Source organism: Lolium perenne, chromosome 2 (genome assembly GCF_019359855.2).
Source record: "Lolium perenne isolate Kyuss_39 chromosome 2, Kyuss_2.0, whole genome shotgun sequence".
In the NCBI taxonomy this organism is placed as follows: Eukaryota; Viridiplantae; Streptophyta; class Magnoliopsida; order Poales; family Poaceae; genus Lolium; species Lolium perenne.
This window is the reverse complement of record NC_067245.2, coordinates 275,555,877-275,627,211: the sequence shown is the minus strand read 5'-3', so window position 1 is coordinate 275,627,211 and position 71,335 is coordinate 275,555,877. Positions and strand designations below refer to the sequence as shown.

The 71,335-nt window shown below is 43.7% G+C and overlaps 2 protein-coding genes, 1 long non-coding RNA gene, 4 other non-coding genes and 2 pseudogenes across 24 annotated transcripts; 2 read left to right on the top strand and 7 right to left on the bottom strand.

The window, feature by feature from the left end:
* Positions 1–39,024: 39,024 nt before the first annotated feature.
* On the bottom strand, positions 39,025–39,117 carry LOC127337275 (small nucleolar RNA R64/Z200 family). Its single transcript, XR_007873691.1, has one exon. It is a non-coding gene; the product is annotated as a small nucleolar RNA R64/Z200 family (small nucleolar RNA).
* An 89-nt stretch (positions 39,118–39,206) lies between these two features.
* Positions 39,207–39,285, bottom strand: LOC127337833 (small nucleolar RNA SNORD18). The gene has a single exon (XR_007874138.1). It is a non-coding gene; the product is annotated as a small nucleolar RNA SNORD18 (small nucleolar RNA).
* A 62-nt stretch (positions 39,286–39,347) lies between these two features.
* Positions 39,348–39,421, bottom strand: LOC127337843 (small nucleolar RNA Z199; annotated as a pseudogene).
* Positions 39,422–39,756: 335 nt separating this feature from the next.
* On the bottom strand, positions 39,757–39,849 carry LOC127337274 (small nucleolar RNA R64/Z200 family). The gene has a single exon (XR_007873690.1). It is a non-coding gene; the product is annotated as a small nucleolar RNA R64/Z200 family (small nucleolar RNA).
* Positions 39,850–39,905: 56 nt separating this feature from the next.
* Positions 39,906–39,984, bottom strand: LOC127337834 (small nucleolar RNA SNORD18). Its single transcript, XR_007874139.1, has one exon. It is a non-coding gene; the product is annotated as a small nucleolar RNA SNORD18 (small nucleolar RNA).
* A 62-nt stretch (positions 39,985–40,046) lies between these two features.
* Positions 40,047–40,119, bottom strand: LOC127337844 (small nucleolar RNA Z199; annotated as a pseudogene).
* Positions 40,120–40,455: 336 nt separating this feature from the next.
* On the bottom strand, positions 40,456–41,907 carry LOC127336446 (uncharacterized). Its single transcript, XM_051363250.1, has 5 exons — positions 41,451–41,907; positions 41,203–41,357; positions 41,062–41,128; positions 40,907–40,958; positions 40,456–40,802 (listed from the first exon to the last, which is right to left on the bottom strand). The coding sequence occupies exons 1-5, from the start codon at positions 41,812–41,814 to the stop codon at positions 40,718–40,720; spliced, it is 723 nt and encodes a 240-aa protein (XP_051219210.1). The 5' UTR covers positions 41,815–41,907; the 3' UTR covers positions 40,456–40,717.
* Positions 41,908–42,705: 798 nt separating this feature from the next.
* On the top strand, positions 42,706–47,791 carry LOC127336445 (uncharacterized). Of its 2 annotated transcripts, none has more exons than XR_011752661.1 (6): positions 42,706–43,066; positions 43,421–43,495; positions 43,859–44,339; positions 44,658–44,810; positions 45,395–45,472; positions 47,497–47,791. It is a non-coding gene; the product is annotated as an uncharacterized lncRNA (long non-coding RNA). The 2 variants fall into 2 exon arrangements; XR_011752660.1 differs by having other exon boundaries at positions 42,709–43,066; positions 45,410–45,472.
* A 173-nt stretch (positions 47,792–47,964) lies between these two features.
* LOC139836164 (uncharacterized) lies at positions 47,965–53,154 on the top strand. Of its 17 annotated transcripts, none has more exons than XR_011752656.1 (10): positions 47,965–48,072; positions 48,349–48,427; positions 48,636–48,790; positions 48,878–49,031; positions 49,124–49,168; positions 49,465–49,538; positions 51,463–51,561; positions 51,657–51,746; positions 51,841–51,993; positions 52,758–53,154. XR_011752656.1 is itself a non-coding variant. In XM_071826691.1 (10 exons), exons 5-10 carry the CDS (start codon positions 49,003–49,005, stop codon positions 52,842–52,844), a joined length of 492 nt encoding a protein of 163 aa, XP_071682792.1. In that variant the 5' UTR covers positions 47,983–48,072; positions 48,176–48,223; positions 48,349–48,427; positions 48,636–48,790; positions 48,878–49,002; the 3' UTR covers positions 52,845–53,154. The 17 variants fall into 17 exon arrangements, 4 of the variants coding, with proteins under 4 accessions (XP_071682793.1, XP_071682794.1, XP_071682791.1 ...); XR_011752651.1 differs by having other exon boundaries at positions 51,643–51,746; XR_011752652.1 differs by having other exon boundaries at positions 49,465–49,543; positions 51,468–51,561; positions 51,643–51,746.
* Positions 53,155–71,335: the final 18,181 nt, after the last annotated feature.

Sequence of the window (71,335 nt, the reverse complement as noted above, 5' to 3'; positions counted from 1 at the left end):
AGTCTCCTATGTGGCCGCCAATGAAAACATGGCCAAAGCGGGAAAGAGGCTCATGGCGATGAACCGTGTTGATGAAGCCTCGCACAACCATGAAGCGCCACACAATCTTGCTCTCAAAGCTAGGGCCGATCATGGAGGAGAAGAAGAATATGAATTTGAAGAAGAGGAAGAGATGACCTCAACTAGTGACATTGGTACCGACTTTGCCTTCTTTGCCAAGAAGTACAAGGGAAAGCTTCCAATGCTCTTCAATGACAAGAAGAAGAAGAGAACTTGCTACAACTGTGATGAAGATAGCCACTTTGCAAATGAGTGCCCTTATGAGAAAGGGATTTCTATTTTCGTGCCCTCAGGTCCTTAGTTGTACTCAGTTTTCCCCAGCTCCTTAGTTTTTCCTCAGTTTTCCCCAAGCCCTTGTCTGAACCCGCAGAAGGAGCTCGGACGGAAGGAATCCGTTAAGTTGACCGTTCCGTGCTGATGAGTGGGGTCGTGTCGTTTGTGGGGTCGCGTCGTGTGGGACCGCGTCGTGTGGGGCTGGTAGGAAGGGACCGCGTGGGACAGGACGAGACCATGTTTGTGGGGCCGTAGCATGTGGAGCCATGTGGGTCCAGGACGGGAGCACGAGTGGTTTCTGTCTCTTTCGCCCAGATTAGCAGTTTTCAATGTACCTTTTTCCTCTCTCTCGCTCGATCTCATTCATATTTGATAGCCCAAATTGGTAGCAAATCTAGAGCAGCTTGTCCTTCTGTTTTTTAACGCCATTCATTTCTTTATGCCTTCGTTTTTACCCAATCAGGTAGGAAATCTAGGGCACAAATCCAGAGAGAAAATATAGGATAAGCTGCATACAGCAACCAACATAGCATAGATATATTCAGGATAGATCCAAAAGTAGTACCGATAGATCCAACATAAGCTACATTTTACATTAATTTAAGCTGCTCTACAGATAGAGCAGTCACATACAGAGAGTGCAGTAGGCACGTTCAACGCCTCCAGGTAGCGCGTGTGACTCGCTTGGAGGTTGCACAGGTGAATCCCAAGTGCTTTGTGTTTGGCCATGTACGCATGCACGTTCACGGTCCTTCCAACTCTAGCGCCACATCTGCCAATGGATTCAGCATGGTTCACCAGGGAGTTGAAGTCGGTGGCGCGGAGCTTCCTGTTGCAGAAGGGGCACTTGTAAATGCCTCGAGCAAAGGGGCCATCGTAATGGCCGGACTGCAGCCTCCTGAGGACGTGACGAGTCTTGGTGTGGAAGGACTCGTCGTCGCTGTCGACGTCGCTGCTCTGCACCTGTCACGTAGCACCAAAGATCGTGCAAAAAAACGGAGTCAATTGCAACGATGATGGAACAGAGAGTGAACAAAAAATCATGCATGATAATATGGGCTCGAAAAAGAGGTAGCCTCGGTTACATTGGACACACTTATATCCGAGGATTTGAGTCGACAAACCAAAGATCATGCACAACAAATTTGTACACACCAATTGTTCTTGACCAAACCCTGAATCAATTTATGCCCAAATATTCATCATCATCGGCACAAATCTTAAACAAAAGCAAATCACAAACACTAATAACGCAAGATCTAACACAAAAGGATCGAACTAGGAACAGACGAACAGTAATAACGCAAGATCTAACACAAAAGGATTGAACTAGGAACAGACGAACCGTAATAACGCTAGATCTAACACAAAATGATTGAAATGAGATAAGAACAAGGGAACAAAGGGTTACCTCCGGCTCGTTGTCGACGATGCTGGTGTCGTAGGGGTTCTCCGGCGCGTCGTATTGCACTGGTTCGTACGGGTCCCAAGCGACGGGGATCGGACGGTGGCGGCGGCCGATGCGCCGGCTGCTACGTTGGAAGCAGCGACGGGGGCACGGACGGGGCGGCGGCCGATCCGCCGGCTGCTACGTTGGAAGCAGGGACATGGGCCTGGACGGGGGCGACGGCCGATCCGCCGGCTGCTACGTTGGAAGCAGCGACAGGGGCCTGGACGGGGGCGGCGGCTGATGTGCCGACAATGGGCATCTCATTCTTCTCCATCGCCGGCGGTTTTCTTCGGGGTTTTTTCTTCGGTTGTGGAGAAGATGATGGGACAGGAGAGGCGGTTGCAGTGAGCCAGTGAGAACGTGCGTCGAGGGAGAGAAAGAGGGGCTCTATAAAGACGAAGGTGGCGTGTACCGCAACACGCGTCCGCTATGCACGGCTGCAGCGTGCACCGCTACACGAGTCTAACCCTGGGACGTTTGGTGTACTCAGTTATAACCTCAGGCCTTATACAGAAATTTTATCTGTACTCAGTTTTCCCCTCGAGGACTTAGACCGGCAAGTGCAATATACTCAGTTTTACCCTCAAGTAGCTGGTCAACAGAGAGTCAACAAATGAGATTAACATAGCTAATTGAGTCATTTCATGCGCAAAAAAATCCAAAAAAATAAAAACATAGTGGCAACTACTCATGGAGTCTTCCTACGCAACCTGCCACCTAGAAAACCTTAACAAACATATATAAATCAAGTTTTACCACAAATTGCCACTTCTCAGAATCACTAGTGTAGCTATGAAGATGATTGGTTTTCCACCCAAACCCCTTTGCAAAACATCTTTCCCAAAACATAGTTTGTCTAAATGATGCCATAATTGTCACACTCATGTATATTTGAACTGCAAATAATTTGATGTAGCCCAATATGAATTATATTGTACAAAACACACATTTTTCATTTTGTAATTCTTTTGTTTGAATCCCTTAGTCTATTTACTATTTATGTGCCCTTGGATTCTTAGTACTACTCAGTTTTGCCCTCAAAATCTTGTCACAAATGCTACGAGAAGCCCAAACTTATCCCGATTGGTTGAGCCGTTGTCACACGGATCGACTCCACGAACCGTTGATCCACCGATCTAACAGGCGCATACCACTATCCGTCTCTTCGTGGCAACCTCTCTCTCTCTCTCTCTCTCTCTCTCTCTCTCTCTTCGTGGCCACCCCTCTCTCTCTGTCGGTGGAGAATGCCCACCCCTCTATTTATGTGCAATAACGAGTTTGCCACTTAATATAGTTTGGGATATAGTATTGGTATAAACATGAGGCATACATATTTGCGGATTTCGGTGATTGCATTATTTGTCACCCCTCTAACAATTATCAACTATCTTTAGCTGTCCTTTTCTTTTAGGGAATATAGTTTGGGATATAGTATTGGTATTTTGAAACGGCCTAAAAGTGGTATAATTTTGTTATAAACATGAGACATACATATTTGCGGATTTCGGTGATTGCTATCAACTATCTTTAGCTGTCCTTTTCTTTTAGGGAATATAGTTTGGGATATAGTATTGGTATTTTGAAACGGCCTAAAAGTGGTATAATTTTGTTATAAACATGAGGCATACATATTTGCGGATTTCGGTGATTGCATTATTTGTCACCCCTCTAACAATTATCAACTATCTTTAGCTGTCCTTTTCTTTTAGGGAATATAGTTTGGGATATTGTATTGGTATTTTGAAGGGACCCTATTTTGAAAGGGATCCCATTTTGAAACGGCCTAAAAGTGGTATAATTTTGTTATAAACATGAGGCATACATATTTGCGGATTTCGGTGATTGCATTATTTGTCACCCCTCTAACAATTATCAACTATCTTTAGCTGTCCTTTTCTTTTAGGGAATATAGTTTGGGATATGGTATTGGTATTTTGAAACGGCCTAAAAGTGGTATAATTTTGGTATAAACACGAGTCATCATTTTTTTCGGTTTTCGGTGATTGCATTATTTGTCACCCCTCTAACAATTATCAACTATCTTTAGCTTTCCTTTTCTTTTAGGGAATATAGTTGGTAATTTCGGTGAATGCACACACTAACTTTGAAAACAACTACAAGTACATGTAACTGAATAATGGATTTGTAAGGTATCCCTTGTAACAACTTCTAGCGCCTGGTGAGCAATGATAAGAATCCGTTCGTAATTATACAACAAAAAAAAAACCAGCCATCAGGTTAGCTTGCTTCTTCAACTCGATCAGCTGCCTTAACTGCTTGTTCATTTTCTTCGATTCTCCCTTCACTTCCACCAGTTCTGCATTGGGAGCATTAGGCATAATCGGAACGGCTCCTCTCTCCGCCGCATTCTCTACAGCAAGTCCCCCCCTCCCAAATTGCGCCCCCCAATAGCGCCAATTGATTCCTGCAACTGAAGCCTCTGAACGTACACATCGATCCACTCGAAATGCCTGCATTTCTTCAAGATCTGAAAACAACAACGTGAACCCTAAATCCCAAATTCGAGGGAATAACAAGAAAATCGAGAGAAAACAGAGAAATTGGAGCGAGATCTAACCTTATCCCCCTCTCTATATGGCAAGCTCTCGCATGCAACGAACTCACGTCCACGGTTGCCGTTCTCGTCCGTCTTACAGATCGACCGCTTCAGAGGCTCCTGGCGTGGGCAGTCAGGGCATCTTGTCAAAGGCACGGGTCCATACTGCGGCCATGAAGAACGGGAGGTCGAAGAGAAACTAGACATCACCCGCCTACCGGAGAAGGGCTGCCGCTGGCGGAGAAGAAGAACAATGGGGCGCGGAGAAAGAAAGGGGAAGCAATGGCACGGGCACGGGCGCGGGGCTGGCTCGGGCTCCCATTTTGCAACGGTCACCTGGGTAAGCTGTGGGTCCGGCGCACTTAACGTGGACAAGTTGTGGGTCCCACGATGATCTGGATAAATGAAGACGTGTCCACTGCGGGGCACCAACAGCGGCCCCACTTGCCAGCACCAACCAACGTCAACTAACGGGATTCCTTCCGTCCGAGCTCCTTCTGCGGGTTTCAGACAAGGTTTTGGGGAAAACTGAGGAAAAACTAAGGGGCTGGGGAAAACTGAGCACAACTAAGGAGCCAGGGGCACGAAAATAGAAATCCCTATGAGAAAAGGGTAGACAAGCCAAAGTTCATCAAAGGGGTCAAGCCAAGGTTGAAGCCAAACCCAATCAATGATCGATACAAGAAGAACAAGGGAAGGGCTTTTGTTGGAGCCGAGTACTTGTCCGATCAAGAGGAAGATGAGGAGGAGGAGGCCGGAGTGGCCGGTTTGGCTTTCTCTAAGCCCGGGTCACTCTTCACATATGACTACTCCAAGGATTACTCCACGGAGAATGATGTTGGTTCTTCCTTCATGGCAAGAACAACTCAAGACGATGACTCCGATGACTCGCTCCCCTCTACAATCGTTGGCTCTTGCCTAATGGCAAGAGAAACCAAGGTAATGGAACCTCCACCTTCTCTATCTAGTGTTCTTGTTGATGAAAATGAAAATCAAGATGAATTAATTGTGCTTAAGGAACTTTACAATGTGAGATGCACCCTTCGTGGTGAAGCTCTTGTCAAGTTTGATTTCTTGATGGACTCTCTCAAAGAAAAGGATGAGTCCATTGAGGAATTAGAATATCAATTGGATGAAAAGGAACGGAGATTCAATCTCCTAAGACAAGAGCTAAAAACCGAAAGGTGCATATCTCAAGGCCTTAAGCAACAAATTGAAACTTATGAACTTGATAAAGTTAAGGACCTAGAAACTATTGATAGGGCTCAATCTTTGACTCAAGTGCTCCATGCCTCAAAGGAGGAACTTGAAGTTGCTCATGCTTCTCTCACTAGGGATCTTGACCACCTTGAAAAAGCTAACAAGCTTGTTAAGGATGAGCTCAGGAAACTTGGAGAGAACCATGACCTACTCCAAGAAACCTACACAAAGGCACTTGAATCAATGAAGGATCCCATTGTTTTGAAAAACTTGCTAGTTCTTCCACTTCTTTTACTAGTGAGCATGCTAAGCTTGTTGAGGAACATGTTCGTTTACAAGAGGAACTTTCCTTGCATGTTGAGACCAATGCATATCTTGAATCCTTGGTGACTAAATATGGTCTCAACTATCATCCTAATGAATCTTCTTGTGAGCAAGCATCTATTCTTGAGGAAAATGTTAGGTTAACAAAGGAACTTGCCAAGTTCACCACCGCCAAGAACAAGATGGGATTGGATGACCTCTTGAGTAAGCAAAGGTCAAACAATCAAAAGTTTGGACTTGGATACACTCCCAAATCCTACAAGAAGAACAACTACAAGAAGGAGAAGCCCGCTCAAGATAAGAACAAGAAGGTCACTAATAATGGCAAAGCCCCAAAGGGCAAAGCCACTAGTAGTGACCGCACGGGGCCAAACAATCACTATGCATTATTTGTTGATTATTATGGTGATGTCTATGCTAACTATGTTGGCCCTCCTAATGGCTATGCTTATAGAGAGTACTCAATTTGGGTACCAAAAGATATTGTTGCCATTGCAAAGGAACCCATTAATCGATGGGTTCCTAAATCCTCTACTTGATTTTGTAGGGGTATTCCTCCGGTGGTCCAAAATGGGTGTTTGATAGTGGATGCACCAATCATATGACCGGAGGAAGAGGTGTGCTTGATCAATTCATTGAAGACATCAACAAGAAGTCAAGCATTACCTTTGGTGATAACTCAAAGGGAAAGGTACTTGGGTATGGCAAGGTAGCAATCTCTAAGGACTTGTGCCTTGAGACGGTTATGCTTGTTGAATCCCTTGGCTACAACTTACTTTCTATATATCATCTTGCCGATGCCGGTTACAATTCATATTTTACTAATTATTGTGTGAAAGTCTTTAGGAGTGACAATCTCAAATTGGTCCTCGTTGGATATGTGGAGAACAACCTTTACGTGGTTGACCTCTCGAAAGAGAGCCCCTCTTTCTCCACGTGTCTAATGGCGGCCAAGCATGACGAACACTACAAGAAAAGTTGCCATGGCCGACGAAGTTGAAGTCGCGCCGTGGTTGCTGGTGTACCATGGCCGACGATTTTGGGTCCCTCCATGGTGCATGTCAAAACTTTTTTTTTCTCATTTTTGAGGCCACCTAGCCCGACGAAAGCGGCCAAAACGTCGCGTATGGTGGCCCGGGACGTGGTGCATCTCGAAATCTCGGGTTCGCCGGCCGAGTCAACGCAAATCCGCACCGCCGAGGGATGTAGGGCCCAGATGGCAGCCTCTCTGGCATTGTTTTTTTTCTCGATCGTGCCATCTCGTTCAACGTTCTCCGATCGAGCCGTTTACGATGCAGGATCATGGGTCCCGCATGTCATCCTCTATGAACCAAAATTCTTTCTATTCTTGGATTTTTTTGACCCCCTGATTTCTGGCTACTTCCTTTTTCTTTTGATCCCTTGCCACCTTGGAAACGTTGAGACCGCTGCTGCTAAATGGGACCCGCATGTCATCCTCTATGTGCAATCAACTTTCTTTTCTTGGAGTTTTTTTTGGCACCTCATATTTGGTCACTTGCCTTTTTTTTCGATCCCCTGCCGCCTCTCAAACGGTGATACCGCTGCTGCTAAATGGGACCCGCATGTCATCCTCTATGTACTATAAAACTTTCTTTTCTTGGATTTTTTTTGGCACCTCATATTTGGTCACTTGCCTTTTTCTTTCGATCCCCTGCCGCCTCTCAAACGGTGATACCGCTGCTGCTAAATGGGACCCGCATGTCATCCTCTATGTACTATAAAACTTTCTTTTCTTGGATTTTTTTGGCACCTCATATTTGGTCACTTGCCTTTTTCTTTCGATCCCCTGCCGCCTCTCAAACGGTGATACCACTGCTGCTAAATGGGACCCGCATGTCATCCTCTATGGACTATAAAACTTTCTTTTCTTGAATTATTTTTGGCTCCTGATATTTGGTCACTTGCCTTTTTCTTTCGATCCCCTGCCGCCTCTCAAACAGTGAGACCGCTGCAGCTAAATGGGACCCGCATGTCATCCTCTATGAGCAATCAACTTTCTTTTCTTGGAGTTTTTTTGGCACCTCATATTTGGTCACTTGCCTTTTTCTTTCGATCTCATGCCACGTTTGAAACGTTGAGGAACCTGCTGGCTCATGGGACCCGCATGTCATCCTCTATGTGCTATAAAAGTTTCCTTTGTTGGATTTTTTTTCACCCTCTGATTTTTGGCTTGCCTTTTTATTTTGATCCCCTGCCCCCTTTGAAACGTTGAGTAAGCTGTTGGCTCAAGGGATCCGCATGTCATCCTCTATGTCCGTCAACTTTCTTTTCTTGAATTTTTTTTCACCCCCTAATTACTAGCTACTTTCTTTTTCTTTTGATCTCAAGTCGCATTACAAACATTGAGACCGCTGCTGCAAATGGGACCCACATGTCATCCTCTATGTACAATAAATCTTGGATTATTTTTGGCTCCTGATATTTGGTCACTTGCCTTTTTCTTTCGATCTCATGCCACCTTTGAAACGTTGAGTAAGCTGCTGGCTCATGGGTCCCGCATGTCATCCTCTACGAACAATAAAAGTTTCCTTTCTTGGAGTTATTTTTGACCCCTAATTTCTGGCTATTTGCCGTTTTCTTTTGATCCCCTGCCCCCTTTGAAACGATGAGGACGCTGTTGGCAGGTCGGTCCCACATGTCATCCTCTATGAACAATAAAAGTTTCCTTTGGTGGATTTATTTTTGACCCCTAATAAATTTCTGGCTATTTCCTTTTTTTCTTTTGATCCCCTGCCGCCTTGGAATTGTTGAGAATGCTGCTGCCTCATTTTTCTTTTGGTCCTGTGCCGCCTTGGAAACGTTGAGACCGCTGCTACAAAATGGGACCCACATGTCATCCTCTATGTACAATAAAGTTTCTTTTCTTGGATTATTTTTGGCTCCTGATATTATGTCACTTGGCTTTTTCTTTCGATCTCATGCCGACTTTGAAACGTTGAGGATCTTTGCTGCCTCATGGGTCCCGCATGTCATCCTCTCGTAACGATAAATGTTTTCTTTTCTTGTATTTTTTTACCAACTGATTTTTGCCTTTTTTATTTTCGGTCCCCTGCCCCATTTGAAACGATGACGACGCCGCCGGCTCATGGGTCCCCGATGTCGGCCTCCTCCCCGTACAAGAAACATGTGATATTTTATTTTGCGGACAATAAACGTTGTTTTTTGCTCTTAGCTATTGCAAACGGATAAATTAAATCTTTATATCTACATAAACAAACTTATATGTTGAATCTCCTTGTTTTTTGTTTTTGCGAAGCATAGGACTTTCCTTTTTTTTTTTTTTGAGAAAAATCCGACCTTTCCTGTTTTGGAGTGGGCTGAAATTGTACGAGTCAAAAGGCCCAAGCAGATAGTTCGAAGGCCCGGATGTCCGAGATACAGCCCAATTGAAATCTTTCTTTTCTTGGATTTTTTTCACACCCTGATTTCTCGGCTACTTCATTTTTCTTTCGGTCCCGTGCCGCCTTGGAAGCGTTGAGACCGCTGCTACAAAATGGGACCCGCATGTCATCCTCTATGTACAATAAAGTTTCTTTTCTTGGATTATTTTTGGCTCGATATTATGTCACTTGCCTTTTTCTTTCAATCTCATGCCGACTTTGAAACGTTGAGGAAGCTGTGGCTCATGGGTCCCGCATGTCATCCTCTATGAACAATAAAAGTTTCCTTTGTTGGATTTATTTTTTTCCCTAATTTCTCGGCTATTTGCCTTTTTCTTTTGATCCCCGCCCCTTTGAAACGATGACGACGCAGCCGGCAAGTCGGTCCCACATGTCATCCTCTATGAACAATAAAAGTTTCCTTTGATGGATTTATTTTTGACCCTAATTAATTTCTGGCTATTTCCTTTTTCTTTTGATCCCTCGCCGCCTTTAAATTTTTTAGGATGCTGCTGCCTCATGGGTCCCGCATGTAATCCTCTCAGAAAGGTAAATGTTTCTTTTCTTGAATTTGTTTACCAACTGACTTTTGGCTTATTTTTTCTTTCGATCTCCTGCCACCTTTAAAACGTTGACGACGCCGCTGGCTCATGGGTCCCCAATGTCAGCCTCCCCATACTGCAAATCCTCTTTCTCGCAAAGGTTGTATTTCTAGATAGATAAGGTGGATTCGAATCTGCCATGGTTCGGGCAGCTCGGGTAAGCCTTCTTGCACCGATTAATGGAAGTAGTGTATAGCAAGGTCAAGACATGAGGCTCGGTGTAATGAAACTACTTGAATCATGTTGTGGGTTCAATCTGATAGTTCTCTAACAGGTCAGCCAAAATAGAAATTAAGTTTTTTTCTAAAACGGAAATGCAAATTAAGATGAACACAAACATTAGTTATCATAATAGCTGATCATACATACATACTTACTAAGAGCAAAAGCTTGCCGTAGTTTTACCACCCATACAATTAATTAGCAGTTCAGATAAGATAACCTTATATAAGTATAACTACAAATGCATTTGCTAAGGGCTCATGGGGCAACGTAACTAGACAACCGCGAACTTTATGACCAGCATGTCACAGCGGCATCGAAAGATCTTGACCTTCAACTTTGATCCAATGCGAAGTTTCGCACCGTCAATGAACTTTTTCCACCTGGAAGTAACAGCCAAGCGGCCATCTGTGGACTGACGGAGTACCGTCCCTCCACGGTGAGACCTTCACTCTCCATGACGAGGGATATCTTGCCCCTTCGGCCAGCATTGAGATCCTTGGAGATACTTTTAGGCAATTTCTGATTCAAAGCAAGAGATACCACCAAAAATTAGTCAATGGCACCAATGCACTGAACCATGTGAGACTTTGAGCAGAGAAGACATCAAGATAAGAGCAGTTATGCTGTCATATACTCACGAACATAGCCTTCGGATGCGTCCTGGTCACCACACGGGTGGCCACAGAATGAGCCGAGACCTCGGTGATCTGGCCGGGCAAAAGCAGGAGCCCGGGCTGGTACACGAGCCGGTGCCGATGCAGAGACTGTCGGGCAGGTGCAAGAACGGTGCCTCTAGAGGAACCGGTGCCGATGCAGGAGACTGTTGGGCAGGTGCAGTAAACGGTGCAGCTAGAGGAACCAAGGTCTTGATGCGAGGCCTGCCGGGCAGGTGTAGTATATGGGGCCTCTACAGAACCAATGCTGATGTAGGGGACTGCGGGTAGATGCGATAAACGGAGCTGGTACAGAACCGGTGCCGATGCAGAGAGTGGGAAGCCGGTGCCGGTCTTGGTGTGGTTGCCCTTTGTGACATCCGCTCATGTTCCATCGGGGATCTGCAGCTTTGATCATGTTAAACCCAGCAAACTAGAACAGAGGGAATGGTTTAGAACAACTCGCTCGTAACAGTTATCAAAAGATATGAGTAGAAAAAAGTTACATATTATATATTTGGAAGTGTCTCCAACTCGTAAGCGATTACGTATATCTGCCCGTTTGAGTTTCGATCCTCACTCGTCGCCCTTCTTCGCACCGTAGTCAAAAGCAAACTTTCTCCAATCATGTCCATACAAATATGTGATGGCCTGCGTCTTGTAGACATACACCTCATAGACCGTGTAGGTGTTCATCAATTTGCCAGGGCCATGCATAGTGAAAGACCCTTCATGCGGACACATCTGGTTAATCATTGGACGAAGTTCACAAGGTACAGTCTGCATGTGAAAATTGATACAAATGTAAGAAGCAGGAAGACTAAAAACAAGACTTTACTATATGCCAATTCATGCTAAACCACCGAGAATACATACACCGTAACTCGTGAAGGAGCTACTAGAAAGGTAGATAGAGCCATAGGAGGTGTTATATGCGGGGTATGTACATGGGCCCACCATATTCCCGCAAGCTCGGCATCGGGATGGTGAAGGAAACATGGGAGGTACTACTGGTGCGTAGCGCTGAATGTAAGTGGAAGAATTAGGTTGTGTAAAGTGCATAGTTCAGAGCAATGCAAATGTTGACAAGCGAGTGCATAACACTATGTTACAACTTTGAACAGTGAAAAATTAGTGTATGATGAATATAAGCATGCTAATTTGGTGTTTCCGAATTCCAAAAAGCATTAGACAAGAGCCGGTGATAATATCGGACATAAATCATGGCATGTATATGTGGCTTAAGAAAATATACCCGAACCCTTGGATGGTTACGGCCCGGCTGGTCCTTGGACTTGAGCTTATATAAGCATCCGTAAGGTGGGGCCGACAAGAACTTGGTGGCAGCCTCTGCGGATGCCTCATCGGCAGCGGTTGCAATCCTTTTGACCAATGAAGGGTTAGCGGTTTCATCTGCATATGAAAATTGAAGAGCAACAGACATCAGCAGTGATATATAAAATGAATCTATGAGACACTGATGCATATAGTGCTGGATGTAAGTGTAAGAATAGGTGTGTGTGTTTCTGAACTATTGGTAAGCATTAGACAAAGCCGGCAATAAACAGACAAAAATCAAATCATGTATGTGGAGTAAGAAATTATACCTGCTTCTTGAAAAGGGTACCACCCAGTGGCCCGTGGCCTTGTGCTTGAGGAGGTTTTCAGAAGATGGTGGCGGCACCATCGTCTTCACAAAGCAGCCTCATCAGATCATTTTTATCCATTTGAGTAGAGGCACAGAAGTTTCATCCCGCATAGGAATAGCAACAGAACTCATCATTGATATTTAATAAATCTATGAGATAGACTGATGCAAATAGTGTGGGTGTAAGTGGAAGAATAGGATTGTGCATAGAGAACAGTCGACAACAATGCAAATGATTACAAAAGAAGCCAATGGAAATCAACAGTTTATATATCTTTGGATGAGACAGACCGAAAAGTGAACAATTAGTGTACGATGATTGTAAGCAAACGCAGTGTTTCTGAACTTTTGGTAAGCATTAGACAAAGCCAACATTAATTAAACAGATAATAATGAAATCATGTATGTGGATTAAGAAAATATACCAGATTCATTAAAAGGTCACCACCCATGGCCCATGGCCTCGTGCTTGTAGAGGTTTTCGGAAGATGGTGCCGGCACCATCGTCCTCACGGCAGCCTCATTAGCCTCATTTTGCATCTACTTGAGTAAAGGCGCAGCAGTTTCAGCCTGCATAAGAATGGGAACAGATCTCAAAGAGTGATATTGAATGACTCGAGACAGATCGATGCATATAGTGCTGGATGTAAGTGGAAGGGTATGGCCGTGTATGGACAACAGTTCACAACAATGCAAGGGTGTGTTCGGTTCTGAAACAGCGTGGAATGGAATGGAATGGTTCCATTTCAGAGGAATGGAATGGTTAAATTTTTGTTCGGTTGGGATAAATGGAGAGCAGAAGAGATCGAGGTTAAACTAACCATTTGTCTCAAAATTATAATTAACAATTGCAAATGACATTTTAATCTCAAAGTCGTAATTAACAGCGCCTAATGTTGCTCTTTTAATCTAAAAATCGTAATTAACATCATTTTTTGTTGGGTTAGGGAACTGGAGTAGATGAACATTATCGTATGATGATTGTAAGCAAACGAATTTGGTGTTTCTAAACTTTTGGCTTCGAGATCTTATGGGTTTCAACTCTAGCCTACCCCAACTTGTTTGGGACTGAAAGGCTTGGTTGTTGTTGTTGTTGTTGTAAACTTTTGGCAAGCATAGAAAAACCGACAATAAACGAGAGAAAAATCAAGGCATGTTTTGTGGATTAAGAAAATATACCATATTCATTAAAAGATCACCACCAGTGGCGCGTGGCCTTGTGCTTGTAGAGGCATTTAGAAGATGGGGGCGGCATCAACATACTGGCAGCCTAATCAGCCGCAGTTTTGATCTTCCTTTTGAGTAAAGGCCCTAAAGTTTCAGTCTGCATATGAATAGCAAAACAAAAGGCAGACCTCGGCGTTGATATTGAATTACCGTATGAGATAGACCGATGCATATAGTGGATGCTCTTAGCCTTTTGCAGCGTGAACACTAGCTATGGACAGACAAAAAACTAGTTAACCCAGCTTTGTCTAGATATGAATGTACTACCACCATCCAAATGCTTAAGCCTTATTTATTTTTGAGAAATCAAAACAAGCAAAGTTTGACCAAAATTTTAGAACATTCTATCAACAAATATAATACGTGTAGATACCGTAGGAAAATATATTTTATTATCTATTTAATGATATTAATTTTGTATTTTGCATGTTACTGATTTTTGGTAAAAGCTTAGTCAAACATGGTATAGTTTGACTTTCTAAAAATAATATAAGCCCAAAGCTTTGGGATGGAGGCGATAGTATCTAGAGCTAAAACACATCTAGATACATCCGTATCTACAGATAGTTGAGTCAATTAATTTGGATCCGAGGGAGTATCAGATTCAGACTACATCATGGTAAGTTGGTTAAAAAAAATTACCCTGAGGCGGTCCCCGCCCAGCTCGGCGATGGCATTTCGCTTCTTGTCTTGCCGGCAGATCGGGCCATGCTCCTGCAGCAGGTGGGCGCTATTCTCGTTCCCCATAGCCTCGGCCACGGAACCTGGAGGTACCAACCTGATACGAGAGAATATAGAGCATGGTGTCACAGAGGCTTTACGCACAAACACACGAAGACATGTGCTACTTTAAGCATATTCCGTAACAGAACAGATTGAGGATGCAGAGAGACACTTAAAAGGTAAAGAGTGGATAAGCAAACGGAGTACCTGCTTCGCGGGGCTGGGGACGCAGCTCGTGCTCAGCCAACCGCCCACATGCGTGGTGGCCTTACGCTCCATTGCCCCCACCGCCGAGGTCTTACCTTTCTGTACAAGCCGACAAAAGATACGGTGAGGATCAGCAGAAACTACAAAGGTTACAAATGTCGACAAATAAAGGAAGAACACCCCAATCCAAGCAAAGGTAGCCCCCGCCCCCACCCCCATCAATCACTCCCAGCTCGAGGGTGACCAGAAAGACACCCCTTCGCCCAGAATAGGAAAGAGATGCGCAAGATATCGAGGAGAGGAAAAAAGAACCGATCTCGAGAAAGGAAAGAACATTACTAGTCCTACCTAATCCGCTTGGTCTAGATGCAGCTTGCCCCTCCAAGCTGGATGCCTGGACGGTGGAGGCGAAAGGAGGGGATCGAGCTAGCGGCTTGCATCCGTCGGCAATCGGCACTCGATCGGGAGAGAAGGGGTGCTACATAAAGGGGAGGGGTAACATATTTTATTACACAGTGAACTTACTGATGTGACTATAGTCATTACATGTCTCACTGAAACTAGGGCCCATAGCATGGCACCCCAAATTCACTTGAAGCTGCCCGGCGGGACGCATTGGCGCGTCAAGAAACCCCCGAATTGTAGCGGGGAAATGAAACATTTCACAAAAATTCGAAATTCAAGCACACCGCCACGCGCCAAGCACGCGGCTGTTCCTTCCTCTTCCTCGGTTCCTCCTCTCCTATTCGAAAAAACCCCAAATCCCAAGCTCAAACCAAAAAAAAAACAAATCCCCTGGCCGCCATGCATGTCCTCGTTAACCCGCTGGAGATCGTTCCCGGACGATGCAGACCCCCCGCCCTGAGATCCAGAATTCCGTCCACCTCGAGGCACTGCGTGTTGTCTCGCAGCAGCGGCTTGAGGGCGCTGAAGAGGAAGTTCCGCCGGAAAGTGCTCATGGCAACCGTGCAAGCTCACCGGCGTGCTGCATCCCGAGAGGAACTGGTCAAAGCTTTGCTATTCGCCACACACAAAAAAATTGCGGGCCAAGATCTGGTCAAAGCTTCGTCGATGGCTTGCCGTGAGAGGCTTGGAGTCCAGAGTCAATAAACTAGCTGCTCGAGGATTTGGGCGGTTTACACGGATTCATATTAACCGACTCAAGTTTGTTAGTCTAGTTAACAACTGCATCTAGATACATACATATCTAGACAGAAGTGAGTCAATTAATATGAATCAGAGGGGAGTACCTGAAAGTGTTTCATGCTACCAACTAATGCGCTGGCAGGAATCGTTGTAGAAGTAATTGTGCTACTACTCATACGATGAACTGATTGTGTGGGTGTCGAATTTTGCAACGCGATCATCCACTGAATGCTTAATCTAGCGCCAAAGGCGTACAAATCATAACATACTACAGCACCAGAATATAAGAGTACGAATCATAAAGTAGCTCAACATTTTGCATCGTGGCTGGGTGGTCCACGAGACTACCGGGACGCCCCGATGATCTCCGGGTGTGCATCCTCTTCAACGCAAAGCTGTGTACTCGGTCCACGGCCTCCTTCGTAGGCTGGATAATCTCAGGTGCAGGACCTTCGTCTATGAGAGGCTCGTCATCGGTACCATCCACAGTGCATCAGGGCTGGGTGGTCTTGAGACTACCGGACGCCCCGATGATCTCCGGGCGTGCATCCACTTCAACGCAAAGCTGTGTACTCGGTCCATGGCCTCCTTACGTAGGCTGGATAATCTCGGGTGCAGGACCTTCGTCTATGAAAGGCTCGTCATTAGTACCATCCACGGGTGCATCAAACTGAGATTCATCTTCAAATCTCCCATCAAACCGAGAGACCTCTTCAACTCTATACTTCGCAATTAGTACATCAACCGATTAGACAAACATCTAAGGGATGCAACCTGAACAAATGCCGTTTTACATATTTACCTTCTCATCGGCACAAAGACATGTCCCAGCTGAAACCCGTTTCTGAAGCAAGCGCTTTTTCTCTCCTTCCCGTCCATCCATCTCGCAACAAGTTAAATTTGAGTACGTAACCTTGCACAATGCAAACTATTGATTGAAACAGCGGCAGCATCAATATAAATAATTAACTACATATGCCAAAGACACATACGGTGTGAGCAAGATCTGCTTCTCCTGCTAAAGGATCATTATATGGTTCACCATGCTAAACCCGCCTAACATATGTGCGGTCCATCCCAAAAATGTGTAAATGATCTGCCACTACAGGGTGAGGCCTCTTCTCACCATTCATACATGTGCAGCGCGGGCAATACACGTCCAGGTTGTGACCTTCATGAGCTCTAATAAACCCCATAAAGGGTTGAACACCATTTATATATGAAGGGGGACATAAGTGTCCATGCGGTATCCAAGTTCTGTCCATCTGTTTAATTATGAGATACAGTGGTTGGTGATTAATTTAAGGCGAAGTAGGAAATGTATATCCATCGAGTACAAAACTATACTACATGATTATGCATTTCAGCAATCATGTCGAGTACAAAACAAAAAAATTCCATCGACATTTTAGCAAACAGATCGTGTACAAAACTCTGCCATGGCATTTCAGCAAATTAATGGATCGAGTGCAGAACTGACTCTATATGCCCACGCAAATGAACAAATTGATCGATGACAAATCGAGCGGAAAACTATAAAGTGCCAATTAGTTCGAGCATACTGACGAATTTTTTTAGCAGCATCAAGAAAATATAAATCGTTAGGCCGTCTTGCCCGATACATGATTGAGCTAGAGATAGCAGCCCTACCGTAGATCAACTTGACCGCCGGTGCGTCTCGAGAAGAACGACGGGGAGGGGAAGCTTCTTCTTCGCACGGACGGGACGGGGAGGGGAAGCTCTTCGCACGGACGGGGATAAGTTGTGTAGGGGTGGGTGGGGGGTCATGCGGCCGGGCTGCCGGGGTGATAATTAAGGTCGGTAGGTGGCGTTTAATGGAGTTGCGTGTGTAATTTGCCGTGCACAAGGTTGAGGAATAGGCGGTTCCCTTTGCCGCGCGCACAATTCAAACTATCCCGCCCATGTAGTTTAAATTCGCCATATTTTCGTTAAATCGACATAAAGTCATGTGAGTGGTGGAAAATTAGCAAAGTTGCTTGAAAAATAGTAAAACTCTGGAATTATCCTTTAAATATGCTCTACTTCGTGTGGAAATCGGGGTGTGGAAGCATGTTGAGCTGTTTTATTTGTACTTTCTTCATTAAAACTCCCATTTTATGCACTTTGGATGGAAAGAAATCATTTGTACATAAATTTTGACAACGCCATTTGCAAACACTAATTGTTTTACATGCCAAGATGCACCCATCCACCAAATATATATGGGGCAAAAGTTTATCACAATCTAGCAGATATGCACAATTAGTGAGGGACCCCTTTTGATTTTGTGCAATTTCCACTAATTAGGTAGAGAGAAGGGGTTAATTAATTAGGCCATGTTAGGGGTTATGTGTTTTAGATTAGGTTGTGTGGATTCAAATACAACTTCTTTATTTGTGTGCTATGATTAATCAAAACTAGATTGATCGACTGCGCACACATTATTAGAGGCGCATGCCTTTGCGCACAAAGTGCATGTGTGTGTGTTGTTGGCCACCAATTAATGAGAGAGAGAGAGAGACAGAGAGAGAGAGAGGTAGAGAGAGATCTACATACGAGAGAGCGATTGAAATCCCCAAATTAAACACATATATATATGCATGGCACATTTAATTTAATTAGAGGACCGCGAGCTAAGGCACCCCTGGCCTGCTTGATGCACAATTAAGTGTCATTGGCCTATATATAGGGTTTAATTAGGGTTTAGGGTTTAGGGTTAGGAGGTTAGGGTTTAGGGTCTAGGGTCTAGGGTTTAATGTTTAAGGTGTTTAGGGGTTTAGGGATTAGGGATTAGGGATTATTTAATTAGGGTTTAAGGTTTATGGATCATCGATCGAGTGCGCACACACACATTATTAGAGGCACACGCGCCTATGCGCATAAAGTGCATGTGTATATGTGTGTGTTTTTTTGGCCAACAGCGATATATAGATGATCGAGAGAGAGAGAGAGATTGAAATCCCCAAGAATATGTTCGATCAAATATATATTAAAATATATGCACGAATGCATGCATGGTAGGCCATGCATGCACACTAATTATATATATATATATATTATGAGGAAACTTAATCAAATGTGTTTTCATTCGAGAGAACTTGTCAAAATTCAAGTTAATTAATTTATCATCGATAATTATATAATTAATTAATGAATCTCAGGGAGATGTTATACAACATATGATCGATATAGGCCATGTCGTATATATTAATTGGTGTTAATCTACCGTTTAATTTGCTAGCTAGCTGCTATATATAGATCGAGCATGTTTTTATTAGATCGGGTTATAGATAGCTAGTATAGTTTAGGGTTATGTGTTTTAATGAACTAGGGTTTGATTAGCTAGGGGTTAGTTATATATATGGTTTAGGGTTAATGCATGGCACATTTAATTTAACTAGAGGACCGCGAGCTAGGCACCCCTGGCCTGCTTGATGCACAATTAAGTGTCGTTGGCCTATATATAGGGTTTAATTAGGGTTTAGGGTTAGCTAGGGTTTAGGGTTTAGGGTTTAGTGTTTAGGGTGTTTAGGGTTTAGGGATTAGGGATTATTAGGGATTAGGGATTTAAGGTTTTAGGGGTTGTTAAGTTTAAGGTTTAGGGATCATCGATCGAGTGCGCACACACATTATTAGAGGCACCCGCGCCTTTACGCATAAAGTGCATGCGTATATATGTGTGTTTTTTGGGCCACCAACGATATATAGATGATCGAGAGAGAGAGAGATCGAGACTGAAATCCCCAAGAATATATATGTTCAAATATACATTAAAATATATGCACGAATGCATTGTAGGCCATGCATGCACACTAATTATATATATATTATGAGGCAACTTAATCAAATGTGTTTTCATTCGAGAGAACTTGTCAAAATTCAAGTTAATTAATTTATCACGATAATTATATAATTAATTAATGAATCTCAGGGATATGTTATACAACATGATCGATATAGGCCATGTATATTTTAATTGGTGTTAATCTACGGTTTGCTAGCTAGCTGCTACATATAGAGCATGTTTTTATTAGATCGGGTTATAGCTAGCTAGTATAGTTTAGGGTTATGTGTTTTAATTAAGTAGGGTTGATTAGCTAGCTAGGGTTAGTTACATATATGTGGTTTAGGGTTAATGCATGGCACATTTAATTTAATTAGAGGACCGCGAGGCACCCCCTTGCCTGCTCGATGCACGTACAATTAAGTGTCGTTGGCCTATACATAGGGTTTAATTAGGGTTTTAGGGGTTAGCTAGGGTTTAGGGTTAATTAGGGTTAGGGTTTAGGGTCTAGGGTTTAGGGTCTAGGGTTTAGGGTTTAGGGTTAGCTAGGGTTTAGGGTTAGGGTTAGGGTTAGGGTTTAGGGTTTAGGGTTTAGTGTTTAGGGTGTTTAGGGTTTAGGGATTAGGGATTATTAGGGATTAGGGATTTAAGGTTTTAGGGGTTGTTTAAGGTTTAGGGATCATCGATCGAGTGCGCACACACATTATTAGAGGCACCCGCGCGCCTTTACGCATAAAGTGCATGCGTATATATGTGTGTTTTTTGGGCCACCAACGATATATAGATGATCGAGAGAGAGATTGAAATCCCCAAGAATATGTTCAAATATACATTAAAATATATGCACGAATGCATTGTAGGCCATGCATGCACACTAATTATATATATATATATATTATGAGGCAACTTAATCAAATGTGTTTTCATTCGAGAGAACTTGTCAAAATTCAAGTTAATTAATTTATCACGATAATTATATAATTAATTAATGAATGTCAGGGATATGTTATACAACATGATCGATATAGGCCATGTATATTTTAATTGGTGTTAATCTACGGTTTGCTAGCTAGCTAGCTGCTATATATAGAGCATGTTTTTATTAGATCGGGTTATATCTAGTATAGTTTAGGGTTATGTGTTTTAATTAAGTAGGGTTGATTAGCTAGGGTTAGTTACATATATATGGTTTAGGGTTAATGCATGGCGCATTTAATTAATTTAATTAATTAAGTGTCGTTGGCCTATACATAGGGTTTAATTAGGGTTTAGGGTTAGCTAGGGCAGATGGTTAGGGTTAGGGTTAGGGTTAGGGTTAGGGTTTAGGGTCTAGGGTCTAGGGTTTAGTGTTTAGGGTGTTTAGGGTTTAGGGATTAGGGATTAGGGATTTAGGGTTTTAGGGTTGTTTAAGGTTTAGGGATCATCGATCGAGTGCGCACACACATTATTAGATCGAGGCACCCGCGCCTTTACGCATAAAGTGCATGCGTATATATGTGTGTTTTTTGGGCCACCAACGATATATAGATGATCGAGAGAGAGATTGAAATCCCCAAGAATATGTTCAAATATACATTAAAATATATGCACGAATGCATTGTAGGCCATGCATGCACACTAATTATATATATATATATATATTATGAGGCAACTTAATCAAATGTGTTTTCATTCGAGAGAACTTGTCAAAATTCAAGTTAATTAATTTATCACGATAATTATATAATTAATTAATGAATGTCAGGGATATGTTATACAACATGATCGATATAGGCCATGTATATTTTAATTGGTGTTAATCTACGGTTTGCTAGCTAGCTAGCTGCTATATATAGAGCATGTTTTTATTAGATCGGGTTATATCTAGTATAGTTTAGGGTTATGTGTTTTAATTAAGTAGGGTTGATTAGCTAGGGTTAGTTACATATATATGGTTTAGGGTTAATGCATGGCGCATTTAATTAATTTAATTAATTAAGTGTCGTTGGCCTATACATAGGGTTTAATTAGGGTTTAGGGTTAGCTAGGGCAGATGGTTAGGGTTAGGGTTAGGGTTTAGGGTCTAGGGTCTAGGGTTTAGTGTTTAGGGTGTTTAGGGTTTAGGGATTAGGGATTTAGGGTTTTAGGGTTGTTTAAGGTTTAGGGATCATCGATCGAGTGCACACACATTATTAGATCGAGGCACCCGCGCCTTTACGCATAAAGTGCATGCGTATATATGTGTGTTTTTTGGGCCACCAACGATATATAGATGATCGAGAGAGAGATTGAAATCCCCAAGAATATGTTCAAATATACATTAAAATATATGCACGAATGCATTGTAGGCCATGCATGCACACTAATTATATATATATATATATTATGAGGCAACTTAATCAAATGTGTTTTCATTCGAGAGAACTTGTCAAAATTCAAGTTAATTAATTTATCACGATAATTATATAATTAATTAATGAATCTCAGGGATATGTTATACAACATGATCGATATTGGCCATGTATATTTTAATTGGTGTTAATCTACGGTTTGCTAGCTAGCTGCTACATATAGAGCATGTTTTTATTAGATCGGGTTATAGCTAGCTAGTATAGTTTAGGGTTATGTGTTTTAATTAAGTAGGGTTGATTAGCTAGCTAGGGTTAGTTACATATATATGGTTTAGGGTTAATGCATGGCACATTTAATTTAATTAGAGGACCACGAGGCACCCCTGGCTCGCTTCGATGCACGTACAATTAAGTGTCGTTGGCCTATACATAGGGTTTAATTATGGTTTTAGGGTTAGCTAGGGTTTAGGGTTAGGGTTAGGGTTAGGGTTAGGGTTTAGGGTCTAGGGTTTAGGGTCTAGGGTTTAGGGTTTAGGGTTAGCTAGGGTTTAGGGTTAGGGTTAGGGTTAGGGTTAGGGTTTAGGGTTTAGTGTTTAGGGTGTTCAGGGTTTAGGGATTAGGGATTATTAGGGATTAGGGATTTAAGGTTTTAGGGGTTGTTTAAGGTTTAGGGATCATCGATCGAGTGTGCACACACATTATTAGAGGCACCCGCGCGCGCCTTTACGCATAAAGTGCATGCGTATATATGTGTGTTTTTTGGGCCACCAACGATATATAGATGATCGAGAGAGATCGAGATTGAAATCCCCAAGAATATATATGTTCAAATATACATTAAAATATATGCACGAATGCATTGTAGGCCATGCATGCACACTAATTATATATATATATATATATATATATTATGAGGCAACTTAATCAAATGTGTTTTCATTCGAGAGAACTTGTCAAAATTCAAGTTAATTAATTTATCACGATAATTATATAATTAATTAATGAATCTCAGGGATATGTTATACAACATGATCGATATAGGCCATGTATATTTTGATTGGCGTTAATCTACGGTTTGCTAGCTAGCTGCTATATATAGAGCATGTTTTTATTAGATCGGGTTATATCTAGTATAGTTTAGGGTTATGTGTTTTAATTAAGTAGGGTTGATTAGCTAGGGTTATTTACATATATATGGTTTAGGGTTAATGCATGGCGCATTTAATTAATTTAATTAGAGGACCGCGAGGCACCCCTGGGCTGCTCGATGCACAATTAAGTGTCGTTGGCCTATACATAGGGTTTAATTATGGTTTAGGGTTAGCTAGGGCAGATGGTTAGGGTTAGGGTTAGGGTTTAGGGTCTAGGGTCTAGGGTTTAGTGTTTAGGGTGTTTAGGGTTTAGGGATTAGGGATTAGGGATTTAGGGTTTTAGGGTTGTTTAAGGTTTAGGGATCATCGATCGAGTGCGCACACACATTATTAGATCGAGGCACCCGCGCCTTTACGCATAAAGTGCATGCGTATATATGTGTGTTTTTTGGGCCACCAACGATATATAGATGATCGAGAGAGAGATTGAAATCCCCAAGAATATGTTCAAATATACATTAAAATATATGCACGAATGCATTGTAGGCTATGCATGCACACTAATTATATATATATTATGAGGCAACTTAATCAAATGTGTTTTCATTCGAGAGAACTTGTCAAAATTCAAGTTAATTAATTTATCACGATAATTATATAATTAATTAATGAATCTCAAGGATATGTTATACAACATGATCGATATAGGCCATGTATATTTTAATTGGTGTTAATCTACGGTTTGCTAGCTAGCTGCTATATATAGAGCATGTTTTTATTAGATCGGGTTATAGCTAGCTAGTATAGTTTAGGGTTATGTGTTTTAATTATGTAGGGTTGATTAGCTAGGGTTAGTTACATATATATGGTTTAGGGTTAATGCATGGCACATTTAATTTAATTAGAGGACCGCGAGGCACCCCTGGCCTGCTCGATGCACAATTAAAGTGTCGTTGGCCTATACATAGGGTTTAATTAGGGTTTAGGGTTAGCTAGGGTTTAGGGTTAGGGTTAGGGTTAGGGTTAGGGTTTAGGGTCTAGGGTTTAGGGTTTAGTGTTTAGGGTGTTTAGGTTTAGGGATTAGGGATTAGAGATTTAAGGTTTTAGGGTTGTTTAAGGTTTAGGGATCATCGATCGAGTGCGCACACACATTATTAGAGGCACCCGCGCCTTTACGCATAAATTGCATGCATATATATGTGTGTTTTTTGGCCACCAACGATATATAGATGATCGAGAGAGAGAGATTGAAATCCCCAAGAATATGTTCAAATATACATTAAAATATATGCACGAATGCATGGTAGGCCATGCATGCACACTAATTATATATATATTATGAGGCAACTTAATCAAATGTGTTTTCATTCGAGAGAACTTGTCAAAATTTGAGTTAATTAATTTATCACGATAATTATATAATTAATTAATGAATCTCGTGGATATGTTATACAACATGATCGATATAGGCCATGTATATATTAATTGGTGTTAATCTAAGGTTTGCTAGCTAGCTGCTATATATAGAGCATGTTTTTATTAGATCGGGTTATAGCTAGTATACTTTAGGGTTATGTGTTTTCATTAAGTAGGGTTGATTAGCTATGGTTAGTTACATATATATGGTTTAGGGTTAATGCATGGCACATTTAATTTAATTAGAGGACCGCGAGGCACCCCCGGCCTCGCTTGATGCACAATTAAGTGTCGTTGGCCTATATATAGGGTTTAATTAGGGTTTAGGGTTAGGGTTAGGGTTTAGGGTATAGGGTTTAGTGTTTAGGGTGTTTAGGGTTTAGGGATTAGGGATTAGGGTTTGTGGTTGTATAAGGTTTAGGGATCATCGATCGAGTGCGCACACACATTATTAGAGGCACCCGCGCCTATGCGCATAAAGTGCATGCGTATAGTTTAGGGTTATTTGTTTTAATTAAGTTGGGTTTGATCAGCTAGGGTTAGTTACATATATATGGTTTAGGGTTAATGCATGGCACATTACATATAGTTTAAATCTCAAGAATGTTTATACATGATAGGCCATATGTGCAAAGGAATTTTTTCCCGTGAACTTGTCAAAATTCAAGTTTATCGGTGCCAATGGAAACTAGTCCAAAAAATTACATAGAGGACCAAAAGTACTAGACAATAACTAATAGAACCTGCAACTTTACAAAAAGGACCCCAAAACATATAGAAGAAAATCAATCGAGTCCTTCTCGACCGCACATCAGATCTCTGCTCCGCATCCTTTCCAGCAACTCCGTCGCCGGGGACGCACCACTTGGGACGGTGTCGCCGGTAGTCGCCAGGACGAAGGAGAAGAAGGGCCTCAGCAACGGCATATTGGCTCTGAGAAGGGCCGCTGAAAGGCCAAGATGTGCACGGGCAAGACGGATGACGCCGTCGTATGCCCCGAGCTTGTGAACTTTAGCAGCTTGACTTCCCCATTGACCAGATCTGAAGCACCGACCAAAGCAAGCCTCACCGTTAGCGCCATCACATTGATGGCACCCGTATCGGGGTTTGGCCGGCAAGATCCGCCAGATTCACCATAGGCCAGATCTGAAGCCGATGACGAGATCCCCGACTCCATTGCGCCATTCTGCTCATGGGAAACACTAGATCTAAGCTTACAACAACACTAACTCCCTCGGATCCAAATTAGCTGACTCAACTTTGCTTACCTAAATATGGATGTATCCACACATGTTTTTACTCTAGATACATACACGTCTAAGGAAAGTTGAATCAATTAATTTAGTTCGGAGGGTGTACAATATACAGAGAGAAGTCGGCCTCGTCTCCGGCCGGCGAGGCCGCCGGAGAGAAGGGGGAGAGGAGCCGGGGGAGTGGGAGAGACTCGAGAGAGAAAGAGAAGAGGAAGAAATGAGAGCTCCCTGGGGAAGAACATTATTTTTGTCGTTCTGCTCGTAGCTTGAAACTGAAAATTTCGGCCGCGCGCCAAATCATCCCACCGCATCCATTCAAAAATCCCGTGACCAGTTTTACCCTTTTAACCCTGGTCCGGAAGCTACAACCCACCGACCATGGAGGGCTCATTCGGTAACAATGAAATATCTTGCCTAGATCCCGAACCCTCCCCACAGGCCCACACCCACCCACCAACCATTCGCCCCATTAGCTCAAAAATACTCTCACACGCCAAAGCTCGACTCTCTACGGTACTAGATCTGCTTCGCCGCCGGCATACTCCTCCACGGCGTAGCCTTGATCGTGTTGGCTGTCCACCCACCTGATCCGCTCCCCCGCCGCCCTCGTCACCGACGGATCTGCTTCACCGCCGACCTCGCCACCGACGGATCTGCTTCACCGCCGACCTCGCCACCGACGGATCTGCTTCACCGCCGACCTCGCCACCGACTACCTCGGCGCAGCGGCTGTATCAACTTCACCGAATCCCTTGCCGCCCAACCAGATCTGCTTCACTAACGCCCGCTTCTACCGAAACAGGTCGATTCATCGTCTCCCGCGTTCGCCGCCGCCGGAATGCAAGTTGCCGCCCGTCCACCCCGCCGCAGCTTGGTTAGTACGCTGGCCCGTTAGATCGCGGTGTTTCTTTAGCCATGTTTTGTGTAGTTATTTGCGAGATCTCATATGCCGTTAACTTTCTTGATGTGTTGCTTCGCATGAAGTTTGTTTAAATATTGTACAAGACAAAAGCATTATCCGGTCGCTACCATCCTGTTCATTCTATCGACACTGTGTGCATCCACATATTTATAGCCTTATACCCATTCATTTGCTGCCTCTTTGTTTTTGTACCGCATGCTATTGTCGCACTTCTTTTATAGTCATGCTATGGGCATTTCCAATCTGCTTGTTCTTATACCACGTCATTAGCTCACCGCTAGCCGCTAGCTGTTTTCTCGTGTCTCGCTATTCTCACACCGTTTTTATAATCATGCTATGTGCATTTCCAATCTGCTTGCTCTTATACCTCGTCTTTAGCTTATATAGTTATTGCTGCGTGCATGTCTGGTCTTTGTATTATCGTAGACTGACTTGTCAATGTTATTTTTTCTAGGGATTGATCATGCGAGCCACTTATTAGAACATCCAACATTAACGATGGGACGCTAGGGAAGGTTGGAATCTGAGTTCTTGGATGGTAATTTTGGCAGTTTACTTCCGATATTAGCTATAACCTATATGCATTGTTCCTTATGCAAGAGATTAACACTTGGAACCCCGCCATAGCAATGCCATTCATGCTTTACTATGTTTCTGCCTATTTGATATGCTTGTCTTGGAGCAACTGCGAAGGTGATTTGAACTCGACATTTGGTCATTCTTAATGCCGCTTACTTTATGTGGAAAACCTTGGCATTACCCTACTCTAAATCTGAATGTCTGAAATTCGTATCTCATGCAAAGCAACATCTAGTTGGTTTTAATCGATATCTGGTAAATATTGGCTTATTCATTTGGCAGCTCAAGTTTTTTGTTATTTGAAACCAGCTGACTTGGTCTTAAATGTGATATCTAAACACAGATTAAGGACAATGGAGCAGGAGGATTATCATTTCACTTGATGGCTGAACCTAAAATGACAGGCATGTTAACCACGACTAGTGCACGCAAGAGAAGGACCCGCAGCGAGCCAGTATGTGCTTAGTACATGCATCTTATCTTATCTTGTGCTTATTTCTGCTACATGCTGTTATCTGATCTCTACATTGCGTAATACATGTTTGAATAGTTAATTGTTGTAACTATGTTTGCAATGTTACCGTAATGCGATTTTAATGAAGCAGTCATCATTAGAAGATAGTCGCCAAAAAAGGATCTGTAGCGACCCTGTGCAACATTATGATGTAAGTTTGTGCTTAGTACAAGTTCCATACATTGTCTTATTTATGCAACTTGTTATTATCTTATATCTACATTGCATAATAAATGTTTGCATAGTTCATCGTTTAACTCTTTTTGCATTATTATCGTAATGCGCTTGTGATGAAGCAATCTTCATTAGAAGTGAGGCCCACAAAAAGTTCTGATATTTCTTCTGATGCATCTTCTCATAGCCGTCAACCTAGACCATTGCTTTCATCAAACAGTAAATATCTCAAGGCTGTACTTTATAAAAGACATGGTATTGCTGCTTTAAGATCTGTAGCTGATATGTTGACAAAGAGTACACAAGATTCAATCAAGGCGATTGCCAAATGTCAACGTGTTATTGATGATGCTAATAGAAGTCCTCAATGATTCTATGTAATTTTTTTGTTTGGGCACATTAATTGCCTTGTAATTTTCCTACTGTTTATTTGTGTATGTAATTGTGTGTACCATTGATATCAGATTTTAGGCTCATGAAATGTAATGCAAGTTGACTAGTCAAACAAGTAGGGCACTACAACAGATTGGGCCGGCCCACTTACAGTAGTGTGGGACCCACTTTCATTTTGGGCCAGCCCACTTCTTTAGTAGGCCGGCCCGGTTACACGATAGTGGGATCCACATGCTTATTGGGCCGGCCCACTATCTTGTTGGGCCACCTATTTGCTATATGGTGGTCCCACATGGTAAATGGGCCGGTCCTTTAACAGAAGGTGGGACCCACTGTGTTTTTGGCCCGCCCACTATCTTGTTGGGCCGGCCCACTTGCTATATGGTGGACCCCACATACTAAATGGGCCGGCCTTTTAACTGGAAAGTGGGACCCACCTGTGTTTTTGCCCCGCCCACTATCTTGTGGGGCCGCCCACGTGCGATATGGGTGACCCCACATACTAAATGGGCCGGCCTTTTAACAGAAGGTGGGACCCACTGTGCTTTTGGCCCGGCCCACTATCTTGTTGGGCCGGCCCACTTGCTATATGGTGGACCCCACACACCAAATGGGCCGCCCTTTAACAGAAAGTGGGACCCACCTGTGTTTTTGGCCCGGCCCACTATCTTGTTGGGCCGGCCCACTTGCTATATGGTGGACCCCACATACTAAATGGGCCGACCCTTTAACTGGAAAGTGGGACCCACCTGTGTTTTTGGCCCGGCCCACTTGCTATATGGTGGACCCCATACACTAAATGGGCCGGCCCTTTAACAGGAAAGTGGGACCCACCTGTGTTTTGGCCCGGCCCACTTGCTTCTTGGGCCGGCCCAGTTGCTGTAAGGTGGACCCCACATGTTAAATGGGCCGGCCCATTTAAGTTTTGACCAGTCAACCTTAGAGGTTAGGCCCGGCCCACGTAACTAATGGACCAGCCCAGCTATATAGTTGACCGGTCAAACTATGTCAGCTGGCCCGGCCCGCTTAAGACGTGGCAGGCCTCGTGTGGGCCTACCATCTACCACGGGGTTTCAGCCGGTTAACGCCGTTAATCGCGCCTAACGGCGTCGCCACGTGTCGATTTGCATGACGTCGGCAGTCAACGGGCTCCGGAAACACTTGGGCAACGGTCCGATTTTCCGTGGCGGAAGGCGCCCAAGCGCGACGGACCGAAAAATCGTCGTAGGACTTTGCTCGACGCAGCTTTCCACAAATGTAACCCATATCGTCGGGTTAGGCCCATAGGCGACGAAAAATACCCCTTAGCGGACGATTTTGAGACGTTGTCTATCAGAACTTTTCTTGTAGTGGAAGGTTGGTTGTGACATCGCCGCCTTGGTCATGTTAACATGAGAAATCTTAAACAACTCCTAAAGGGTGAGCACATTGTGGGACTAACCGGCATTTCTTTTGAGAAAGATCGTGTTTGTAGTGCATGTGTAGCCGGAAAGCAACTCAAGAAGAAGCATCCTATCAAGAGTATTGTTACCACATCTAGGCCTTTGGAGCTCCTTCATTTGGATCTCTTTGGGCCATCACATTATGGACTTGTCATTGTTGATGATTACTCAAGATACACTTGGGTCTTTCTCCTTAAGTCTAAGGACGAGACCCATAGAGAGTTCATCATCTTCGCCAAGAAAGCTCAACGCATGTATGAATCCGAGATCAAGGCAATTAGGACCGACAATGGCACCGAGTTCAAGAACTATACTATGCAAGAGTTTGTTGATGATGAGGGCATCAAGCATGAGTTTTCGGCGCCATACACCCCTCAACAAACGGTGTTGTTGAAAGGAAGAACCGGACTATCATTGAGATGGCAAGAACCATGTTGAGTGAATTCAACTCACCCCACAACTTTTGGGGAGAAGCCATCTCTACGGCCGTCCACTACTCCAACCGGCTCTTCCTCCGTCCCCTCCACAACAAAACCCCATACGAGCTCCTTACCGGTAGCAAGCCTAACGTCATGTACATTCGTGTTTTTGGATGCAAATGTCTTGTTAAAAACAACAAAGGAAAGCTCGGTAAATTTGAAACTAGAACCATAGAGGGTATATTTGTTGGATATGCGGAGAACTCTCACGCCTATAGATACTACAACCGGTCCACCGGGACTATTGAAGTATCTTGTGACGTGGTGTTCTTGGAGGATAATGGCTCCCAAGTGGAGCAAGTTGTTCCATGTGTTGCAGGTAATGATGATGATCCATCTAGTGCCATCAAGCATATGGGCATTGGACACATCCGGCCCATGGAGGTTCATAATGATGATCAAGATGATGGAGTAGATGTTTCAAGCACGCCACAAGTGGAGCCTAGCTCAACTCAAGCTGAACCATCAAGTGCAACTCAAGAACCATCCTCTACTCAAGATGAGTCACAATCCGAAGAACAAGAAGAAGATCCTCATTCCACGGAGCAAGATCATGATGATGATCAAGAAACATCCTAAACTCATGATCAAGCTCAAGTGGTCCCTCATGATCAAGTACTAGCAAGAGATGAATTCATTGATCATGAAGGAACCATTCGGAAGATCAAGGCCGCCACAAGGGCAAGTGACATGAAAGTGGATCAAGTCCTTGGTAGCATCTCAAGAGGAGTGGTAACTCGTAGACACCATGCATTACTTATCACTTATTGTCAACATCATGCTTTTGTGTCTAGTTTTGAACCACTTAAGGTACATGAAGCCTTGGTCGATCCGGATTGGGTAATTGCCATGCAAGAAGAATTGGAGTGTTTCACTCGTAATGAGGTATGGTCTCTAGTTGAGAGACCCAAGGATCATCGCATCAATGTCATTGGGACCAAATGGGTATTCAAGAACAAGCAAGATGAGAATGGCATTGTCATAAGAAACAAAGCAAGGTTAGTGGCGCAAGGGTTTGCCCAAATAGAAGGTATGGATTTTGAGGATACCTTTGCGCCGGTAGCCCGTCTTGAAGCTATTCGTCTTTTGCTTGCATTTGCATCTTTCCACAATTTCAAATTATATCAAATGGATGTGAAAAGTGCATTTTTGAATGGTCCCCTAAAAGAAACCGCATATGTGGCTTAACCCCCGGGTTTCGAAGACCCATGCCGACCCAACCACGTGTATTTACTCCATAAGGCACTCTACGGTCTCAAGCAAGCTCCACGTGCTTGGTATGAGTTCCTTAGGGATTTCTTACTACATTATGGGTTTTGCATGGGTACGGTCGATTCCACCCTTTTCACCAAGCGGGTTAAAGGGGGTGGCCTCTTTATATGTCAAATATATGTTGATGATATTATCTTTGGTGGAACTAACCCCAATCATAATAAAGCTTTTGAGCTATTGATGACTAGAAAATTTGAGATGTCCATGATGGGAGAGTTGAAGTTCTTTCTAGGCTTCCAAGTGAGGCAACTTGCAAAAGGCACCTTCATCTCTCAAGAAAAGTATGTGAGGGACATGCTCAAGAAATTCAACATGACCAATGCGAGTCCAATGAAGACACCCATGCCCGTAAAGGGGCAACTTGTTTCATGTGATGGTGAGAAGGATGTGGACATAAAGGTATACCGCTCCATGATAGGATCCTTGCTCTACCTTTGTGCCTCTAGGCCGGATATAATGCTAAGTGTAGGGATGTGTGCTCGTTTTCAATCCGCTCCCAAGGAGAGCCATTTAGTGGCGGTCAAACGGATTCTAAGATACCTTGTTCTCACTCCTACTCTCGGGCTATGGTATCCAAAGGGGTCAACCTTTGAACTCATTGGCTATTCGGATTCCGATTGGGCCGGTGATAAGGTTGATCGGAAGTCTACCTCCGGGGCTTGCCAATTTATTGGCCGGTCATTGGTGAGTTGGTCATCCAAGAAACAAAACTCCACCACACTATCCACCGCCGAAGCCGAATACATATCTGCGGCATCTTGTTGCACTCAATTGTTATGGATGAAGCAAACCTTGAAAGACTATGGTGTGTCTCTTGGTACGGTGCCTCTTCTTTGCGACAATGAAAGTGCAATAAAGATCGCCAACAACCCGGTTCAACATTGTCGCACCAAACATATTGACATTCGCCATCACTTCCTACGTGATCATGTTGCCAATAAGGATATTGATCTCACTCATGTGGGAACAACCTACCAATTGGCGGATATTTTCACTAAGCCTTTGGATGAAGCCCGCTTTGTTAACTTGAGAGGAGAACTTGGTATTCTTGATCCTAAAAACTTGGATTGATTAACTTCTTGCACTATATTCTTGTATTTATCTTGCTATCTAGCTTAGAGGCATAGCACATATGGGGATAGTCATCCTACCATGTCTTGGTACGATGCATACCTATGTGTGCAACATAAATAGACCCAATGTCATTTTATGGACCCAAGCATGTCTCTTCGCGGTCACATGACATTTGCGCTTTCACATAGGGGGAGTAATCCCCCGCCCCTTCTTGAGCCTTCATTACAACTTGCTTTGACTATATAAGGCCAAATGATCTTATTGCGAACATCATTTCCAAAATGACTTATGATTATATCTACTTCGAATCATGCCCATTGTTGCTATTCACATTTTGTTTGGATTTTCTCTCCAATGGGTATGCCTAGAGAACTTTGTGTTTCCAACCCCATGTCTATGCTCATCTCATCATCATCTATCTATCTGTATGTACATATCATCATTTGAGCACTATCACACGTTTACACAAAGCATAGGGGCAAAAACGAGGCAAAACTAGACATATCTGGGCTGGCCGGTCCCTGGCCCGGTTGGACCGGGTCACTGACCGGATAGTCCGGTTGACCGGGCGTCAACCGGGACCTGGGCCGGGCCAGCCGGCGCCAGGTCCGGTCGACCGGGCGCCCGACCGGTCGCGCAGCCTACTATAAATTGGGGAAGGGATACCCCTTGGGGTCATCTTCCCCATTGTTCTCCAACCTCGACACTCCATGGCCGGCGCCCTGCTCACCTCCACCAAGATCTAGGCCGTTCCCACCACAAGAACCTCCCCAAACTCCACCAAAACATAGATCGGGCTCTTTGGGACATCTCCACCGAAGGATTTGAGCCCTCTCAAGCTAGTTTGGGAAGTTTTGGTGTTCTTGGTTTTTCAAGCCTTACCTTGTGTTCTTCTTGTTCTCTTGATCAAGGAAGACAATGTCTTCGGGTAATGTACTCTCCCTTTCTCCCTATCCTCTAGTCTCTCTCTCACATTGCAAATTTTGGACAAGTTTTGGGAAATTTTAGGGTTAGGGTTAGGGTTTGTAAGTCCTCATGCCTTTAGAGTGTCTCACCACACAATGCACTTACTCCATCATATTGCTATAGTCTATATTCAAGTTTATGAGTTTTTGCATGAATTTGTGGTAGAAAATTTGGGCAAAACTTCACACATCGACAGATCCGGTCCCCGCCCGGTCGACCGGCCGCTCAACCGGCCGGCCCGGCGTGCGGCCCGGTCAACCAGGCGGCAACCGGCTCGTCCGGTCTGCTGCCCGGTTGGACCGGCCTGTGCGCCGGATTGCCCAGTTTTCGCACAATCTCATCACTACACTTGGATATATGCTATGCTCTTTTGGCTTCCCTCTTACTGATGACATGTACACTTACCCCACTGCTATCCTTGCTCTATTTTCTCATTCACGGGTAGTTGGAGTGGTGAGCCACGTGGCAATGTTGCCAAGAGAGGAAGGACTGCTGATCCTCCCCGCCGTTCTAGTAGTCGCGCACCTCCTCCTGCTCATCAGGGTACTGACATTGGCAGCTCAGCTCGGGGTAGAACCAAGTCTGTTGGTGGCAAGAAAAAGGATAAGCATGCCGCCCAAGAGGATGATGAGATAGTGCCAACTATCAATGTTGGGCATGCAAACCGTGTTGAGTGGCAGGAATGGAGGACGGTGAATCCGTATCGCTTTGAGCAAAGGACTTACACTCGTGGGGACAGGTCCTTCTGGACCAAGACACAAGCAGCCCTATGGGATGGTTACTATGATTCTCATGAGTTTATGAAGAATGGTGATATTGTATCGCCCAAGGCCATCAATCCTGACGAGTTTGCCTTGCACGACGCCACAAAGTACCGATTTGTGGTGCAAACCTTGAAGGGTATGGGTTTGTATGACCTTGTGTGCCTCAAGCCTGATGATCACCAAGAGGATCCTACCTTCTGTCCCCTCCTTGTCCGTCAGTTCCACTGCACCGTCTTCTTCCATGATGATGTGGACCGCACCATCACCTGGATGACTGGCAAGGAGAAGTACTCATGCTCTTACTCTCAGTTCCGTGCAGCCATGGGTTGTGACGATGACAGTGTTCCAGGGTACAAGATTCATTCATGGCCCAAGCTTACTAAGGGTGACATCTCCTTCTGCTATCCTGCGAACCCTACGCCTGGACCTCCCACTATCTCTGGGATGTACTACTCATATCTTGTACTTGCCAAGATGTTCCGTGAGAGCCTCATCAGCAAGTCTGGCGACACCAGCGAAGTCCGGAACTATCACCTAAATCTGATGTACTATTGTCATCCTGACAGGGTAAGGAAGATTGATGGCTGTGATATTATCTACTGTGAACTGAAGCGAGCAATTATGGACCGCATGACTCCCAACTATGCTCAGTATGTTCAGCGGCTCATCAACTACATTGTTCCCGCTCCTCACAACATGCTTGGTGAACGAGTCATCATGGACCCATTCAGGATACCCATTCAGGAGGCCACTCGTCCAGACGTTCCCTCCATGATGCCCTCCACTGAGCGTCGTTCCAAGGAACACCATGATCATGATGCTAGCTCCAGCTACTCTCGGCGCTCCAAGCATGGGGCCGCTCGCTTCTTCTCCAGCATGTGGCAAATGTGCAAGAACAGCAATGATGTTGCACATCAGACCCTTACTATGACCCAGGAGACACGGAGGCGCCAGACTGAGTTCATGGCCTCAAGGAACCACCTTGTTCCTCCTCCTGGACCTGAGATGGAGCCTGTGGTAGCACCTCAGTGGGAGATGCCTCCTCTTACCGATGAGATGATCCAGAACTTCGACTTCTCCGTCTACGCTCATGGTGCTCTCCCTTCTAGGACTGCTCGTGCTCCCACTCCTACTGATGATGATGGTGATGGTGATGACGATGAGGGTGATGCGGATGCACGCGGTGCTGGCGAGAGCTCCTCCTCGATCGGGCTTGGTCACTATTGATGGGTGCGATAGCATCTCTCCTCTTTTCTTCGCCTTTTTGGTGTTCCGATGCCAAAGGGGGAGAAGAGAGTAGAGTCTAGGACCACGCGGTTCTTTGATTATCACAAGCCATGGGAGTTGCTTTATTTGGATTTTATATGGCTTGTGCTTGTTTGCTTTTAGTTTTTCAAGAACCATTAATTCGTGTATGGATGTGTATGGACGACTATTATGTGTGCTACTCTATGTTAGGATGATTATGTGTGCTATGCTTATATATCTTGATATGCACATCTCCATACCATGCTTGTTTCCTAAAGATATTGGGGGAGCTTCTCATGTTACACAAATGGTGCACTTTGCATTCAAACGCAAATTCTCCAAGTGCACACATTATGGGGGAGCTGTCGTAATATCTTATATGGAATCAAGGTTTAGAGCTTATCATAATATCTATTTGTGACTCTAGCTCGGTTTGTCATCGTATACCAAAAAGGGGGAGATTGTAAGGGTATTTTACCCTTATCCATTATTTTGGTAACAATGACACCGTGCTAAAGTATTTGGCCTAATATGTTTAAAAGGATAATCTCAGGTATTAGGCAATGAGGTATAAATGGTGTATAAAGGAACAAGAAGGCTAAAGGAGACCCCCCACTTCAACAACAATCAAAAAGGGGTCTACAGGAGAAATCCGGTCTGCAGCCCGGTCCAACCAGCCAAGAACCGGCCGATCCGGCGTCTTTGGCGGTCAACCGGGCGGCAACCGGGCTCCAAACGAAGAGCCAGCAGATCCGGTTGCCGACCGGTCGGCCAGCCTACAGACCGGGGTGTCCGGCGCCCGGCCCGGTCGACCGGGCGGCAACCGGCCACCAACCGAAGGAGCTCCAGGACGACGCAAAGGGGATCCGGTCGCTGATCCGGTCCGACCGGCCTCACCACCGGTCGATTCGGTCTGTGGCCCGGTCAACCGGGTTTGTCGAGGAAAAAGCTGAGGTGGCAAGTGACCAACGGCCATATTTCGAAGAACACTATAAATAGGCCTTCTCCTACCTCTGAACAGTTACGCAACATACTACAAGCTGTTCTTGAGCTCTCTCTCTCTCTTACTCCATTATTAGAAACACCAAAAGCCTCCGATCTCCCTCCTCCTCCACCCAAACTCAAATCCCTCCGGGGAATCACTAGAGGAGGACCTGATCTACTGTTCTACCAAGCCAAATCTCATTCCCCCTTGTATTCATCGAGAAGCTTGCTTCCTAGGGTTCCTTGGAAACCCTAGGTGGGCAAGAGGAGTCCGGAAGCATCCGGGCTGTGGATTTGCTCCGGACAAGATTGTGAAGGTTTGGAGGCTACCTCAAAGTCTACCACAAGTGAGTGAGCTATTCCTTCGTGGGATAGGCTCCGGAGAATAGGGTGAGCCTTCGTGGCGTGGGGAATCCTTCGTGGGACCTCCACCCCTCCAAACGTGACGTACCTTGTTGCAAAGCAAGGGAACACGGGAATACATCCTCGTCTCCGCGTGCTATCGGTTATCTCTAACCGAACTCTTTACTTGTGATTTAAACTGCCTGAGAGAGCCTTCGTGCTCGAGATAGTTGTATCTTCATACAGGTTGCTTCACCTAGTTTGCATTAGGCTCACCTTTATATTCCGCAAAGCCTAATATTGCAAAGAAAGAATTAAAATCTGTAGAAACCTATTCACCCCCCCTCTAGGTTTACCATCTCTATACTTTCAGCAAGAGAAGAAGATATGCCCAGCATCTTCCATCTGACCGCAAAGAGCGCAGTTGCCCGAGGCAGGGCCATGGCGCGTCGCAATTTGTTGGGTAGAAGGCAATCTGTCGAGGATGAGCTGCCAAGCGAAAATTTTGATCTTCAGGGGCACTTTGGCTGACCAGACATCCTTGTGATAGGCAACAGACGCCCCTTGGGAGAGCTTGGCGTACAACGATTGCACAGAGAACTTGCCCGAGGGTTCCAAGTGCCATAAAACCTTGTCTTTGCTGCTAGAGAGGGTAAAGGGCTCAATGAGCGTCCCAAGGTCGATCCACTGTCGCCTTCCTTCCGGGTTGAGGGAGCGCCGAAAAGTGATATTGAGTTCCCCAGAATCAAGGGCAGCAGCCACCGTGAGATTAGGATTATCACATATATTGAAGAGATCGGGGAACAGCTCTTTGATGGGCTGGTCACTGCACCACCAGTCAGTCCAGAAGAAAGTGCGTCGTCCATCACCAATTAAGTGTTTCGCCCCCAGTTTGAAGAAGTGCTTAATTTTGTGCAAGCTTTTCCAAAATTGCGAGCCCCCGTGTCCGGAGCCCTCGAACAGGTTATCGGTGTCGCGATATTTGGCTCTGATGATCGTCGCCCAGATAGATGCATCGTCTTGGTATAGCTTCCATACCCACTTGGACAGCAGGGCAATGTTCATCTTTTTGGAGTTAAGCAGGCCTAATCCTCCCGAGGATTTCGGCCGACATACCGAAGGCCAATTGACCATATGGTATTTACGCTTATTGCCCGCTCCTTCCCAGAAGAATTTGGAGCGATGCGAGTCGAATCTAGCATGAATCCCATCATGCAGAAGGAAAAGGCCCATGGCAAAGATGGGGATACTATCTAGGCAAGCATTGGACAGAATCAGTCTTCCCCCGGAGGTGAGGAGTTTACTCAACCACGGTTCAATTCTACCGGCCAGCTTGCGGACCAAGAACAACCATTGTTCAAGGCGGAGCTTCCTGTCCGAGATAGGGAGCCCAAGGTACATGAAAGGAAAGGATCCACGTTTACAGTTAAGCTTATTCGCAACTCTGTGTTGTTCCTCAAGGGGTTGGCCCATCACAATGACTTCACTCTTATGATAATTGATCTTCAAGTCGGACATGTCTTCAAAGCACATAAGCAGAAATTTGAGATTGGCTATGTTTTCTTCCGAGTTTTGGATGAGGATGAGCGTATCATCCGCGTATTGTAGATGGGAGATCCCACCAGGGATCAAATGGGGAACCACACCCTGTAAGTGGCCTGCCGCCCCGGCGGCAGAAAGAATACCCGACAAAGCCTCACCAATGAAGTTAAACAGGAGAGGGGATAACGGGTCCCCTTGACGCACCCCTCTTTTGTTCCTGAAGTATGGGCCAATGACGCCGTTGATGGAAATGGCTGTCTGACCGCCGGAAACTAATTGCAACACTCTATGAATGTAAGCTTCTTCAAAACCTTTACGCCGAAGCACTTCGGCCAGGAACTCCCAGTTAACCCGGTCGTAAGCCTTCTCGAAGTCGATTTTAAGGAGAATACCACCCAATTTCTTAGAGCGCAGTTCATGAACAATTTCAATGAGCGCAAGAGAGCCTTCCAGCAAGTTTCTCCCTTTGATGAAAGCAGTCTGATTCAGACTGATGGTTTTATGAGCAATGGGATCCAGACGATACGCAAACGCCTTCGAGACGATTTTGAAGATCACATTGATGAGGGCGATTGGACGAAACTGTAAGACAAGGTCCGCCCCAAGGACTTTGGGGATAAGGGTGAGGATGGCGAAGTTTAGGCGAGAGATGTCCATGGGTCCCATCATAAAATCATTGAGAATGTGAAGTACCCCATTATCTAGTTATATTGATACAGTTTTATGTTAGATTGCTTATATTTAAATATTCAAAGGTCATCATTGCTCAGTCGTATGATATTAGTTCTCATGGATGCCAAAAGCATCTCTGAAGTCTGACATGCGAAAATTCATAACTCGTCGTCGCAATGACACAACAGCAGAGAATTACAAAAGCTAGCCAAAAGAGAATTAACAACAAGAATACTCAAAGTTTAACTGACGAAAATACTAGTGCTTGCAGGATCAGAAGTTTATTGAAGATTGGTTATCTGTCACTGGACATCAGAAACACGGACCAACTTTTCTTCATCACATCCAAGGAAAAAGCATATTCAGAAACGCCAAAACAAAAGAAATTCCAAAAGAGTTGTCACGGCAAAGATCATCAGAGACTTAAATACTAAGAATCAGATCATGGATCATATTGTTGCAGTATTCTCTCATCCTCTGATACATATTTTACCTAGTACAACCAACTAAAAGGGGAAAATGCTTGGAATTTGATGTCGTCAAGAATTATCACAAGTATTCGTTATATTATAAGATAGCCATGTGTCATCATTTTATTGTCTAGAAACCAACTCATAAAGAGAGCCAGCGAATCCATGAAGTTTGACCTGTGATTTTACATACCGATTGTTGGTTCAAATTTTGAAGCTGTAAATCCACTGAGCTTGGACAGATCCGTTTAATTTTTTGCGACCTCATTTCATCTGCTTATGTTTAAGAACTGTTTTATAGTTAATTTAGTGAAAATCACAATTCCGGATCTGTAATCAAAGATGGTAGCCATTGCTCAGTCGTATGATATTACTTCTCATGGATGCCAGAAGCATCTCCGAAGTCTGACATGCGAAAATTCATAACTCATCACCGCAATGACAACCAACTGAAAACAGCAAAACCTAACAACAAGAGTAACAACAGTACGTGCTGGAAGGATCAGAAGTATATTGAAGATTGGTTATCTGTCACTGGACATCAGAAACACGGACCAACTTTTCTTCATCACATCCAAAGAAAAGGCAGATTCAGAAACGCTAAAACAAAAGAAAGTCCAAAGGAGTTGCCGCGGCAAAGATCATCAGAGACTTAAATACTAAGAATCAGATCATGGATCATATTGTTGCAGTATTCTCTCATCCTCTGATAGAAATAGCCACCGCAACTGGAAGGAAAAGAAAAAGCAAACATATCACAAGACTCAGAAACACGAGATCGATGAATTAGGATGTGAGGAGTTAGACCCGCGAACAGAAAGAAACCGAAACAGAGAGGAACTGCCAGTCGCGACGAGGCGGTCGCTAGAGCAAACGGCGGCGCGAGACAGATTGTTTCTAAGCTCTGCGCATGGCTCTTTATAAAGGCGTGCGGGTAAGAAACCCTAAAAGGCCGAGACGCTGTAATATGGGCCGGGCCCGTTTACAGGATCGATTGTGGTCAAGAAGTTTCAATAACGAGAGCTCTGAAAAAAATCTACAATCAACGTTGATAGAATTGCATCTATTTTTATTTTTTGATAGAAATGCCCTGATAGACCTCTTTGATCATTCAGAACTCTATCGATTACACTTCTACATACTCACTGTTACAATGTTCAGAATAATAGCTCCCATTTGGACAGAGTGCGCTAACAGTTCAGGACCTGGAACTTGGTAAGCCAAGCCAGATATTACAAACTTGTCACTCTCCTCCCTCCTAACGCCACATCAAAGCTACTGTACTATACAACCGATCTCTGCGCCCGTTTTTAGCGTTTCTCCCATGCCCATTTGCTCGGCCTGAAAATCTGCCGCAGGAGTGCCATCTTGGGAACATTCCAGTTTTCGACATGCCTGAACAGGTTAACAGCAGCTGTATCTGTCAGTCACCAGTCTCGCAGAACACATGGTTCTCGTTTACATAATCAGTTAAGCTCATGAAACGATGGATTGATTACCTGCACACCTTCCCCGACTCAGCGTCGAAGTAGTATTCAGTGTATCCGGTTGCTGGAAAATACAGGGAGGCGTTAGACCACGAACCAACTTTCAGATTTGCACCAACCGAACAAGCTCAAGATGTGCACATATAGAGGCATCCTCGTGAACTCACCGGAGAGAATGGGCCTCCACGGGAACGACATGATGCAGCTGAAACGCCAGTGACCAATTGATTTGTCCTGCAACCAAGGGATCATTCCATTAAGCTGCTGTAACATTGGTTAGTCGACACGGCAAGTGCCATATATCGCACCTGGAGATCCTCCCATTTAGTCAGCTTCATGTCGGACTTCTCCAGCAGGGACCCGAAGTTGGTGCAGTTCCTCTTGAACCGCTGCAGGCCTCTGAAGGAGCCCGCCGGATCGGCGAACTCGCAGTCCTCCTCGTACGCCCGGAGCGTGAGATTCCCTGTCAGGCAACAAAACACAAGACGTGTATGGTTTAAGCTTGAATCCTCGACGAAGCGGTGCAAATCACAAGGTGTAGGACTTGATTCTTGACCTGTAACGAAGTATGACCGCGCGAAGTCATCCTTGATGGCCTCGGCGACCTGCGTTGGGCCTAGGGTCGACAGGGACTCTGAAGCGCTTTCGTCATTTGTAGCTTCGGCGTCTCCCTCTGGAGACGGCGGCCGGAAGAAGGAAGCGGCGACGCCGAGGGCCTCGGAGGCGTACCACGCGGCCTTGAGGACGACGTTGTCCGACTCGGACCCGGAGGGCGTGCCGGTGCTCGGGCCCTTCTGCGCGTGCGATCGGAAACGTCGTCTGGAGTGGACTAATGCTGGTCGCCGGAGGACCGGGCCAGTACTCCGGTGGTGATGGCCGGTGGGGAGGGGAGAGGTAGGAGCTGGGTGCAGCAAGGCCATTCCTGTTGCCGGAGCTCCGGTAGCGTCGACAAGCTAGCTAGGGACCGAGGAGTGGCAGAGCCACTTGTTTGGCTTTGGCGTGTACTATTGCTGCATTCGAGTGTGAGGCTGCGATTAAACGCTGAAGAGATGATTGTTTTCGGACTTTGAAAATATGTGGTTACAGTAACAAAGGTGTGGACGATTATTCCACCGAAACAGCGCAGAAAAGCGTAACTGAATGAGCATGCAACACATCTGAATCTCCGCACCAAATGTCACGGGGATTTGTTCATTTGCCGCAAATGATAAAAAATCGCATCAGGATCAAACTTAACAGCACGTCGCAGTTCAACCACAACCTCCTTTTTTTTTCTCAAAACAATGGGCCTCCGAATCAATTTCTCCTATAAATGATGCTAGACTACCCAGCCAGCCAGGCCACCTGAGAGGGGCAAAACAATCTGAACCGTCCGTTTCGCTAGCTACAGTAAATTCCAATCCCGCTTTTCACCACAGCCGTCGGATATGGTAATTTTTTTTCCACCAGCCTCTGCTTGTTCTGAGTGCATGACTCTTGGGACCGTGCGTGTGTGGGACCGTTTATTTGAGAGAGTGAGGGTACGTGCTCGCGTCGCTTGAAAAATGAAAACCGTGAAAACCCTAACTTTACCGAGAGCTTCCTCTCCCCAATCCCGTGCCTCCCTCTCCTCCACCAATCCAGTCCTCCTTTTTTCGTCCCCAATCCGCGGCGCCGGAGAAGAAGCGGCCAGCCCGAGCAATGGAGGTGCTTGCAGCAGTCAGCACGGCTTGGGCACGGCCGGAGACGGTCCGGCGCGTGGCGGATCCGCGGCGTCTACCGCAGGCGCGGCGCGGCCGGAGACGGGCGGCATGGGGCGGATCCGCGGCAGCTGCGACCGGAGGCGCTGTGCGCGGCCGGAGACGGTCCGGCGAGTGGCGGATCCGCGGCAGCGGCGACCGGAGGCGCCAGGCGCGGCCGGAGACGGTCCGGCGAGTGGCGGATCCACGGCGGCGGTCAAGGAGATGCAGCTGATCTTTGCAACTGCGGTTTTATGATTCATATTTTTGGGAACTGAAAGTTTCCTCATGACCTCAAGGGTATTGTTGCAGCAACCGCGAGCTCGCTATGCACGACTCAGCTCAGTCAGCTGGGAAGCGATGCCAGAAATAGTCCAGGCCCCTTGCGTTGGTGGTGGATGCCTGCATAAAAGTTGCTCATGATGTGTGGAACCACAGCTCCGTCAATCACTAGGTGATCTATTCCCCTGAATAAATTTCGTTTTTTTCTTGATTTGGTAGAAAACCTGCTCATCTTTGAGCAGCGTTTCTTGTTGGATTTCCGTTGAGGAAAAGCTTACGGTTCTCATGACTACTGCGTATATACACGAGCATGCTTGTTTTTAGCGAGTCTAAAAGAAATAGTAGGGTTAAATAGTAATGTTCTTATGTAATATATTCCTAATTTCCTTCAGAAGTAGTGAAGGGCAGGTGAGCTGGTCGGTGCTGCTAAACCCCCTCCTCTTTCTAGATCCCCATGATTTGTACTCCTCTATTTCGATTTGAGATGAAGATTTTTATCGGTGCTGCTGCTTCCGGGTTTGTGCAGGATTGGATACAACATGGTCATTTATGTGGTGGAGAGGGAGTCCTGGAGGTCATCGTCAACCAGAGATTGCTAATGGTATTGCTGTAATTTCTGCCTATCTCTATATTTATCTTTCTTTTTCATGTCCATCATGTTGTGTTAAAATTAGTGCCACATTTTCCTTGCAACTAAGTTACAACTGAGAAAGAGCCTTTGTGTCACATTTGCCTACAGAGGAAGCGACCCAGACAAAAATAAGTACTGTCTTTCTGGGCATTCTTGAATTTATTGGTATCTATACCAACATGCTAATTATTTTTCCAATGATTTTTTACCTTGAAATAGCAAGAAATCATATGCTATGGTAATCTTTGTATAATATACTACCAAGTGATTTAAGTAGGTGTACTCGTATTCAAGTTTCTACTAACTGGATTCTTTACTTTCAACATGTTTCAGTTCTTTCCTGAGGCAAATGAGGTTACTATTGCAAGACATACAACCTTTGTGCCATTGTTTATATTTGTAAGTGGATGTATCCCTTTGTTAGAGCTCATGCTCCATTGATTACCTTTAATGGGGAGCTAGAAACTCTTATCCTGTAATTCCATATTTGTAGATTTGACAATTGATTAGACTTCTATATTGGACGTTGCAAGAGGGATTATTTTCCTTCCGTAGTATTGTTCGACTCATATCTTTTTATTTTACATTTTTCAGCATTTTTTGCTTAATCTTTGTCATTTTTGGATCTTGGTAAGGTTTGGAGCGTATCAAACCTTTGCATTTATGGTAACCCTTTTAATTACTAAAAATAATGGAGTTTTCCATTCTGTGAGTTTCTATTTTTATTTCCCTGGATGTCGAGTTAGTTTTGGTGAGGCCGGTTCAGGCCCGATCCATTGCCTCCTTCATGCTCCAGACCAAGCTCTCCATCAAGGTATATAAAATATCCCTCTTGAGAATACTATAGTGAGTTTGAGATTGGTTAGTAATGTATTGAAATACAGCCAACCTGTTTTTATTATGGTGGCTTTACTATTTCACACTGTAATATTTATCCCTCATTTTGGTCGTGCTGCAATGTTTTTAAAATCTTCATTATGCGTGATCACAAGTGATCATATTTCTTATAAATTAAACTATTGCCAGGCGTGTCCTACATCCTGATACTTATGCATATAATGGAAAGTTCATTGCTGCTGGGCTGTGATGTCTTTATAATTCCTGAACTGTGCACTATTTTTCTCACCCACAGCCAAGTGGCGGGTGAAGCTGGAGCCAGAGCGCACGCCAAGTGACGGCGACAGCCGGACGCGGCAGCGGCGGTAGGCAGCGTGCGCCAAGTGACGGGGCGGGTGGATGCCGCAGCAGCAGCTCCCCCTCCCCCTTCTCTTCATCTCTCTAATGGGTAAGTCGATCCCTCCTATTGTCCATATTGGAAATGCCATATATACACCTCGCAGGAAGCTGCTGCACCACATACTGTCTACCTTGTGTGTTAATGCTCAAGGTTTTACATGCTACCGCTAGAGTAGTTCTTGCTTGTGTATTGTTCTTTTTATGCATCTCAAAGCAATGTGAAACTGGTATCTTTTGCTGTTATACATCTTCCTTAAACATAAAACATTAATTTGAAAGTTCAACAAGTGGCTATCTAAGCTTTTCTTCAGTTCTGAATGTTGTGGAGAAATATAGAGCAGCGATGGTATTATCTAGGTGGTCCAAGCACTTCATATTCATCCACTCACTCTGCACTAATTCTGTGACCTGTCACTTCCACTTAGATCAAAGCATCCATACAAATCACTTAGAGGTTAAGCAATGCAATCTCTACATAATACGCAGTACACAAAAAATTAGTTGATCAGCTTTTGAGCAGTTCTCGCATGAGGCAATAAATACAGTATTTTCAGTGGTCCTCTGGAATACCTTTTTAAATTCCTCTGCTAGAGTGTTTTGTTATGGCTTTTGGTTCTCTAACATATTTTAAAGTTTGTCATATTTCAGAAATATCAGAGCTTATACCTGGATAAAGGTATGAAGAATCTGATGGCAATTGATCCCCCGTTGGTAAGTAGGTCTACAGAAACATTAAATTTACTGTGTGCTATTTTTAGCTTTGCCTACAATACAATGCTCAAATAGTGATCATCTATATACATCCCGAGCAAAGACTGGATTGTGTTCTTGTTACCAAAATTTAACAGTACCTGTTGTGTTTATCAACATAATTGAAGTATGGAAGAAAAATACATATCATATACTCATTGTTTCCTAGAACCACTGGCCTGGCAAAGGACCTGCATAAAAAGTAGTATTGTTGCTTGATTTTCTGTACTAGAGAGTTTAATGCTCATCGTTTCCTAGAGCCACTGGCGTTCCCTCTAATATGGTTACGTGTTTAATGCTCATTTGTTACTAATTGTATGATCAGCAGTTCAACACTACCAATCTTCCCCAGATAAATTATTTACTTCATGATGTCCCTAAATCAAATTATCCGAGCCTATCCAAATATATAGTTTAGAAAATGAGTACGAGAATTGGAATACTTCTCTTCTTCCACTGCAGCTACAATTTATATGTACAAGTGATATTTACTAGCTGAATTTCTCATCACATGATCGATCCTCACATGTCAAATACAATTTCCTTACTTTTTCCATACAAGTAGTAGACTAAAATTTGACGAGTCTTGCTCCAAGCATTTGCTGCAGTATGGTTTTTTATATGGTTTAAGTTAAACGATGTGACAGTTTACAAACAGTTGGTGAGCACTGCTGGTTGTTAAGATTATTTGAGAGTTGGAGGATATTCTTCTTCAGGTAGCCTAATTGTTTTAGTTTGGTTGTCGATCCAGCTCCAGTAATGCTTGTTCATTATTCAGATCCAGCTTGGCTCGACAGAAAAAAACAGATCGAGAATGTTGTTTCTCTTTCCATGTGTAACAATAATGCATTAGAGCAGAACGATTTGCGCACTTTGCTAAATAAAGCAAATATAATGAGAAGTTTGGGCAGTCGCTTAAACACTGATCAAATTTGAAAAATCATTTAGAATCTGGAAAACTGCTCTAATATTGCTTTAGTTTTGAGAAGAAGTAAATGTTGATATGTGCTGCTACTTTGCTAAAATATAATGATATGAACTTACTTATTGTATTTAGACTGCATGTATCCAAAAAATGCAAGATACGCTCGCTTGTTATCTTCTCTTGTTAGTTCAATAATACTAGGTTTAGGTGTTGTTGTTTTTATCAGTGCTCTGGATTTCTCACTGCAAGTCGCATTGATGTTGTCCGATATGTGCAAATCCTTGGTCTGCCATGATCGTTCATTGACTGAATCCACGCCCACTTCAGTCGACGAGGTTTTTGTCCTGGCGTGCAACGGTGGCTCTAGAAATGGAAACAGCGAGGGTGCTAAACTCCTCTCTTGTTTTCACCATCACGTCTATTCACTGCAAGATTTTCGATTTAGGTCTAGAATTTGCATATGGCACAACGTGCAGCCTCTATGCCAAATTATTTTAGGTTATCTGGAATGGATTTATAGAACCAGACGAAATAGAGAACCTGCTATTTTTAGTGTGTATACAATGTTCGAGCAGTATTCTAGAAATTGCCGCTATGCGCCTGCTGGGCCAATTTAGGTGCCACTTTATGTTAAACCAGCAATACTCGTCTGGCTTAGTTATTGCATTCCCAGTCAGTTTTATTTAAAACACCAGCTGAGCATGTGAGCTAAATGAATTGCTTTGGCCAACACTGAATATTAGAAACAACATTATAGGATGAACATAGTTTCGCCATTTCCCTTGCTGATCTACTTGAGTTACTACACTTGTTGCACTTTTAGCCTCTTCTATGAACGGCTCAGTTCATTTCCACGTTGTGATATAGTAGATTGTTAACTTCAAATGGCCAGTTGGTGTAAGTAGGACTTCTACTTAGTCTGGAGTTATATGTTTGGTTATCTGTGGTGTCAGATGCTTGCCATTTGTGCATATGTTTTAAATTAGCAAAATTCATTAGTACAACCAAATGCCAACGGTCTTGAAGATATACTACAAATATTTACTTTCTTGCCCACCAGGTCACCGCTGGTCGGGAGCGTCGCTGTGCGAAGAGCAGGTGGGGCCGCATCAGCCGTCGCCTTGGGTCCTGCCGCTCCTCCCCAATCTCCCGCCTCGACGTGTAGAGGGGTCGAAGCTGTGGGGGATGCAACATTGACGGGCGGGCATTCGCTGGAGGGGTGCGTCCTGGAGGAGGGTGGCGGCGTTCCAGTGAGAGGCCCTGGGTTGGGAGGAGAGGACGTGGGAGGAGGACGAGAAGGGGTGAGGGCGCTCGACCCCGCCGCCCAGCAACGCCGACGGCCAACATCTACAGTGACGCCGGTGACCAACACCTCCTCTTCTCCCTTCTTCCACCCCTCTCTGGATTTCAGGCGCTCATGGACTTTGGATTTTGCAGCTAGCGTTGTGCGACACCTCCATCGGAGATCCCTATCGAAGCTTGCACGGGCTCCGCGTAGCCGCCGCCGCGCCTCCTCGTTCTGTGGGCGGTGCCATCAAGGACATCTCCCCAAGCGTGGTCTCCACCAGCAGCACCCCCTGGCGCTCGCACGGGAACCGGCCGGCACGTCCGTCTTCACCAGGCCAAGAAAGATTAGGTGAGCACAATGTCATCTCCTTCCTTATCCATGTGTATTAGTTTAGCCTCCATTCCTTAAGTCCATGCCTCCATTCCTAATTCCATGCCAAGATTTGATTCAGAAAATAGTCTGTTTCGGGAATGTGCAGTTGGAGAATTTGTTCAGATTGGTATGGTTGTTGTTCGTGCTCCACCTGAGCTTTTCTGCATTCTTCTCCCTTTATCATATTTCTGGCCCTCCCCACGCGAGCTTCCTCATCTGATTCCTCTAATTTAATTTTTATTTTGTATCTAGGGTTTGGGTGTCCAGGAGATTCACTGACAGCAGCACCAGCCATCATTGGTTTTTATGGACTCCATGGCTGTTGTAAGAGGTATGCTTATCCTACTAAGATATATTTCTCTCTCTCTCTCTCTCTCTCTCTCTCTCTCTCTTCCACGGTATCCAGCATCATTCAATATTTCTCGCTTTGTTGCTTGTCACTTTTTCTCCGGTGGAGGTGTTTGTTACAATTTTTTACTGCCTTAATGCTTTCCCGTCTTGATCGATCTAATAATGCATCTCTCTGTTTGGTGGAACAGGAATGGAGCAAAAGGGTGATTTTTTTGGTGGGTCTGATCGTTGTTGTTCTGCTTGATTACCACAACAATAGGGTTGCTCCCTCCTGCAAAGTATCGACCACATCTATGCCTCCCTCCACATCCTCTCCTCCATTTATATCTACATATTTTTTTGTGTAAGAAGAAGAGCAGCAATTTTATCCAGAGAAATATATTTAAAGTCATAGATAATAGTGTTGATTGTAAAATTTCTTAATCCCCAGGCCATATAATAAAAGGTGAAGAGCGGCGCTAGGGAACCACGCCTAGGAGCATGCTCATGGTGGTACCTACATCGCAACAATGCATGGTTACGGATGTCCTCAGCCCGAGCTAGGCTTCCTTGTCGATGACTTGCCATCTACAACATCTCTGCAGGTATACAAACTCTTTCTTGTCTCTTTGATTTTCAGTGACATCGCTTTGGTTTATGCTTGATTCGGTGTGCATTGTGATTTTTATCTTTTTAGGATTGTTGCTTGGTTGGATATAGAAACAAATGAAGATGTGGAAAGGTGCGGATTCGACAATGATATATAGCTGTTAATTTTTCTGCTTGGTGTTGTTCCCTACTAAAAAGAAAAGCTCTATATGATTGTGACATGATAATTGTGAGGATATGAGGCTTCAAGAAATAACCGTCAAATTAAGGCTGAAACTTTTGTCTACATCCCCAACTTAGTGTCATCTGTTTAAAAATTCTACAAGTTTGGTGATGAATTTTATCTCATTTGATAGTACTAGGTGCATCAATCACTGGCCTCTTCATCCCTCCTGTTTCCTTTGGATTCTAATCGTCTTGTCCATGTAGGATTCTTGAGGGGAACAGTTCATCACGGGGCGCTGTTTCCAGGGGCAAATTGCGGTGTTGGTGTTGCTTCACAGGTTTGGTGAGATACTTCAGGTGTTACTGTTATCATTGTTGTGCATTGCCCATGTTAAACTTTTGCTCTTTTACGCTGAGGGGTTGCCGTGGGAACCGCATCGGCTCTGTTTTCTGCTTATTGTGTGTGCTCTGTTGACCACATAGTGGCTGCTTCATTTCTTCTTCTGTTCCTTGACATGTGCGGTGATCGGTTTGCTTTGTGTGTTGTCCAATCTGTTCTAGCTATCAAGTTTGATTACCGGTGATATGTAATACCCAATTGGTCTATAGCCAAATCACTTGGGTGGGCACATGATATGTATGCCACCTAGCAACAGCCTGTATTGACACATCTTCACTGCTATTTTGGAATGTAATTATTGGTTTTTTGCTTTGCCGGATTGATCTCTACCTCTTATTCTCTGGACTTATATTATTTGAGATTTTTGGGATGCTAAATATTGCTTTTTTGCATTGCAAGATTGATTTATACCTCTTATGTTCCGAATCTATATTATTTAGGACTTACGATGTGGGTTTCTTATATTTGTTGTCTGTATTTTGGCACTTTCCTTACTCTGAAAGTGTATTCTGATATGTTGTGCATTTGTGCATAAAAGAGCCGACTTACAACAACATTTCGGGACAACATGCCACCGTGGAACGAAATCATGGTTAAGTAGATGTATTGTGCAATTCTATAAGCCCGAAAAAAAAGCTTCAAGCTTCGTTCAATCTAATATTCTACTTTAAATTTCTGTTCAGTAGTACACAAAGTAGGAGCAATCATTCTTGCCCATTCCAGAGTGTATATACTATCTGCTCTACAGAAAATTTGTTGGTTATCATCTCCTATATCTTTGACAGTGACCCTGCATATACTTCTTTTGCGAATACGCAAAATCCTTGTGTATCATTGCATTAAAAGAGAAACAGTTATAGAGAGTACATATAATATCTGAAGTATTGTAGTTTTTTTGGGTGTATCAGCTTTATTATTACAGCTGTTATGTCTGTCTATGGAGCCATTTGCAATTGATGCCAGTGATAGTAAAAAATTAAAGAGTCTACCACTGTTTTCATGGTCACATGATATACTACCTCTTTGTGTAAGCTCTATGCAGAATACATTTTGGAAGTTTAGACATGCATGGTTGGCTAATAACGTCTTTGGAAGTTTGATATACTTATTTGAACCTGTAGCTCTATGCAGAATACATTAGCATTGTGTAAAATTCTTTCTAAGCTCTCATTTCTTATATTAGCAGAATACATTTTGGAAGTGTAAACATGCATGGGTTATTTTTTTCTCGAATTTGGTAGCAAACCTGCATTATTGCAGTTCCATACAATAGCGAAGGTTATGCTAGCAAGAGTGTCAGTGTACCATAGTTTCTTATTTGATATTGATGAGCTGATATGCTCTTGATGGATGGTACTGTTTGTATTTATAGAGATGCTACTAGCTTAAGAAGTTTTTTTATTGCTTATCTCTGTTTCTTGCTGAATTACAGTGTTAAATCAAGTAGCAGTGACCCTTTTTGTATTCATTATCTTTGCTATTGTATGGAGCTGCCAGTACCGCATAAGTTAATGAGCAAGAGGTGGTTAAGAGGTGGTTGATCGCCGTCCTGTAGGTTAGCTTTGCAGAGCTGCGGCCAGATGGACCGTGGACGCGCGTCCAAAGGTACCTAACATGGCCCAGGAGTGGCACCGGTGTGCTTGGCAGTGAGCCAGGTGAGTTTCCCTCTATCTTTCTTCCTCTTTGCACCTGGTCTCTCTCAAACAAATTTCTTGAAGCATATGTTTGTGAGGTAGTGAGGTGTGAACAGGTAGTGAGGTGTAAATACGTTCTCAAAGTTTCCTGAAGCTTATATTTGTGCATGATCTGTGGCACCTAACAAAGGTATTGGAGTTAAGAGGTGGTTGATCGCCGTCCTGTAGGTTAGCTTTGCAGGAGCTGCGGCCAGATGGACCGTGGACGCGCGTCCAGTGCACGAACATGGCCCAGGAGTGGCACCGGTGTGCTTGGCAGTGAGCCAGGTGAGTTTCCCTCTATCTTTCTTCCTCTTTGCACCTGGTCTCTCTCAAACAAATTTCTTGAAGCATATGTTTGTGAGGTAGTGAGGTGTGAACAGGTAGTGAGGTGTAAATACGTTCTCAAAGTTTCCTGAAGCTTATATTTGTGCATGATCTGTGGCACCTAACAAAGGTATTGGAGAACCGAGGTGGGGTCCAAACGTAACATGACCTCTATTTTATTAGCCTTTGGTGGTTTATACATGATTATTAGACTAATCTTTGGATCCATTTATTGTGCAGGGTATTGATTTGGATCAACATTTTGATTGCAAGATATTTTTTGCAAGTGGCCAATTGCGATCACACTTATTTGAAACCCATACGTCGGTGATGAAGGAGCTTACCACCATCGAATGTGTCAATGCTATATGGGCCATGCATGCGACAAACCAGGTATGACTAGGGCATTTCCCGTTATGTTTTTGGCACTTCTTTCCTATTCTGCATTTCTTAAGGAAAAATATAATGCAGTGGGCTTGATAATTTGAGTAACGAGTATTTAATCTGCTAAAATTTGATACAGAATTAAATTTTAGTGTGGTCATATTCTAAAACATAGCTCTAAATTTTTCATTAGAAAATATCTATATTCTAAAACACAGCTCTATATTTTTTCCGGCTAGGAAGGTCATTCTAGGTCATAAGCCCTTAATTACTACCAGACATATTGAAACTTGTCTATTGACCACCAGAAACTGCTTTCTTTCTCTGTGTGTTGGCCATTTCAGTGCAATTGTTTGATTGCTGCCAGTGGCTTTTCCCGTTCTTCTTTCTTCCTATTTAATTATGGCATTTAGCGTCACTGGACAGAGAAACGAGTATATATGCTTTCATTCGGAGGAGGTTCTCTTCGGATGACCAACAAGTAGAGCCGATGATGATGTTAGAGCCTAAGGTGATCATGTTTGATAGTGATGACGATGATGTTAGGTCCTACATTGATATTCTCTTAGTGCTGCATTTATACTTAAGCCATTCGGTAGCCGCAATTGTTAATTCGAAATAGTGTGAGATATATTTTTTAGAGAAGTTCATATGTCGAGCCAACATTCGTGCAATCTACATGTTAATATGGGCCCAACTCCTAACGTAAGGCTTATAGTTTTGATGTGTTTATCTTCATTCTTTGTGCCGGTGGTGGCGTGGGCACTCTGCAGCAATGCCCACGGAGGATGGCAGCATTGAGGGCCGCCCGTGGGGAGAAGACGAGGAAGAGGGTAAGGCGGTGGGGCAGACGGAAGTGAGTTCGCTCGATGGATTTGATCCGATGGTCGTGCGCCCGGAGGACGCAATGCATGCGATCCCTCGGATGATTAGCAAGTGTTTTCCATATATTTATTGGCTATCTTGACAGGGTAGCTTTTGCTCATATGGTGACAACATAGGGCTTCCTTGAATTGGATTTCTTTCATAGTCCCCTGCCTGGTGCATTGTACATGTATTTTTTCATTTTCGCACTAATTGAGTTGTTGCCTTGAAATTTCTTGAGATTCTTTGTTCCAAAAGGGGGCCCTTATGTTAAGGCCAGTTTGCAGATCGCCTTTTCTTTGCTCACATTGTGCCATGATTTGTCTCCTTACTCCTCTTGCTTGTTCAATTTTTTGCGACCGCATTGCTCCAGCTTCCTGATGATTCGGAGTCTCACACTCATGATTCGGGAGATGGAAGCATCAACAATGCTCTAGCATGTCCTTTAGCTATGATATTTACTTACTTTATTTATTTATATGGGCCACTATTGGTAATCGACATTTAGTTATCATCGGTGAATATGGGCTACTATGGTAATCGACATGTTGAGGAAACATGTTAGCTCTACCTTTTTCGTTGAGCTGGGCATGTCTTTTGAAGTGCACAAATATTAGATATGTTTTCAAAGGAACATATTGTCATGGTGTAGTGAAGGATGATTGCATTTTACTTTTTTTTGTTTCATTAAGTTATGGGTTCATGGAATGAAAAATGTAGGAGTTTCGTACATAACGGATTTTTTTCATTTAGTTATGATCTCATGTCAATTCTTTTTGTTCAAACTACTGATAACAATTAGATTCAGCTTGATCTCTTGAATCCTGCCAGTACGCCATATAAAGGGTTGTGCCATGGACAGCAATTTCACTAGAGCACTTGCATTTACACATATGGATTTATGCATCAATGTTTGTTTGACATGTAGTTTTGATGTTTCTCAATATGACGCCAATTTGTCTCCAGAACTGATGACGTATCAACGGCATCAAGATTCAGAGACTTTAATATTGACAGTTCAGAAAGCATATCCTTGAGTGAACTAAAGAGAAAAGAGCCTGAACTTGAGAGGGAAACACCACCATCTCGAAAGCTGCCGAAGACCACATGTTTTGGGAACCACAAGTCAAACAAGCGGGGGAAGAAATCGAAATGAGCTGCAAGTTAGGCTAGACCTTGCTCCTATACTTCATATGTTCTTTGTATCTGATCAAATCTGTTCGTTGTTCCCTAGACTATTTTTGTGGTAGCATGTAGCGAGGTTGAACCCTGTAGTGCTATATCTGTTGCTTAACTTAGTGAGAGGCCTATTTCTGCATTTCATATCTTGCTCAGGGAGGTTTTTCTTCTTGCACTTTTTTTTCTTTTTTTTGGTGGTGTTTTTTCTACATTATTATTACTTTGCTGGAAGTTGTAAGATTTTGCAACTACTGTGAGCATTACACATTTGTTAATCTGTTTTGATATGCCGTGCATTATCGGTGATGCAGTTGTGTTTTGTCTGAATTTTTGACTGAATCTCGGGATCTTTGTGAGAACGAAAGCACCGGTCTCAAAAACAGCCGAAGACCACTTGTTAGTGGTGGTCGTGTTCACAGAGCAATTATTATGGTTCTTGGAAGTTGAACAAGACAACGGAAATAGAAATGAGGTTCAAGTCATTAGCCAGAGTACCTCATATGCTTGCTCTGTATGTGATCAGCTATGTGTCTATGTGCTCTGTTCTCCCATCTGTTTTGTGCTATCTTGTTTTCCTTTCTATTTCCGTATGGGTATGTTGTCCTATCTATTTTGTGCACTATAGTTTAATTAGCAAATTTCTGTGAAATCTAAGAGCTTTAACTGTTTCAAAAGAACAACCTGATCCGTTCTCATCCTGGACTGTGTTATGGATATTGGCTAAATTCTATAGAGTGCACATAGGAATTTCACAACTTACCTTTTTCAATATACTCAGTGTTTCCATCCATCCATGTTGGAATATATGCTATACTTAATGTTTCTATTTATTCATACTCGAATTTATGCTGTAGGTAGCTAACGAGGGATCTATCAGAATGGTTACAATATTATCTCGCTTTTTCTCCACATTTTGTTTCGTGTGCATACCTACAGAAACATGGAGCTTTTGTGCTATCTGATCACGAACTCACTTGATTTACCCACTAACCGATTTGCTATATCTTACTTACCTTTCAGCTTTAGTACCATTGTTGTATTCTTACACTTTCATAGATTAAGATACCATGTAGAGATAACTGTACCATTGATTGATAGAGGTCTTAAATTGTTGTACAGTTAACATAAATTCGGCTAAATTCGGCTGAGGACGGCTGCACCATCACGGTTGCCAAGTGCATCTAAGGGGTCGGAAGAGGAAAAGGAGGGCGTACAAGGGGCAGAAGGAGCCGTGGCATGGGAGCAAAATGAGTAGCCAAAGGAAGGTGGAGGGACCATCGAGGACATTTTCTCCAACTCACGCCATCGGATGATGTTATAGCTCGCTTGAACGGCCACCCGACCCGAATGCCCTCCCTTTACCACTACGGTGACGACAACGGCAAGAAAAGTAGAGCTCCGCTCCGAGCCTTCGATATTAAAATAAGCCAAAACTTATGCTTCAAATTCTGATTGAATTCTGCCATTTGCGCGATAGCGCAACGGGTCATCTAGTTTCTTAGAGAGGCCGGTTCCATCACAGCACGAACGTAGCATGGATGTGTGGATCGCCTGGAAGCAGCACGAACGTTCTTCGGCAACATTCAGTGATAAATCAGGATCAGGAGGTACAGGTACTTGTGAAGTTTTGTCCACCAGAACTATATTCGCTTATCGGCTTATGTTCCTCGTTTTATATCGACCAACGGTAGCGACGCATTGGACAACATATGCATGTTTCTCCTGTCGGTCCTTCTCTGCAGAAGGAGCACCCGGTTAATTAAGCATGTTTCAAACATGAAATTAACAATGACAATGCCTTGCATAATGCATAATGCATAATGCATATGCATGCATGCTTTGCCATGACCAGGCAGGGACCTTGGATTCGTGCTGGTATAGAGATGCTGCCGGTGGATCGTTGTGAGGGCACCTCACGGTCGGCTTCCTAGAAAGTAGCATGGATGCAGCCTAGCTGCACATAGCCAGCTGCCTGCAGCTAATGCGCATAGCATGATCCTGGCTATGCGATCCGCAAGTGAGATGTGATTTCGACATGCTAACAGCCAAGTTACTGGAGTTGAGTGTTGACAGTACTAGTAGTATATTATTTGTAACTCGCAGATATATCGTATTTGAAGAACGTCACGTTCATAAATGGAGTATAAATTATTTGAAGAACAACGTCCCGAAAAGTGACGTAATTGAACTAAGACTGCTTCTGGTTCTCAGTGACTTGTGAGTTGTGAGTATGCTTTTTAGTTCTTCTGAAGGAAAACAAAAGACGAAGCTTCACTGCCCAATTAATTAGAAAACTAAACAAACATGTAGCACCTCTCAAAAGAGAAACGACCATATGCACGCACTAGTTTTCGCATCCGTGTTTCAAACGTACTCGGTGTCCATGTGGGAGGAGTCAAGAAGGGATTCATATGCATTCATTATCGTCGTCCTAGGCATCGGGAAAGGTTCCGTTGTGCTCGCTCTTCGGTCGCTCGAGATCGCTCTCCGGTCACTCGCGCTCCTTGCCAAAGGAGCGGCTCCCCGTAGGGTCAAACCTGCGTTGACCCGTAGTTGGGCTGAGCTCATGGGACGCTCATCGTTGCGTGTGATGGTGCCGCCTAGGTCCCCTTCCGGGTGTTGCAAAGATTCCCATGCCAACATCAGTTTGGACTTTACCTTGCAATCCCAGTTTCCCTGCTGCGCACAGAGATCCTTCAGTGTGTTGCCATCCGCAATGAAGAGGTGGCCCGTTCTTTGCGTGAGGAGGTGACTAAATTCAAGCTTATGTTGGCGCGTGTTACCGAGTCTATGGGACGTGCAGATCTATCCTCTGAGCACGAATCGTCTGCGGTTATTGATGATGATGCGGTCACTTTGATAGCTACAAAGGCTAGTGATGAAACGACTGATGACAAGGCCCCTAGAGAGTTGGATATGGTTGGGGAGGAATGCTTCTTTGGTTGTTTCTCCCCTAGGGCCTCCCGTCACCGCAACCCGATGTACCAATTGCCTCTGAGTGCGAGGGCATCAATGAGATCATGCATGTAATCCAGATCATGCCCAACTTGAAGGAGCTGTGTGAAGACCCCTCCCCCTCGTCTATCGATGGTTCACCTGCAGGTGGACTCACTTGTGACCTCTTAAGTGGCTTTCGCACCACCACAGGTGGAGGCAAGACGTTGTGGCAACAAGGTCATCGAGGCATCTGCTTTGGCACCTAGCTCTTAGGTGCTCTTTGCTTGTGAGCTTTGTGACCTTCTCGTTGGGTTGGAGGCGGCTAGCCTCGGATCTAGTAAGGAGAGTGCTCGCCTCCTAAAGGGGAATTCTTTGAGGAGTAAAATCCATAAGGTGAAAGAGTACCTGAGTAGTAGAAGCAAGAAAAGTGGGGCCACAAGAAAGGAGTCCGCGGTTGGTTGATAGATGTATCATGTATGTTGTCTGAGAGTTGGTGATTGTAGGAGTTACTTGCTTTAGGAGTAGTCCGCTTGTGCTCTAGGTGTTGTTGGTATTCGTTTTGACGGTTTGTTCGCCTAGTTTCTCGGTAAGCAACTAGTCAAGATTGGGGCAAAGCTTTTGCCTTCCTTTCAAAAAAAGGAGGGGTTCATACAAATGGATTGAATCCCCCCCTCCAACCAAACCAACCCAAGTTAATGGATCATTTTGATGCATGCACAGGTCGGGGCCCATTTAGAGAAAAAAAATCCAATGGATGAGACCTTGCCTGATTCAGCTATATTCATAGCAAAATGTTCGCAAACTCTAGAAAAAGGCCGATCTTCGCGAAGGGAAGATAAATCGCTCCGTACGCGACAAGTGGCGCGCTGTGGTGCGAGAAAATCCCTGGGAAGTGGTCTCCCTGCTCGCCACGTGTCGCAAGGGGAAGCAAGGTGGGGATGTGGGAGGAGAGAGAAGACTGGGTTGTGTCAGTTTTTCCCTTTTTCTTCTAGATTCGTTTTTTCAAAATGAAATATCTTGAGAACCGTAAGTCCAAATTGCGAACCGTTTTCACTTTTGAGATTCCCGCGTCGAGATCTTCAAAACTAGATCCCATGTTGATAGGTTTGGAGATACCTTTTTTCGTACTTCCAATAATATTATGATTGTACCTGTGGTGTGTACCTAACTGTACTCGTGTATCAACTAATAAGTACTTCTGTTTTTAGTGTATTTGGTGCAATTTTTCCCTTTACTTGCTAATCAGACTCGCCGTGTGCGGGATCAGACTGTACTTACGCGCGACTGTACCTGCTCGTGTGCGCCACTTCTGTACATGTATTTGCTCGTGTTCACGACTGTACCTGCTCGTATGCGCGTTTGTACCTGCTCGTGTGCGTGATGTACTTGTACTCGCTCGTGTGTTCAACTGTACTCGTGTGTTGTGCGTGACTGTACCTGCTCGTGTACGTGACTGTACCTGTTCGTGTCGCGACTGTACCTGCTCGTGTGTGTGACTGTACTTGTAGTCGCCCGTGTGTTCAACTGTACTCGTGTGTTATACGCAACTGTACCTGTGTGCTATATACAACTGTACTCGTGTGTTGTACGTAATTTGTACTCGTGTTTTATACGTACTAGCTAGTTGTACTTGGTCCCGACGTGATCCATGCATGTAGATAGCTGGACCAAGTACAGTTTCATGTGTTATACGTCTAGGTCCAATTATACAACACATGAGTACAACGTATATATACTTGATGTTTATCACGCAAGATGAATCGAAGCGGACTCGATGCTGACGGTTGTACTCGCGCGGCCGTGCACGGACGTACCCGTGAAGAGAGCCATGTGCCTACCGGACAGCCAACGTACTTGCGCATAGCCATATATGTACGCGGAGCGACGGACGTACTCGTGCCGAGACGGTACGGACGCGCTGCGCTAGCCTGCCACGCGTCAAGACGGGAGCGACCCGCGCGCTGATCGGTGGAGCGTTTTTCGCGGAGATTAGACCTCCGTAGAGGTCGGTCTTTACCTAGTCCTACCCCAAAATGTTGTATGAAGATTGATAGTGCTGGAGGCAATGGGATTTGAATGAATCAGCTTCGACAGCGGCGAGTTTAGACCGAGAGATGGTGACATTAGTGTGAGGGAGGAGACCGAGGAAATCAAAAGATATATAGAATAAAACAATATGAAGTGATTTTAATGAAAATAGTAGATTAACACCTAAAAGACCAACATGTTTAGCCAGGTTGAATGTGCTTTAATGGCGATGCCCGGGTGCTCTGCCTGAGATGATGTGTGTTGCGTAGGTGTGCAATTCTCAGACAAAATCAACATATGAAGATGTTGGTAACAACAGCGTATGCGAGTGTTGTTTTTTTTTGTTGCAAGTGTCACTGTGGAGAACTAGTACCTCAACCAACACGTAGGGATCTTATAATTGGGTGAAACCCCGCTTCAGAAGTATTTTAGTGAAAACCAAGATTTTTAACGGATACGGGCACCTGGTCTATGGAGGATTGGCTGGTCGTGGCCTGATGGAGGCGTGGTTGGCGCCTCGGTGGCTACTATGACATCTGGGTCATGCTTTGAGTGTAGGATAGGCAGAATTCCTCTCTCATTTGGAGATGTTTTTGTTACTCCCGCCTTCCACAAAAGAATGCTTTAGATGATGAAAGTATCCCTTTATAAACAGATGTAGTAATTGGTTTGGCTGCCATGTGCCCTCAAGATGCTATTGCGGTAAAGTCGGAATCCTCGTCAGTTTACTTTTTTTCGATAAAGGAAATATATTAATATTAAAAAATACCAATTACACCCGGCCTCTGCAACAACGCAATACCTTAATGGCATTAAGGATGCACAGAGCCAAAAAATGAGAAAAAGAAAACTAAGAAATAAAAGTCCCGCAATACATCAACCACCTAGACAACACATGAAATTCAGACTGTCCAAAAGCGAAGCCTCCAAGAAGGGAACAGTGCACCAGCGTCGTCGTCGCCCGATCAAAGATCTTAGGTTTTCACCCTGAAGATATTTTCCGCTCTCAAAACAATGCTTTCAATAAGGATATTGCTAGCCACAACCAGTTAAGGCCAGACCTTGGGTTTTCACCCTGAAAGGTAAGACTCCGAACTTCACATGTGTTGCAGCCCCCCACTTTCATACCACTGCTGCAAACCCGAAACACCAAGCAAGTCCCTCAACAACACAGAGATTTGAACCTCTCTTAGCTAGTCCTTCAATCTGCCCTTCATGATATTCTCTTCTTCTGACTTCACTATGGACCAAATGTCACTTGATGTCAACACAGAACAGAGCTTCGCGCAACTCCCTCCTGAACCAAATGATCGGAATAAAAGCATGGGTGTCCACGACCGGATACCACTGATCCAGCAAACTCCATGCAATAGAAGCACTATTACATTCGCTGGCGGCGCCTTTCGGAACTCAACATTCTGGCCAGATCGAGAAGGGAAGGCCTCAGGTAGGTCTTGATCTTCGCCAAAGAGAGACCCTAGGACCGTCGCCTTTATTCAGGTCGGGCCCCACGCCGGCGACCATCCCAGGATGGCCAAAGGTTGCCGCCGGAGATACCAAGCGCAGATCGCGTAGTCCAGAGAGACCGCACATGCCTAGGCACCGCCGCAGTCGAAACGCCAGCCCTCCACCATCGGCCGCCGAGAGGCGAGGATAAGGGACCTAGGGTTTCCCCTGCAGCCCGCCCCCACCCATCCCTCCGCCGCCAGCAGGGCTCACCGCCACCTCGCCGTCCGTCGATCCGCCGCCGAGCCGACGCACCGCCACCGAGGCCCCGACGAGAGGGCCGCGCCCTGGCCCGAGGAAGAAGTCTCGCGTCCGCCCCTCGCGCGCCACCGAGGCCCCGACGAGAGGACGAGGAGTCCCCGCCGCCGCCGACCAGGCTTTGCCTGGCTGCGCTCCGCGACAACGACGAGGGAGAGGAGGGGGGAGAGGGGTGGCGGCGCCGGCGCGGTAGGGTTTGTCCCGGCCGCCACGCGGGGGCGACACGGAAGAGAGAGCGGTTTCCGCCTAGGTGTGGAAATATACGCCCTAGATGATGAAGACACGGCTGCTGGTCTTGGTGTTTAGTGTCCTGTTGTATCATTATTTGTCAGCCTTCCCTTATGCTTCTTCTTGTCACTCAAGACATAGTTGAGCACTGGTTTTTATTTTTTTATTTTTTTGTGTATCCAGTAGTTGAAGGTTTCATCCTCCTGTTCGAAAAAAGGACTCTTGTGCATTTTGACTAATTAAGCCTACACGTGTCTCCTTTACCATTTCTCTCGTTCAACGAATCATTTGCAGCTGTGCTAAGAAATCTTATGACCACCCATTTTTGGACTCGAGAATTGTATAGAGAAAGTGCAATCTCTATTTGGACCTACAAAAAAGTAGACACAAAGTGCAACACCTTTTCACCGCCGCTTCCCCACTGCTCTTCCTCCGACCATGGTTTCCGCCCGCCCATGCATGCGCAAGCAGTGATGCACAATTGCACATGCATGGCGTGGTTTGGCTGCTGCTTTTTTCATGGTCAATATGCCCCGTTGCCTAATCCATCAATCGCGATGGCAATATGGTCTTGGCGCGCGCTGCATGTCCTTTAATTTGTCGGCTGTCTTTTAGTCTTTGTTGCCAGGTGTTCAGCTCCTAGTAGCTCAGCTAGCAGTACTCGTCTGCACGATCTTGTTGGTCTCCAGCTCGATCCTCTTTGTCTTTAGCATAAAACTACCATATTTTTACTTAAATTCTAAAAAATCTACCACTTTACGTTTTGGGTGTATCTATGTCTCATGTCTCAGTAGATTTTTTTAAGTCTCAGTCACCTCAAAAAAGTGCAACTGCAGTTCAAAGAAAAGTGCAACTCGGTTCAGTTGCACATTTCTAGCAGAAAAGTGTAATTGCACCTTTTTAACAGAAAATGCAACTCAAGCACTTTTTTATAAGTGACTTAGACTTAAGAAAATCTCAGTTAACTGAGACATAGCAAAACCGTTACGTTTTGTGATAAAATACTACTATTATTGTGCAATCTTTTTGCAATATGCTCTATAATGGAATTAAACACGAATTACTAGCTTTTCTAATTGCGGGGCCTACCTGTCATGCTGATGTGGCAACGGCAAAAACGGTTCAAAGTGCCTACTTAAGATTTTGGGCCTTTTAAAAAAAAACAGACCACACCTCTCCTATAGTTAAGAAAAAGAGTTTTTTTTCTTCAGAAAAGTATCCAAGCACGAGCGTCGGGTCGCGAGAGCCGCGCCAAGCCTGGCCGTTTGGTTGTGTATGCCCCAAGCTCCATTACATCGACGTGCTCCGGCGACCTGCGCACATGCTAGTGAGCTTCTGCTGCTCCCGGTCATGGCAAAGCTTATTCTGCATATCCTAGCCCATATCGCATAGGTTGATGCGTGCCGGCCACGGGGACTACTTCTAGCTCATCAGCGGCCAGATTCGTCGTGAGCAAGAGAGAGTGGCGGCGGTCCTCATCCTCACAAGCAGGGGCGAGAAGTATCCAACCACGTAAAATATGCAAACCAAATTAGAACCGTCTAACTTGTTTTTGCAGGGTTTGATGATGTGATATAGCCATGATGTGATGATGAATATGTATGAGATGATAATTATTGTATTGTGGAAACCGGTAGGAGCCTTATGGTTGTCTTTAAATTTCATGTTGATTAGTATTTCAAAGAAGTTGTAATAGTTGCTACATGGGAGAACAATCATGAAGACGGCGCCATTGACCTTAACGCTACACCGACGATGATGAAGATCATGCCCGTTGATGATGGAGATCATGTCCGTGCTTTGGAGATGAAGATCAAAGGCGCAAAGACAAAGGGGCCATATCATATCACATATGAATTGCATGTGATGTTAATCCTTTTATGCATCTTATTTTGCTTGGATCGCGACGGTAGCATTATAAGATGATCCCTCTCACTAAATATCAAGATAATAAAGTGTTCATCCTTAGTAGCACCGTTGCTAAGACTTGTCGTTTCGAAGCATCACGTGATGATCGGGTGTGATAGATTCTACATGTGCATACAACGGATGATAACGCGTGAAGCACACGTCCGTTGGGAACCCCAAGAGGAAGATGTGATGCGTATAGCAGCAAGTTTTTCCTCAGTATGAAACCAAGGTTATCGAACCAGTAGGAGATGAAGGCCACGTGAAGGTTGTTGGCGGAGGAGTGTAGTGCGACGCAACACCAGGGATTCCGGCGCCAACGTGGAACCTGCACAACACAACCAAAATACTTTGCCCCAACTTAACAGTGAGGTTGTCAATCTCACCGGCTTGCTGTAAACAAAGGATTAAACGTATGGTGTGGAGAATGATGTTTGTTTGCAAAGAACGGTAGAGAACAATGATTGCAGTAGATTGTACTTCAGATGTAAAAGAATGGACCGGGGTCCACAGTTCACTAGTGGTGTCTCTCCCATAAGATAAATAGCATGTTGGGTGAACAAATTACAGTTGGGCAATTGACAAATAGAGATGCATACATATCATGATGATGACTATGAGATTTAATCAGGGCATTACGACAAAGTACATAGACCGCTATCCAGCATGCATCTATGCCTAAAAAGTCCACCTTCGGGTTAGCATCCGCACCCCTTCCAGTATTCAGTTGCAAACAACAGACAATTGCATTAAGTATGGTGCGTAATGTAATCAACACAAATATCCTTAGACAAAGCATTGATGTTTTATCCCTAGTGGCAACAGCACATCCACAACCTTAGAACTTTCTGTCACTGTCCCAGATTCAATGGAGGCATGAACCCACTATCGAGCATAAATACTCCCTCTTCGAGTCACAAGTATCAACTTGGTCAGAGCCTCTACTAGCAACTGAGAGCATGCAAGAACATAAACAACACATATATGATAGATTGATAATCAACTTGACATAGTATTCAATATTCATCGGATCCCAACAAACACAACATGTAGCATTACAAATAGATGATCTTGATCATGATAGGCAGCTCACAAGATCTAACATGATAGCACAATGAGGAGAAGACAACCATCTAGCTACTGCTATGGACCCATAGTCCAAGGATGAACTACTCACGCATCAATCCGGAGGCGGGCATGGTGATGTAGAGCCCTCCGGTGATGATTCCCCTCTCCGGCAGGGTGCCGGAGGCGATCTCCTGAATCCCCCGAGATGGGATTGGCGGCGGCGGCGTCTCTGGAAGTATTTCCGTATCGTGGCTCTCGGTAATAGGGTTTTCGCGACGGAGAGTTTAAGTAGGCGGAAGGGCAGAGTTGGAGGCGGCGCAGGGGCCCCACACCATAGGCCGGCGCGGGCCCCATGCTGGCCGCACCGCCCTATGGTTACGGCCCCTCGTGGCCCCACTTCGTATGCTCTTCGGTCTTCTGGAAGCTCCGTGGAAAAATAAGACCCTGGGCGTTGATTTCGTCCAATTCCGAGAATATTTCCTTTGTAGGATTTCTGAAACCAAAAACAGCAGAAAAACAAAGAATCGGCTCTTCGGCATCTCGTTAATAGGTTAGTGCCGGAAAATGCATAATAATGATGTAAAGTGTGTATAAAACATGTGAGTATTGTCATAAAAGTAGCATGGAACATAAGAAATTATGGATACGTTTGAGACGTATCAAGCATCCCCAAGCTTAGTTCCTACTCGCCCTCGAGTAGGTAAACGATAACAAGGATAATTTCTGAAGTGACATGCTATCATAATCTTGATCAATACTATTGTAAAGCATATGAGATGAATGCAGTGATTCGAAGCAATGGTAAAGACAATGATTAAACAACGGAATCATATAACAAAGACTTTTCATGAATAGTACTTTCAAGACAAGCATCAATAAGACTTGCATAGGAGTTAACTCATAAAGCAATAAATTCTTAGTAGAAAGTTTTGAAGCAACACAAATGAAGATATAAGTTTCAGCGGTTGCTTTCAACTTCAACATGTATATCTCATGGATAATTGTCAACACAAAGTAATATGATGAATGCAAATAAGCAAGTATGTAAGAATCAATTCACACAGTTGACACAAGTGTTTGCTTCTAAGATAGAAAGAAGTAGGTAAACTAACTCAACATAAAGTAAAAGAATGGCCCTTCGCAGAGGGAAGCATGGATTACTATTTTTGTGCTAGATCTTTTATTTTGAAAACATAGAAACAATTTTGTCAACGGTAGTAATAATTCATATGTGTTATGTATAAGACATCCTATAAGTTGCAAGCCTCATGCATAGAATACCAATAGTGCTCGCACCTTGTCCTAATTAGCTTGGATTAACATGGATTATCATTGCATAACATATGTTTCAACCAAGTGTCACAAAGGGGTACCTCTATGCCGCCTGTACAAAGGTCCAAGGAGATAAATCACATTTGATTTCTCGTTTTTGATAGATGTCAACAAGGACATCCATACCGGGACAACATAGAAAACAGATAATGGACTCCTCTTTTAATGCATAAGCATTCAACAACAGATAATATTCTCATAAGAGATTGAGGATTAGTGTCCAAACTAAAACTTCCACCATGATTCATGGCTTCAGTTAGCGGCCCAATGTTCTTCTCTAACAATATGCATACTCAAACCATTTGGTCATGAAAATCACTCTTACTTCAGACAAGACGAACATGCATAGCAACTCACATGATATTCAACAAAGGTGTAATAGTTGATGGCGTCCCCAGAAACATGGTTACCGCTCAACAAGCAACTTATAAGAAATAAGATACATAACAACATATTCAATACCACAATAGTTTTTAAGGCTATTTTCCCATGAGCTATGTATTGCAAAGACAAAGAATGAAATTTTAAAGGTAGCACTCAAGTAATTTACTTAGGAATGGCAGAGAAATACCACATAGTAGGTAGGTATGGTGGACACAAATGGCATGGGTTTTGGCTCAAGGATTTGGATGCACGATAAGCATTTCCTCTCAGTACAAGGCTTTGGCTAGCAAGGTTGTTTGAAGCAAACACAAGTATGAACCGGTACAGCAAAACTTACATAAGAACATATTGCAAGCATTATAAGACTCTACACAGTCTTCCTTGTTGTTCAAACACTTCACCAGAAAATATCTAGACTCTAGAGAGACCAATCATGCAAACCAAATTTCAACAAGCTCTACGGTAGTTCTTCATTAATAGGTGCAAAGTACATGATGCAAGAGCTTAAACATGATCTATTTGAGCACAACAATTGCCAAGTATCAAATTATTCAAGACAATATACCAATTACCACATGAAACATTTTCTGTTTCCAACCAAATAACAATGAACAAAGCAGTTTCAACCTTCGCCATGAACATTAAAAGTAAAGCTAAGAACACCAGTGTTCATATGAAACAGCGGAACGTGTCTTTCTCCCACACAAAGAATGCTAGGATCCGAGTTTATTCAAACAAAAACAAAAACAAAAGCAAACAGACGCTCCAAGTAAAGCACATAAGATGTGACTGAATAAAAATATAGTTTCACTAGAGGTGACCTGATAAGTTGTCGATGAAGAAGGGGATGCCTTGGGCATCCCCAAGCTTAGATGCTTGAGTCTTCTTGAAATATGCAGGGATGAACCACGGGGGCATCCCCAAGCATAGACTTTTCACTCTTCTTGATCATATTGTATCATCCTCCTCTCTTGATCCTTGAAAACTTCCTCCACACCAAACTCAAAACAAACTCATTAGAGGGTTAGTGCATAATCAAAAATTCACATATTCAGAGGTGACATAATCATTCTTAACACTTCTGGACATTGCACAAAGCTACTGAAAGTTAATGGAACAAAGAAATCCATTCAACATAGCAAGAGAGTCAATGTGAAATAAAAGGCAGAATCTGTCAAAACAGAACAGTCCGTAAAGACGATTTTTTCTGGGGCACTTAACAGGCTCAGATGAAAAAGCTCAAATTGAATGACAGTTGCGTACATATCTAAGGATCACGCACGTAAATTGGCAGATTTTTCTGAGTTAGCTACAGATGGGGCTGCTCAATTTCGTGACAGTAAGAAATCTGTTTCTGCGCAGTAATCCAAATCTAGTATCAACCCTACTATCAAAGACTTTACTTGGCACAACAATGCAATAAAGTAAAGATAAGGAGAGGTTGCTACAGTAGTAACAACTTCCAATACTCAAATATAAAACAAAAGTGCAGAAATAAAATAATGGGTTGTCTCCCATAAGCGCTTTTCTTTAACGCCTTTCAGCTAGGCGCAGAAAGTGTGAATCAAGTATTATCGAGAGAAGAAGCATCAATATCATAATTTGTTCTAATAATAGAATCAAAAGGTAACTTCTTTCTCTTTCTAGGGAAGTGTTCCATACCTTTCTTGAGAGGAAATTGATACTTAATATTACCTTCCTTCATATCAATAATAGCACCAACAGTTCGAAGAAAAGGTCTTCCCAAAATAATGGGACAAGATGCATTGCATTCAATATCCAAGACAACAAAATCAACGGGGACAAGGTTATTGTTAACCGTAATGCGAACATTATCAATCCTCCCCAAAGGTTTCTTTGTAGAATTATCAGCAAGATTAACATCCAAATAACAATTTTTCAATGGTGGCAAGTCAAGCATATTATAGATTTTCTTAGGCATAACAGAAATACTTGCACCAAGATCACATAAAGCATTACAATCAAAATCATTGACCTTCATCTTAACGATGGGCTCCCAACCATCTTCCAACTTCCTAGGAATAGAAGTTTCAAGTTTTAATTTCTCTTCTCTAGCTTTAATGAGAGCATTTGTAATATGTTTTGTAAAAGCCAAATTTGTAGCACTAGCATTAGGACTTCTAGCAAGTTTTTGTAAGAACTTTATAACTTCAGAGATATGACAATCATCAAAATCTAAACCATTATGATCTACAGCAATGGGATCATTGTCCCCAATATTTTGAAAAATTTCGGCAGTTTTATCACAAACAATTTCAGCAGTTTCAGGCAGTTTTGCACGCTTTGCACTAGGAGTAGAAACATTGCCAACACCAATTATTTTACCATTGATAGTAGTAGGTTTAGCAACATGTGAAACATCATCATTACTAGTGGTGGTAATAGTCCAAACTTTAGCTACATTATTCTCTTTAGCAAGTTTTTCATTTTCTTCTCTTTCCCACCTAGCATGCAATTCAGCCATCAATCTAATATTTTCATTAATTCGAACTTGGATGGCGTTTGCTGTAGCAAATGACTTAATATCTTTATCTTCATTAGGCATAACTTTCAATTTTAAAAGATCAACATCAGCAGTAAGACTATCAACCTTAGAAGCAAGAATATCAATTTTACCAAGCTTTTCCTCAACAGATTTGTTAAAAGCAGTTTGTGTACTAATAAATTCTTTAAGCATGGCTTCAAGACCATAGGGTACACTCCTATTATTGTTGTAAGAACTACCATAAACATTACCAGTATTAGAAGGATATGGCCTATAGTTGTTACCAAAATTATTCTTATAAGCATTGTTGTTGAAATTATTATTTTTAATGAAGTTCACATCAACATGTTCTTCTTGGACAACCAATGAGGCTAAAGGAACATTATTAGGATCAAAATTAGATCTACCATTCACAAGCATAGACATAATAGCATCAATCTTATCACTCAAGGAGGAGGTTTCTTCAACAGAATTTACCTTCTTACCTTGTGGAGTCCTTTCGGTGTGCCATTCAGAGTAATTTATCATCATATCATCAAGAAGCTTTGTTGCGGCGCCTAAGGTAATGGACATAAAAGTACCTCCAGCAGCTGAATCCAATAGGTTCCGCGAAGAAAAATTCAGTCCTGCGTAAAAGGTTTGGATGATCATCCAAGTAGTTAGTCCATGGGTAGGGCAATTCTTTACCAAAGATTTCATTCTTTCCCATGCTTGAGCAACATGTTCATTATCCAATTGCTTAAAATTCATTATGCTACTTCTCAAAGATATAATTTTAGCAGGAGGATAATATCTACTGATGTCTACGGGTGCTTCTATTCTTGTAGACAGTGTTGGCCCTCCAAGAGCAGAGGTTTGTAGAACAGCAGCAAGTTTCCCTTAAAAGGATCACCCAAGGTTTATCGAACTCAGGGAGGAAGAGGTCAAAGATATCCCTCTCATGCAACCCTGCAACCACAAAGCAAGAAGTCTCTTGTGTCCCCAACACACCTAATAGGTGCACTAGTTCGGCGAAGAGATAGTGAAATACAAGTGGTATGAATGAATATGAGCAGTAGTAACGGCGCCAGAAAAGTGCTTGCTGGCGTGCAGTTGATGGTAGTAATATTGCAGGAAGTAAAGATGCAAAGAACAAGAAACAAGCAGCGATAGCAGTATTTAGGAACAAGGCCTAGGGATCATACTTTCACTAGTGGACACTCTCAACATTGATCACATAACAGAATAAATAGATAGATGCTAGACTCTACACCCTCTTGTTGGATGATGAACACCACTAACTGTGTAGGATTACACGAACCCTCAATGCCGGAGTTAACAAGCTCCACAATATTCAATGTTCATATTTAAATAACCTTAGAGTGCATAACAGATCAACATAACCAAACCAAGTACTAACATAGCATGCACACTGTCACCTTCACGCTACGAAAGGAGGAATAGATCACATCAATACTATCATAGCAATAGTTAACTTCATAATCTACAAGAGATCACAATCATAGCCTACGCCAAGTACTACACGATGCACACACTGTCACCATTACACCATGCAGGAGGAATAAACTACTTTAATAACATCACTAGAGTAGCACACAGATAAATTGTGATACAAAACACATTGCAATCATAAAGAGATATAAATAAGCACTTCACTATGCCATTCATAACAGTGAATAAGTATTCTGTGAAATATAGCCTAAGAGACCCACACGGTGCACACACTGTCACCTTTACACACGTGGGACAAGGAGTCTCCGGAGATCACATAAGTAAAATCCACTTGACTAGCATAATGACATCTAGATTACAAGCATCATCATATGAATCTCAATCATGTAAGGCAGCTCATGAGATTATTGTATTGAAGTACATAGGAGAGAGATGAACCACATAGCTACCGGTACAGCCCCGAGCCTTGATGGAGAACTACTCCCTCCTCATGGGAGACAGCAGCGTTGGTGAAGATGGCAGTGGTGTTGATGGAGAAGCCTTCCGGGGGCACTTCCCCGTCCCGGCGGCGTGCCGGAACAGAGACTCCTGTCCGCCAGATCTTGGCTTCGCGATGGCGGTGGCTCTGGAAGGTTTTCTCTGGTTTCGTCGAACATGGTAGGGTTTTCGCGACGGAGACTTTAAGTAGGCGGAAGGGCAAGGTCGGTGGAGTCCAGGTGGGGACACATACTAGGCCGGCGCGGCCAGGGCTTGGGCCGCGCCGCCCTACTGTGTCCCCACCTCGTGGCCCCACTTCGTTTCCCCTTCGTACTTCTGGAAGCTTCGTGGAAAAATAGGACCCTGGGCGTTGATTTCGTCCGATTCCGAGAATATTTCCTTACTAGGATTTCTGAAACCAAAAACAGCAAATTGCCCTTCGGCATCTCGTCAATAGGTTAGTTCCGGAAAACGCATAATAATGACATAAAGTATGCATAAAACATGTAGATATCATCAATAATGTGGCATGGAACATAAGAAATTATCGATACGTCGGAGACGTATCAGCATCCCCAAGCTTAGTTCCTGCTCGTCCCGAGCAGGTAAACGATAACAAAGATAATTTCTGGAGTGACATGCCATCATAACCTTGATCATACTATTGTAAGCATATGTAATGAATGCAGCGATCAAAACAATGGTAATGACATGAGTAAACAACTGAATCATAAAGCAAAGACTTTTCATGAATAGTACTTCAAGACAAGCATCAATAAGTCTTGCATAAGAGTTAACTCATAAAGCAATAAATCAAAGTAAAGGTATTGAAGCAACACAAAGGAAGATTAAGTTTCAGCGGTTGCTTTCAACTTATAACATGTATATCTCATGGATAGTGTCAATGTAAAGTAATATAACAAGTGCAATATGCAAGTATGTAGGAATCAATGCACAGTTCACACAAATGTTTGCTTCTTGAGGTGGAGAGAAATAGGTGAACTGACTCAACATAAAAGTAAAAGAAAGGTCCTTCAAAGAGGAAAGCATCGATTGCTATATTTGTGCTAGAGCTTTTATTTTGAAAACATGAAACAATTTTGTCAACGGTAGTAATAAAGCATATGTATCATGTAAATTATATCTTACAAGTTGCAAGCCTCATGCATAGTATACTAGTAGTGCCCGCACCTTGTCCTAATTAGCTCGGATTACCAGGATTAT

Excerpts from the sequence above, each read along its gene's own strand:
- LOC139836164 (XM_071826692.1), top strand. The coding sequence starts at position 49,003 with ATGACTTGCCATCTACAACATCTCTGCAG. Across the intron at positions 49,032-49,123 it reads CATCTACAACATCTCTGCAG|GATTGTTGCTTGGTTGGATA; the intron begins GTATACAAACTC and ends TTATCTTTTTAG. Across the intron at positions 51,994-52,757 it reads CCATGCATGCGACAAACCAG|CAATGCCCACGGAGGATGGC; the intron begins GTATGACTAGGG and ends GGCACTCTGCAG.
- LOC127336446 (XM_051363250.1), bottom strand. The coding sequence starts at position 41,814 with ATGGCCTTGCTGCACCCAGCTCCTACCTCTCCCCTCCCCACCGGCCAT. Across the intron at positions 41,129-41,202 it reads CTAAATGGGAGGATCTCCAG|GACAAATCAATTGGTCACTG; the intron begins GTGCGATATATG and ends CCTTGGTTGCAG. Across the intron at positions 40,959-41,061 it reads GTGGAGGCCCATTCTCTCCG|CAACCGGATACACTGAATAC; the intron begins GTGAGTTCACGA and ends TGTATTTTCCAG.